Raw genomic sequence first — 72,089 nt, forward strand, 5'->3', positions numbered from 1 at the left:
AACAGACATGATATTAAACAGTGAAAACAAAACCAAATATGTTTCAAACTAGCACGGTATTCAACCAAGTCATTATTCCATCATAGTTCACAAAATGCATCAGATAACATTCCAGAAGTAAGCACTTATATAAACATTTAAAATGACAACATATATGTTTAGTGCAGGTTCAAGGACAACATAAAGAGTAGTAGTTTATTCTTGAAACTTAAATTAGCAACATTGTGAATTTAGTATTTGTCTTTGTTTTTTTGTTGAAGTAATGCAATTCATTCAAGTTTCAATTTACAGAATAAAAGAAGTTTATGAAACTTAAATTCGCAAAGCGAAAATGAAAATCGCAACGCGAAACTAAAATCGCGTTGCAATTTTTATTTTCGCGTTGCGATTTTGGTGTTGCGATTTAGGGTTTCTCCAACAAAAAGACAAAACAAAGACAAATACTAACTTCACAGGGTTAAAGACTAAACAATTTAGTAGTATTGGCAGCAACCGAATGAATTTACTAAGCAATCTCAGTGAAATGGTTAATCTATATATATCGAAATTACCAGTAAATTTATCATCAATATAAGAAAATCTAATAATAATACAAAAATTTCAAAATAAAAATAAGAGATTAAAAAAACTAACCCTCAGTGGTTGATTTTCCATTTCTGACCGTGAATGGTTGTGAGGGTTGCTCTGAGAGATGGAGATAGACGGATTTCGTCGGAGATGGGGACGGATGTCGCCGTAGAGAGTGAGAGATGGAGATGAGATTGAGTTGTGATTTAGGGTTTTAGGTTATAGATGATTTGCGATAATATTGTTTATATTTGTGTTGCGAAATTAATATTGTGTTTCGTGTAAAAACATTTGACTTTTGCGTTACGAATTTGACTTATGTGTTGCGATTTACAAATTCGCGTTGCGAATTTGACTTTTGTGTTGCGAATTTGACTATCGCGTAGCGAATTTGACTTTGTGTTGTGAATTTGACTATCGCGTTGCGAATTTGACTTATGTGTTGCGATTTACATATTCGCGTTGCGAAATTGGAAACTGGATTGTGAAATTGGAGTTCGCGTTGCGAATTTGAGATTACGTTGCGAATTTGTTGGTCATTTTGGCAAATCCAAAAAAAATTGGTTAAATTCGTATATTATAAGACATGCATCATTACATGGTCGTAAAAAGGTGATTAGAGTATTAGCCAATCAAATTTTTAGATGATTTTGAAGATAGCTTGTAAAAATTAATGTAAACATTTTATACAATGACATTGATGACAACCATCGATTGATCGACATCGACGGTCTAAAGATAGATTTAAAGATTGCTTGTAAGGGTTAGAATAATACACAAATTAAATTTCACGAAAACAATTTTATTATATTATTAACGATTTGATACCTAAAACGAAATCGAAAATAAAGCTGAAGGCATAAGATCAATATAAATCTGGATGACATTTTAAGTAGCCCATTTATTTATTTTACCATAGATATTTGAGCAGATATTGATTGTTTGTATATTTTAGGTTTTGGAGCTAACGAAGACGGGACCACGTGGTGGATAACAGGGTCCCTCTCGGTATTTGATCCAACGGTCAACAGCCTCTCACCAGCTTGTGGCTCTCGAATTTCCTACCTTTTTTTGGGTTATAATATTCAATTATTATTTGGTAACTTTATCTTCTTCTGGTTTCTGAAATTGGCCATTGGCGTTTGGATAGGGCGACTTAAGCCAATCCAATCCATTGTTTCATCCACGTGTCAATTATCTTCTGCACCACCAATCACCTCCCTATATTTACACGTGTCAATTATCAGATTGAACCATTGTTAAAATAAATAATGGTCTAAAAATATTACACTCTGACTTTGTAATTGATTAAATATATTTATTATATCACAAATTACATTTATTTTATTAAAATATATCAATCATATTATAATTTATAAACAATATTATAATTTATAAATAATATTGTAATTTTATTTAATTTAATAACTAATCATAGCACTAATTAATATATTTTAATTATAACACTAATTAGTATATTATACAGAAAAAGCTAATGTGTTTTATAAAAAAATATTTATAACATTAATTAATATACAAATAAATCTTAAAAGTTTACATGTTTTTTTTTAGTAAAATATGTAATTTTTAAATGAATTTTGATTTTATGCTTTTTAATTTGATTAAACTCTTATACTTAATTAAATAGTTTTGTCGGTATAGTTTCATTTAACGATTAGAAACTACGTACATGAATAATTATATTTATTAAATATGAAAATAAATAGATATATTACTTCTTTAGTTATATTTTTTTAATACAAGACGCTATTATTATTAAAAAAAGTAAAAATATTTGAAATTACAATAAGATCTTACAAATATCAACGTAAACTAAATACACAATTTGAACTTTTCCTATAACATTGAAACTAGACACTTTAGATTATATAATGATCATACATAGAAAATGATAAAAACTCAACCAAGAGATTTTAATAAAAAATATGAACAAATCTCGATTGAAAGATCATCGAGTACAAATCAGGGTCGAGCGTCGTGAGAAACTATCCACAAACGCAAAACTACGCTTCCAAATTCACTCCAAAGGTCCATAGCATAGAAGATAAACAAGATTTCGAATAAGTATTATCTTGATCAATTGAGGTATCGTCAAATCCAACCTAAAGAAAACATAAATAAAAGAATGGACAAACAACCGAGAAAAAAAATAAAAAAACGTGTCACAAAAACAGAGACAAATATATTATAAAAATAAAGATAAACGTGCAATACATGCATAATTAATTTTATTAAAAAAAAACAAAAAAAAAGATAATCATCGATAGGCTACCATCGTCTAAATTGATGTCGCACGGTATCTAAAGTAGATTTACTTCTTTAGTTATATATAATTGATTTAAAACCAAAATTTTAAATAGCATATATAAACGGCAATCCATTTTTATATATAATTATACCAAATAAAAGTTAATGTACCTAATTACACATTGAGTAAAAGATTTATGTATAATTTAATATTTATTTCATTAATGTATTAATATATTCTAATGAATGTTGTATTTTAATATTATTTTATAAAACTTATTTATAAAATTAGTCTATATATTAAATTTTAATTAATATTGTAAATATATTAATATGAAAATTATAAAAATGATTAAAATATAATAAAAACCACATGGGCGGTATTGGTTGTAGCTGGTACGCGTGGCTTTAGGGTAAAGAAGGGGCTGGCGTGGCAAAAAGAGCAGAGGACGTTTGGTGGACCCCACTCCAGCTTTCTTAGTGTCACAAGCACTTGGCCAGCTGTCTCTGTCTCTCTCCTTTGAAATTTCCCTCCTCAATTTGCCTCTGTATGTAGATGTATGACACGCGCTATAACTAGTGGGGCAGACCAGTCTGAGGAAGGAGAGTGAGGGAATATCGCGTGGGATAAAAAATCATAAAATATCTTCATTTATCCATTCATCATCACTCAATAGTCAATATCTTCCGCAAAATAAAACTCATTATTTTTCCTGAAAAATAAAAGTACATCAAAGGTTTCTATACTATGCAAAAATTATCCTCACTTATTAAAGTTTCAAAAGTTTAAAATTGTTGTTAAATTTACCAAATTGTTACAAAATAGTCACCATAACATTTTTTATGATCATAAAGTTTGATAAATTTAATACCCGTTTTGTTAGAGGTAGGTAGATAACCTTAATAACTATATCATAAAAATTTGGTAAAAAAATAATGTCAATTTTATAATAATTCGGTTAATTTAATGGCTGTTTATGATATTGTGATAAATTGTACAATCATTTTATAATTTTTAAAAATTAATGACTAAATAGATTATTTGAGCATTAGTTTAAGAACCTATTGTGTACTTTACCCAAATAAAAAAAAGAAAGCGCAAGCAAAAGATGCCGCGTGTCGAGGAGCCCGAGCATTCTCAGCCACAAGACTCCCAACCTTTCTCGAATTTTCCATGGATTCAACAGTTAAAAAATAAGTAAATAAATAAACCAGAAATTGCATCTGACGTGGCGCCCTTCCCTGCTTTTATACACAAACACCACCAGTAACTTGGAAGAAGAAAAAAAGAGAAACCCTTGTGCTTCCCCTTTACTTCCGCTTCTCTCCCTCAGTAATCTAATCTTCTTCTCTTTCCGATTCTTCTGTGCTCTTTCTACTCCCGCTGTTTACTTATCTGGACTCTCCGTTTCGGAAATTTGCCTTTCGTACCGGTAAGTCTCTGGCTGATCTGTGTTTTCTGCCTGTTCAGTAGCGAGGAAAGAAGTTATTATGTTTTTTTATAATTATTTATAGACATATTAGATGTTCTAAAGAGTGATTTTCGTTTTTTCGGGAGTTGCAGGCGTTATTCTAGTATTAACGCCGGAAGATCTTAAGCAAAATCCGTTTCTCGTGATGGCTACTCAGGTAAATAGAAACTTATTGTGTTGTTTATTCGGCTTATGTTTGCAAAGTTTGGTTTATGGAATCTAGTTTTTTAAAGTATCGATCAGATTTGATGTGTAGTGATTTCTGCAACTTTTCTTTTATCTTTTCCATCCTAGACAGATTTGGCGATTAATGTTTTTTTTAATAAAAAATAGTGGCGATGGAATTCAAATCCACTTCTTTGTGCCAAATGCTCTGCTTAGGGCGGTAAGCGGTAAATGAGACTAGACAGATATTAAAATTTGACTTGGTCAAAGGTCGATTTGAATGGACTCGAGTTAGAACTCGACTCAAGTTCTTAACGAGCAGAAGATATCTGACTCTAAAAATTTGCAAGCAATTCGAAAAAATAACATTTTACATCTTTAAAATTTTAAATTAAATTATTAATAATATTGACATTCATATGTCTTTTTAATAAAATAATTACAATATAACGTTTTCAAATATTTCAGGTTCGAACTCAATTTCGAGCTTAAATCGAGTTAAAGTTTCAATCGAGCTAAGTCTTATAATGTTTTGATTTCAAGTTTTTTCGAGTTTGATTTTTGATTTCAAGTTCGAGTCGAGGCAATTTTAAGCTCACAATCTTTCGAGTCGAGTCTGTGAGCTTTAGAAAATCTAAAATTTCTTGCTAAGACTTTTTATTATCTTCTCACACAATTTACAACTTAGAGAAATTCCCAAACGTACAGAATCTTAGAGAAAACAAACTCTGCAACAGACTAGAGATAAGTCTAACAAACTAATTTTAAATTTAAGTTTTGAATCTTGAACTAACTGCCTAATATTTAGGGATCTATAACCAACACTCCCCCTCAAGCTGGGGAGTAGACATTGTAGAGACCCAGCTTGGATGTAAGCTCATCAAAGGTAGTTCTTGGAAGAGCTTTGGTGAGTACATCAACTAACTGTTGATGAGGAGGAACATAGTTGAGTTTGACAGTCCCATTTGTAACCTTCTCAAAAATGAAATGACGATCTATCTCTACATGCTTTGTCCTATCATATGATGCATCGGATTCTTTGCCATACTAATTGTTGATTGATTGTCACAATTGAGTTAAAAAACATTGCTTTGACCCATCCCCAGTTCAGCTAACAACCGTTGTGCCCAAATTCCTTCACACAACCCTTGTGTCAATGCTCGGAACTCAGCCTCTGCACTGCTCCTGAAATCACATTTTGTTTTTTACTCCTCTTGTCATTAAATTACCCCAAACTCGAGCACAATACCCACTTGTTGATCTTCTGGACATGAGTTCACCAACCCAACTAACATCTATGAAAACTTCTACTTTCCTGCTTTATTTTTTCGCAAAAAAAATTCCATGACCAGCTGTCATTTTTAAGTATCTTAAGATTATGATTATTGGCCCTAGATGTTCCTTTGGGATTACTCATAAATTGGCTTACAATGCTCACCGAAAAACAATATCCAACCTTGTAAGAGATAGGTAAATAAGCTTACCTACTAATCGTTGATAGTGTTCCTTGTTAACTGGAGGACCACCACTTTCAATTCTAAATTTTAGGTTGTACTCCATTGGTGTTTCAGCAAGTTTGTAGCCCATCATACCAGTTTCGGATATCAAGTCCAAAACATATTTCCTCTGGTTTATCACAATGACTACTTGTTCTAGCCACCTCCATACCCATGAAATACCTTAACAAACCTAGGTCCTTTGTTTCAAACTCTTTTTCCAAGAAATTCTTCAACTTCGAAATTTCAAAAGAATCGTCACCAGTGATGATTATATCATCAACATAGATGATTAGAATAGTCTTCTTGTTCCTAGGAGTTATTTTAACAAATAGCGTGTGGTCAGCCTGGCACTGAAGATAGCCAAATTGTAGAATGCCTTTGGTAAACCTCTCTAACCAAGCACGCGACGACTGCTTAAGGCCTTATAAAGAGAAGCTTGCAAACCTGCCCTGTATTCGAAGTCAAAGATAAGCCAGGTGGTTTTTGTCAGCCTGGCACTGAAGATAGCCAAATTGTAGAATGCCTTTGGTAAACCTCTCTAACCAAGCACGCGACGACTGCTTAAGGCCGTATAAAGAGAAGCTTGCAAACCTGCCCTGTATTCGAAGTCAAAGATAAGGCAGGTGGTTTTTGCAAAAATAATTCCTCCTCAAAGGAACCATTGAGAGAAAGCGTTTTTAACATCAAGCTAATGGAGTGGCCAATCTAAATTTGCAGCAAGGGATAACATTATTCGAATGGTGGTGAGCTTTGCAACCGGTGCAAATGTTTCTTGATAATCAATCCCATACGACTGAGTGAACCCTCTTGCCAAAAGCCTAGCCTTGAATCGTTGAATGCTCTCATCTGTATTATATTTAATTGTAAATAGCCACTCGCAATTTACTGCCCATTTTCTCGGAGGTAAATCGGTCATAATCCAAGTCTTATTTTACTCCAATGCCTTAATCTCCTCTTCAACAGTCTTTCTCCACTTAGGATCCTTTAAGGCCTCATCAATAGTTTTAGGAATGTAGTAGGTATCAACCGTGGCAGTAAAAGCCTTGAATGCAGGTATAAGCCTGCCATATGCTACATACTTCTGAATTGGATGTTGGGTACAACTCTAGACACCTTTCTTTTGAGCAATAGGTAAGTAAGAGGAATTAATTAAAGGAGAAACAGTTCTATCATTCAAGGAAACCATGCCTTCATCAGCATTCAAAGAAATTGAAACTGGATCAAGCTATTAAGCAGTCCTAGACTGTGTAGTGTCCTGAAAAACAGGCCGTCTCTTCCTCTTCGTATAGACACTGAGTTCTCTTGCTTCAGGCTGAGAAGTTAATGGAGCAATTTTGGGTACAGAAGTAGGCTGAATTCCGGGTATAGAAGTAGGCTCAATTTTGGGTTGTGGTAAAGATGGCAGTGAGTTTGAAAGTGAAGAGATACCTGGAACATCAAGAGGTAAAAGAACACGTTGGGGCTGAAATTCTTTAAAACTCTCCCTTGAATTTCAGAACTAGAAAAATAAGGTTGGAACTCATGAAAAGTGACATCCATGGAAACATAAAACTTCCGAGTGGCAGGGGAATAACATTTGTATCCCTTTTTAAGTGAAGAATAGCCAAGGAAAACACACTTAACAGCCTGAGGATCCAACTTGCCCTGAAATTGCTTATGAAGATGGACAAAAACAGATGATCCAAACACTCGAACAGGTAGAGTACTGGCCATAGGTTTGAAATACGGATAGGCTTGAAGTAACATATCTCTTGGAGTTTTAAAACCCAAAATTCGGTTAGGGAGGTGGTTTATGAGGTAGGTTGCAGTAAATAAGGCCTCTCCCAAAAACGTTTAGGTACATTGGCTGAAAACAATAAAGAATGGTTACCTCTAGGAGATGCTTGTTTTTTTCTCTCTTTAGGATTTTTATGTGGCTGTCAAATTGGGTTCGAACCATATTGTAAAATGTTGTAAAAATACCTCAGTTTTAGATTTGGCTTTCATTAAATAAAAATACCCTCAGTTTCAGATTTGGCTTTCATTAAATAAGTCTAAGTTGTTCGAGTGTGATCACCAATGAAGGACACAAAGCATTTTGCCCCTGTTACATTAGGAATAGGCGAGGGACCCCAAATATCAGTGTGAACAAGAGAGAAAGGATTCGATGGTTGATACATAGATGGTGGAAAAGAGGTTCTTTTGTGTTTTGCAAATTAGCATACATCACAAGTAAATGAATTTGCTGTTTTATTGATAAACAATGTAGGAAATTTTTTTTGTAGGAAATGAAAATTTGGATAACCTAGGCGAAAATGCCACAACATTATTTCACCAGAATTTAAGGAGGATAAAGTGGAAGAGAGACGAACAGAAGAAAGGGAACAAGCTGATTGAGCTTATCGTGAAGGAGAAGAACAACCTTCGATAATGTAAAGACCATTACACAGTTTAGCACTGCCAATTGCCCTCTCCAATTCCATTTCTTGAAAAACACAACCATTAGAACTGAAATTAGCAATGCAGTGAAGATCTTTGCATAATTTGCTTATAGACAACAAATTGCAATGTAGCTGAGGGACATATAAAACAGATTTGAGCATAAGATCCTTATTAAGGGCAACTGTGCCATTTCCTTTAACTGCTGTGAGAGACCTATCAGCAGTCTTCACAAACCGCTGATCAATAGACAATTTGAAATCAATAAACAATTATCGGTTTCCTGTCATATGATCAGTGGCGTCTGAATCCACAATCCACGAAAAAGGAGAAGAACTGGTAAGAAGAAAAACACTACCAGACTGATTGATGGTTGTAGAGGCGGAAGTCAACAGAAGACAGGTTTTGTCGAATCCGCTGCTTCTGATTGAAATTTAGGGAGGACTTGGATTGTGTGACATTAGCAGAAGCAGTCTGCTGTGGCCGGAGGCATAGAGTTTTCCAATCAGCAGGTCGACCATGTAATTTCCAGCAATTTTCCTTGAGATGGCCACCCGACGACAGTGGTCACACCACGGTTGACCAGTTTTTTGTTTCCTGGAACCGGCAGTGTGTGAGCAGAGCAGACGCATCCAAGGGCGAAGACTCGACCATCATCAGTGTTTACCTACTCTCTTCACGGTGCACCTCGGAAAACACCTCACCAATGGAAGGAAGAGGTTTGGTGCTGAGAATTCTGCCACGAACAACGTCCAAGTTTTTATGTAATCCATTAAGAAACTGAAAAATCCATTTCTGGTTCACTATTTTCTTGTAGACTAGCATCTGCCACACAAGTCCATGCATTAGTCTCATAAATCAATTTGCTGCCAATACCTGTTTAGCGTGTTGTAATACTGGGTAACATTAAGGTCATCTTGCTCGAGATTGGAAGCTTTACACCCCAAACAACTCAGATATGTTAATCGGCACTGGAATATGTCTCCTTGACAGCACACCAAATTTCATGGGCTGTGTCAGAGTAAAAAGTTTTCACCAATTCCGGGGGTCATGGTGTTGATCAACCAGGACATTACGAGGCTGTTGTCTTGAAGCCATCTTTCATAACTAGGATCAGAGTCATCAGGTTTGGCATCCCCGCCTCTAATGTAGCCAAGTTTGCCTCTGCCCGTGATGTACATCTTAACTGATTGGGACCATTGAAGGTAATTGTGGCCCATCAGTTTGTGGACGGTTACAGAGGAAGATTCAGCAAGAACATCGCTGGGAAGATGATTGCTACTGCAGGAATTGATTTCCGAGGATGATGAAGGAGCCATCAGAAATGGAAAAAAAAGAAGAAAACCTAAAGTGATACCAAATGAGTTTTAGAAAATCTGGAAATTCTTGGCAATACATTTTATTAGCTTCTCACTCAATTTAAAACTTAGAGAAATTCCGAAACTTATAGAATCTTAGAGAAAACAAACTCTGCAACAGACTAGAGACAAGTCAAACTAATTTTAAACTTAAGTTTTGAATCTTGAACTAACTGCCTAATATTTAGGGATCTATAACCAACCGAGTCTAGTTCAATTTTAAACTTTTCGAGTCAAGCTCAACAATACTCAACTTGACTCGGCTCAATTACAGGCCAAGCTCTGCTCAGGTGCAAATTTGCCATCACTAGGATTGCTTAACTTCATAAATGCTCCAAGTTTTTTTTTTTTTTGTAATTTTGGAATTGCTTGCTGTTCTTGTTCTTTGGATTGGTGTTTTTGTTTCTTATGGTTAAATACACCTTTTTGGAGGTGAATTTGGTTCAATGTTGAATTATAGTAGATATTAGTACAGACAGTTGTTATTTGTAAGTGAGACATTGAGATTCATATGGTGAATGTTGTTTTCTTCTTGTTAAATAGCTATTGGAAATTCTGATGTAGGACCAAATTGAAGACACAACATCGGCTGCTGATACTCATAAATTTGGTATATGCCGTTCCAATGGCAGTTCCCAATCTGAGAAACTGAACACATTTAATCATGACCATACACCCAAGGTTCCTTTCTTCATGTTGCCTGTTAATTATACTTTCCTTTCAAAACCAGTCCAAACATGTTATTGTTAATCTTTCCATGGCAATGCTCAAATTTATTTCTTTCCCATTAAAATAGGCTAGAAAACCCTACACTATAAGTAAACAGAGGGAAAAATGGACTGAGGAAGAGCATCGGAAGTTTCTTGAAGCTTTAAGGTTGTATGGTCGTGGTTGGCGCCAAATAGAAGGTAAGTGCACAATGGGGTGAATTAATTTACTTCTTTCTGCTATAACTATGGTTTAAACTATTGTTTTCGTTCAGAACATGTAGGCACCAAATCCGCTGTTCAAATTCGAAGCCATGCTCAAAAAATTTTCTCCAAGGTTAATTGCTTTAAGTTAATTACAAGATTTCCTTGATTAAGAGAATGTATTATTACCAAGAATTCCTTGATTGAGAAAATGTATTGCATATTCTATTACCATGCAATTTGTAGTCTCTCTTAGGCAGGTCTTTCTACCGAGTTTGTTTTTGATATGCATGCATTTTGAGTGTGGTTTTAGGTTGTGCGAGAGTCGAATGGTGGCTTTGAGGGTTCCATTGAACCAATTGAGATACCACCTCCTCGTCCAAAAAGAAAGCCAGTACATCCATATCCCCGCAAATCTGTCGATTCGCTCAAAGGAAAATCACCATCAATTCGACCAGAGAGATCTCCATCCCCCAACCAGTTTTTTAAAGAAAATGATAACAAATCTCCCACATCCGTTTTATTTGATGCAATGGGGTCTTCTTCCTTGGAGCAACAAAAGGGATGTTCTTCTCCAACTTCCTGTACCACAAATCTGCAATCAATCAATACGTCCCTTATTGAAAAGGAAACCGACCATGCAACCTCTAACTTATCTCCCGAGGAAGAGAGAGCTTCTTTGTCATCTGTGCAAGTATCTGGTCATTCAGTTGGGCAAAACAATTTGTCCATGGTAAGATTATGGCGTTAAATCTCTTCCTTTGTTTATATTGTAAGCCACTATTGCTGATCTTTATGACTTCTTTCATGCATTATCCAGAACCTCAATGTCGATTTCAAGGACTTTGTAAGTGCTAAAGGTGATGCTGCACCAGTTGCTCCTTCCACTAGTATTAAGCTTTTTGGGAAAACAGTTCAGATGAAAGATGCCCCTAAACCTTCCGTAGGTGCAAAATGTTTTGAGTCACAAACAGTTCAGGCATTACCGTCAACATATTTAGACACGAGTTTGTCGCTAGGTAACGTTTTTGATAACCGTAGAGCTGTGCCTTCCGGAGCTAATATATCTCCTTACACAGAATTCTGCCCAGATAAAAATGACACTGTTGAATCTACCAATGATGCTCCCCTTCCATGGTGGGCTTTTTCCAAAGGTCCACCCTTCTGTCACATTACATCATTTAATCAAACATACACAGATTCTGGTGCTGAAGAGAGGATGAGAGAGAGGGAAATTCTAAATGATAGATCCTGTAGTGGTTCAAATACTGGTTCAGTTAGTGAACCGGTAAATAGGAAGAATTCAGATTCAGTTGATTCCAAAAGCCAGCATCCGATCTCCCCGAAAACGTAGGAGGGGTTTGTGCCATACAAAAGATGTTTAGCCGAAAGAGATATGTCATCATCCGTTGTCATGTCTGAAGTACAGGAGAGGCAAAGAGCCAGAGTATGCTCTTTAGCAGTCGGTGCCGTTGTTCCGATAATGAAATGTCGAAAAACATATTAAGCTAGTTTAGATAGTGGGAGGATGAACAATAATAATTTCGGTCTCTTTTCGAAAGTTATAGTTACAGGAAGTTGTAGATTATTTTAACTGTGGAGGTGCTGCCGGCAACTTATCACTGTGGTTCGATATGCCCATCCTTTTTCGAGTCGGAATGGCCCACCGTTTGTGTGCTTAGAGTTGTAACTTCACTCGAGCGTCACAAGTGTTGAAACTGTACATGTATATGGCATGTTCTGTATGCTAACTTGTTTTGCAGCAATTTTTGTATCTTATCTATTAAGGTTTGCAGAATAAATTTGTACCTTTACAATGTATGTACAATCTGCCTCATCTCCCTCCAACAATATAAGGTGATTCTGTTCTCTGTGAATGGTTTATTAGTTCATACTTCATACAAACGAATAGATGGATTCAAATTTCATTAGATTTTATGATAATGATTTTGGGAAAGATTCTGTGAAAAATTGAAACAAGGAACCCAAGGCCCCTCAAAGATAACTGAAAACAAGATTCAGACAAAACCATGGAGAACAAGTCCAAGATAATGACAGCTGATTGGTCCAAGCACCATTCGACAACTGCTTTCGAAGACCTTTCAATGGTGAGAAAGACTTCACTTAACAGTCTATACATTCTTGCCATTACTCGCACCATTTAGGGGCTAATGGTTCTGCCCCAAAAGAGAAAGAAGAAAAGCCCGGTAATGGCCCGATGTTTCAGAGTGAACAGCATCGTTCAAAGTCTTCTTATATTTCCTCAGATACTCGGCTTTTATATAGTGCATATCGATCTCGGTTCTCGTCACGATTACCCTTATAACTGCAGTGTCATCGGTTCCCAGACCTTCCATTGCATCATGCAGTACCTACACACAGTTGCAGAAAGGTGATGAGACTTTCAAAGACGCAATTATGATAAACACATCAAATATAAAATGCTAGCATTACAATTCCCATAAGCAAATTGATAATATTCCAACTATATAACCAAAATGCTGTTAAAAAATGCTATAAAAAAACACGAAGTTAAACCTCACACAACAAAGGCAAAAGAGAGAAGTAATGGTTTATATACTATCTTTTTCTTCCATCTTCATCGAACATTGGTGGACATGCCCTTCGTATGCACGCGTTTTCATTTCTATCGATCCAAATCACAATTCTCCTTTTACTATTCTCTCCAATTCAAGTTTTCGAGAAGGATAATATCGTCGGTTTCACTTCAGATTTTGGGTGTACAAAATTCTAAAGGTGTTAATCTCAAAAGGCATCGTCTATTTCAATGATTATATCCATTTTATTTTCAAGGTAGTGATTTTTCTACGACACGGTCAAATTCTACCTTGTTTCGATTATCTCGGTAAGTACTAACTACTTATTTTACAGTAGCACCTTTATATTTCCAGCAAATGCAACATGGGAAACCAAAGCATACCTTAGCAAAGTACTTTGCAGGATTTTGTGAGCATTTCAAAATTGTCAGGAGACCATGCTCAAACTTCCCAGATGTTTCACTCTTCACTGCCTGAAGAAAAAAAAAATTCAGTCAATCAATCATCAAAACAAGACTTCAAATGAAGAAGAAGAGAAGAAAAACCTTTTTCAAGGAGCCTCCATACATGTCATGATAAGCAGAGGTAATAGCAGCTAGTTGTGCCCTACTTTCACTGAAAATGCGGATAAAAGTTCTCATCGGTTCCAAGCTTCTTCTCCCCTGCTTTGAACAGAGCCTTTGCATCTTTCATGGCTTTCTCTCTGTCAACTTCAAGGCCTTCAGAACGGTAGGTGGTCAGGTAAGCAAGCAAGAGCTGGACAGTTGTAAATAACAATATCAGTTTTGCTTTAAAACTAATTTCATGATGTGCTATTAGAGGCAACATATGTAGGGTTGTAAATAAGATAAAAAAAAAACAATTTACTCGAGTCAGTTAAACACTTTATTTGAACGAATTCAATTCGAGTTTGAATTTAACTCGAGTTTTTAACAAACTACTTGATACTCAACTCGAAAATCATACTAAAGCTTGAAAAAGTAATATTTTAAACTTAAACTTTTAAATCAAATTATTAATAATTAACATATATATATATTTTTTAAATGCAATTTGAAATTTTTATGTATTAAGGTTTAAATTCGAGTTCAACCTTCAATCCAGTTAAGTGCGAGAATTTTTCCAGTTCAAGTTTTTTCGAGCTCAAGTGATGTGACAGTCGTCGGTGCAGATGTTGTTGGTGATAACAAATATTCAAATGAGAACTTTGAAGGTCAAAAAGTGAAAATGTTCTATATGAACGACACTTGCACATGGTTAGTTGATCCTAAGAGACGGGAGGAAGTCCGTCTGATAGCTTGTTTTGAGCGAAATACAAAAGAAAATCGAGTTAAAATTCTTGAACCATGACGCGACGACTGACCGCAATGTTAAGGAGTCCAAAAATATCGGTGAAGTCTTAGGAAGAATTATCTGTTCTGTTTAACTACATGTTTAAACTTCAATATTTTTGAAGATACTATTTTTTATCCATATTATTATTATTATTATTATTATTAATATTATTATTATCATTATTAATATTATTATTATTATTTTTATTATTATTATTATTATTATTATTATTTTATTATTAAATATATTAAATACATATAAATTACAAACCAATTACAATTCAACCGGCCCAGTTACAAACCAACTGAAACCGGTCCAAACCTAACCAGAAACCCTAAATATTTGGGTTTCCAGTTAGGGTTTCCTAACCCTAATCATCCTCAGCCGCCTCATCACAACCGTTGGATCTGGCACGATCCAACGGTCCACATGGTTCCAGAGAGGAACCCTAGGGTTTGATACCCTAGGGCCACGCGGCGCCGCCCCAGCTTCCACGCGGCTGCCGACAGTCTTCTCGCCGCCTCCGCCGCTGCCACGTCCCGAATGAAGGCTCCAGAAGATCATACCAGCCGTCCACGCCATGGCTACTCGGTGAGTCACCACTGGTAGTCCGGTGACTCACCGAGAGCCCCTCTTCGACCGGTCCGAGACGAACACCGGTGGTGGCTATAAAAGCCACCACCCACCTGAGAAAAAGAAAAAAAAGAGACGAGACAGAGACAGAGGACAGTAAAAAAAAAACCAGACAGAGGACAGTAAAAAAAAAACCAATAGCCAGAGAACACAACAATACCAACGACAAGGACAACCACCGGGAAAAAAACATACAGAGGAAAAACAGAAACAAGCAGACAACAACCAACAACACAACAACCAGAAGCCAAAAGAAAAAAGAAGAGAAAGCTTACTCGGTCATTGGAGACTTCGAAACATCACCGGAAACCTTCGAACTTCGAAGGTAAAATCCTAGATCTAGGAAATCCCGAGGGTTTTTTAGGATAAATAAAGGCCTTAGTCGGACTTAGAAAGAGAAGATCTAAGTTTTGGGGTATTTTGTAAATTTCCGGCCACCGTGAACGGTGGCCGGCGGTGGTGACCGGTGCCGGAACACGGTTGCCGGTCGGAATTTGTCTCCCTCCGGTGGAGGGTTTAGAGAGAAGACAGAGAGAAATTTTTTTCTCTCTGTTAGAGAGAAAAGAAGAAAGGAAGAAATGATAAGGGTGATCCTTGGGGCCGGCTTAAATGGGTATAAATACCCTCATCAAAACGACGTCGTTTTGATGAGGGTATCTGTGTAATTTCATATATGGGTAAACCCCATCCGTAGTCCATTAGTTTTATAACTTTACATTTTAGTCACTAAATCGAGTTTATAATCCTTTTAATTTGGTTCTTTAATTTTAGTTTTATTTATTTTAGTCCTTTATATTAAAATAATATATTTAGGATAAATATCATATTTAGTCCTTTAATTTTAATAATTAATATTTTAATCCTGAGTATATATTTTTAATTTATTTAATATGATATTCGAATTTTATATAGTTTTATTTTAGTCACCAAATTAATAAATAAGGAAAATAACATGTTTAATCCCTGAATTTTTAAATAATTACGAATTAGGTATTTAATTTTATTAGATTATAATTTAGTTACTAATTTTAAATATTTTCATAAAGTTTTACTGCTTTTAAATATATAGTTCTAATTTTATTTTTATTATTGATTATTTATGTTTTAATTGTACTTGTTTATATTTGAATATTATTTATATTATATAGTCATATAAATATATATATAATAAATAATAATTTATATTAAATCTTAATTTGATTTTACATAAATTATGTTTTTATCATATTTTAATATATATATATTTTTCAAAACCAAAGAAAATGGCAGTCCTAATACAACTGGATGTCCTATTCTGGTATTTTAAAATTAAATATTATGATAAAAAAAATTAATATTTATCAATATCAAAGAAAAGAGCTGTCTTAAAGCACCTAGAAGTCCTTTTCTGATATTTCTAAATAAATAAATATTTTATTTATAAATATATTTAAATTAATATATTTCTTCATAATCATAATTTTGAAATAATAGGATTATAAATTAAATATATTTTGAATTTTTAAATTTCTAATAATAGAGACAATTTATAATTAAAAAGTACCAATTTTGGGCGTTGTAGGGGTGCTAATCCTTCCCTAAACGTAACCGACCACGAATCCCTTTTTATTATTAAAAAGAATGAATTTTTGGTTATAAACGCAGATCAGTTCAATTTTTTAATTGATGTTTTCTTAAAACTCTTTTAAAAAATAATTTTTAGGTATTCGACCTACCTAACCCAAAAGGCCGATGGCGACTCCCAAATTATTTTCAAAATCATTTATTCACATCAATTTTCCCGCCGAATAAATATTTCGTGCCCGGACGAAAACCGGTTACGACAGCTTGGCGACTCCGCTGGGGACGGGTCAAACTTTTAAAATCAATTATAAATTGTCTCTATTAATTATAAATTAAAATTTATATATTTAATTTATGATTTTTTCTTTTCAAATTTTTTTATATATTTATTATTTTCATAATATGTATATATTTTTCTTATTAATATTTCATTTTTATTTGCAAGTATTTTATTTCATTATTTATTTGTTCTGTTAGAGGTTTGAACATTTCTCCTCACACACAACACTTGCATTGCATAACATAAAGCTCTATAATTGAGTTTGTCCCTTTTAAGTGGGAGTGAAAGCGACGTCTTCGTGAGAATTTATTCTCCGTGTCAGACCTAGCAAGTAACTTTCGGGGTTCACATGCTCTATGTCTTCGTGAGAATTTATTCTCCGTGTTAGTCATAGAGAAATGTATCCCCTCGAATTGAACTCGGTCCGTTTAAGTCTGTAATGGACTAGGATTGAGGGTTTGATAGCCCAAGGGGGCATCAACAAGGACAGTTCGAGTACCTTTACTCCTAGAACTGAAAACCTGCATATAATAAACCCTAGAAACTCTTTCAATCTGAAACCATGCCGAAATTTTGTCAGCAGGTATACACAAAGGAGAAATAAACTCTAGCTTTTAATTTATTTTATTTCCTTTTCCTGAATAAATGCACGCGAACTAGAAATCGTGCGGTTAAGTTAAATTTTCCAAACAAATCATGGAACTAGAAAACATGAGGTTAAGATTTATACATTGATAAATAGATTTTTTTAGTTGGTACTAACTATTCTATTTTTTTTTCATGCATATTACATTGCTCTAATATGTTCATATTGATTTCTTTTGTTTGCATTACATGATCATGGCATAACCAAAAGGTGTTGACTTGAAAGATTGTTCATCATATTGGAAAGAAATCGTAAATGGACAAAAAGTTTTATGATCAAACAAAATATGATGCGGCCAAAGAAAGACATCCTGAAGAAACTACGAGGATCGAGGGAAGTTCTGTACATAGAGAACCGGTTATATTAATACCAAAAGTATTAAACAAAGATCCTACCAGATTGATACCAAAAGCAATTTATGGTAAGAGCATCAGTCAGGGCATTCAGAGTAGTGGAGATTTTTATGAAGCTCAAGCATATTATTTGAAGGACTTGAACGACCAAAACAAGAAATTGAGCACAGAAATGAAAACCATGCATGAAGATTTTCAGAAGATCAGTCAAGCCTTTCAAAATGCTGGCCTAGGAGGTACCCCAGAAGAATGGATAACAGGGGTCACCAAGATGAAAAAGAGCTGCAACATATATGAAGATCTTGTTCAAGAACTTCTTGGACAGAAAAGATCTCTTACAAGGGAAAATGAGCAACTCCGAGAAGTGACAGAAAATAAAAGAGAATGTCATGGAAGATGTTGCAGTCCAGACAAGCAATATGTCCCTTAAGTTGATAGACTAATTTGGCTTTGGAGAAGTTAGGAATGAAATATATCCCTACATGTAAGTTTTGTTTGATGTACCGAAACTTTTGCGTTCAATGAAATCTGTTCTAAGATGATCACTCTTGAGTAACACCTTTTCATACATGCATTTGTATTTTGCATTTGTACATTTTTACGTTTGTATTTACATTTACATTTTTAAATTTACATCATGCATTAAAACATATTTAATTAAATAATAATGTTTATTTATTTTCAATATCAAAGAAAAGGGCAGTCTTAATATAACTGGATGTCCTATTCTGGTATTTTAAATAATTTACATTCACATATTTACATTTACATTTGGCATCTTTGCATTTTTATGTCATAATACATTAAAACATTCATTCATTAAAATAAGGATTTCAAACGAAGTGATCTTGGTTTTTCCTTGAAGCAAGAACGCTCAACACGACACAAGAAAAATGTCTAAAGAAACTGAGGATATTCTATCCAAATTAAAGATAGAGCAAAAAGAGATACAGGAAGAATTGAGGAGCAAGTAAGCACAAATCGAAGCTAATTCTCAGATCGATCTACTGAACAATATGAAAGAAATGATTGAGAAGCATTTGACTGCTAGAAAGAATCTTGTTGAAAACTCCACAAATCCTCTGGGTATTACGCCTGCTCATATTCCTGAGCACACCTCTGTACGTCAGGAAATCCAATCACCAGTTCACTTCACTGTTAAGAAACAACAATATCAGGCTGGAGTTTCATTCCCTACTGACTGTCTTACTGCTTCTGGGTTAAAGCCAAATGAATTATGTACTACTTCTAGAGAGACGGTTGAGTCATTTTATGAGTTTGACGCCAAAGAACTGAACTTGGTCCCCGACTTAATTCTCCCACCAAATTTTAAAATTCCAGATTTTGAGAAGTATAATGGGACCACATATCCTGAATATCATATCACTATGTACTGTCGTTGTATGACTGGCTATGTAGAGAATGAAAAATTATTGATTCACTGTTTTCAAGACAGTTTATCTGGGTCTACATCCAGATGGTATAATCAGCTAAAACGTACTCAAATACGTTCTTGGAGGGATTTAGCTCAAGCTTTTTTGGGTCAATACAAGCACATGACTGATAAGGCCCCTAATCGAACAATGTTGCAAAGCATGAATATGAAGTGCAATGAAAGCTTTCGACAATATTCACAACGATGGAAAGACGTTGCTTCTCAAGTACATCCACCATTGACTGAAAAAGAGTTCACTACTTTGTTCATCAGCACATTAAAATTTCCTTATGTTAATCACATGATAGGGGTTGTCCCTAATAATTTCTCTGACATCGTCATAATTGGAGAAATCATCAAAATGGCTATCAAGAATGGCAAAATAAGAGGCTCTGACAATACTAAAGTCAAGAAAGAAGCTGGGGTTAATACAGTGAAGTCTTATTCAGTTAAACATGGTGCCAAATCTTATAGAGTGATCAAGAAAAAAAAAAGAATGTGCAGGGATTTCAATTTCCTCCCTTCCACTGTTCGAGTGAAAAGTTGCATCCAAAAATGCTCTCAGCCAGATCAATTACTCCACAACTTGATCAATCACAGTGGCCTCCAAATGATAATTGGACCTATAAGGAAGTTCCTTGGATAAATCAGACTGGAATTCCAAATTGTTCAGTTAAGGTTCCTGGTAACCTTAAGAGAAATTTCCAAGACCCTTTAGAGCAAGCAATTCAAAAATATAAGGTAAAAGAAGGGGTGAAGTTTAATGTTCAGAAATTGTTTCTTCAACAGAAACTAATATAACCAAATCCTATGAAGAATATTGGGCACAAGAAAATGGGAAAAGAAATCAAAAGGCTCCCATGGATGTAATTCGAGATTGGCTTATAGGTCTAAGAAAGAATGAGGCAGATATAACCCAGAAGACATCTCAGATACCTATATCAGATTTTCCGAAAACCAGTAAGGCAAGGGGAAACTTAAGGAGTCTGGTTAATACTACCCAGTTATAGCTGAAATGAGCATTCAGAACCCCCTCAATAACATGAGAGCATTCATTCGTTCAGAACGATCAAAGAAAGTGATAGCCTCGCGAGCGAGAAAAACTCTAAAGGTGTTTCAAGAATCTATCTCAGACCTGTACCCTCATTTTGTTAAAGCTCAATACATTACACCAAGATTGGTGAAGGTGTCACCAAGGCCTTATGCTCATTGCTATGATCAAAATAGCTTCTGTAATTTTCACTTGGGAGTATCTGGACATTCAACAGGGAATTATTGGTCACTGTTAAAGGAAATAGAGACGTTCGTCGATAAGGGAGTCTTGACACAAGAAATGATCAAGAAATGGGGAGCAAATAAGGATAAAAATCCTGGGCCAAGTACATACCCAACAATAGAGGAGTGATGAGTCATGATAAATAAATAAGTAGAAGTGTTATCTACCACTATAGTACTTTTCTATTTTCAGCATCTTGTTTGAACTTGTTTTTTTTGTTTCTTTCTCCGCCATTTGTGCAAAAAAAAAATAAATTGTGTTGCTTTTATGGTTATGAGCAAAGAATCAAGTTTTAATCTTGAGATTATTGAGTATCAAGTAGATTAAATATTCTTTTAAATTTGCAAGAGTTATAGATCTATTGGCAAGTGATAAAATTATATCTTCCATATCCCATCCAACACCAATTACTCGACCTTTACCAAAACCAAATCCTGACACTACATTTATCTGAGACTCTGAAGAAATGTCTCTACCTGTTTTTGAGACACAAACTCTAGATGTTTACCTTCTCGGGTAGAGTCGATTGATTGATGATACTACCTTCCACCATATACATTACTTTATAAGTCACACATTTGTCCTTCCAAATACAAAACCATCATAACCAAAAGACCTCAAAAGAACCAAACTTTCAACTATTCGTGAATTTTACTGCAAGAAGAGACGAGATGAGGCATCATGGACCAACTCATTGATGATAATTTCGAGTGATTAGGGCATACTCAAAAAAGAAGGGGAAAGTGATTGATTGAAATAAATATATCATGCATTAATTACATTTTTTCATGTAAATAAAGTTAATCTTGAATATTCATCCCCCTGTGGATACCTCTTTTTACAAAGGTTTCTGTGTATGAGATGATGAACGGCATTGTTTCATTTATCCTTTAATATATATATATATATCCTTTGTTGTCCCCATTTGAGCCTGAATAATTTTTCTTCTAATTCAACCCTAACCAAGGATCACCCTCTACATTGGGGGGCAAGGTAAAGGATATTGGCTCACAAGAATAAAGATTGTCAATACAGTTTTATTATGAAGACAAGTTTCCATGAAGTCATGAAAGTTTTGAACTACAAAGTATGTCAAATACAGAGTGCTTGAAGATCAATCCAATCAAGAATAATGGAAAACCTTCAAAATACAAAGGAAAAGGAGGTGCTCAAAGCAATTGAAGTATTATACTCATCCAGCAAAGAAAGAAGAAGAAAAAAAGAAGAAAAAAAAAAGAAAAAGGAAAATTGAATCAAGATGGGTGATTTATTGAGCCTCAAGTTACAAAGTTGATCAAGTACAAACAAGAAGAGCAAGAAATGCTGAAGATATGAGAAATTGGAAATGAATTCAAAATTTGGCAGTCTTGAGGGATCCAATTGATGGAAAAATCCCCAACAAAGCAGATCCAAGTTAAGCAAGGCAAGATTGATGGCATCAGAATGAATTGATCCTTGGTTTGATTACCCTTAAACACTTATTTGGGCCTTTTTATCCCTTTCTTTCGTAACCATAAGCCATGGCCTACGTTACGTACCTGAAAAGTCCATTTTAATCATACATGGATTTCTAAGTAAAAGATGATATCTTTAGAATTCATTCCGTCTTCCAAGATTGATTTTTATTTGCAAAAATTAGTTTTTAAAATCTTTAATGCATGATATGAAAAATGATAAATGTGGGTTCAAGATATAAATTTTTAAATAACATCTTGAAACCAAAGGAGGATTCGAGTTGAAAACCTGAAAAGGCGGCTCGAATATTGAATGGTGCAACAACGACATAAGAGACGATCTTAAGCTCTTAATAAAGCACCACACATCTCAAAAACGTTCCTGAGATTCTGGAAACGAGAAGCATCTCTACAAGATGAGCATAACAACCATTTCTTCAAGTTAGTGGAAGCCCGAAGCGACATACTGAACCAACTTGAAAGAACCTACTTTACCAAAATCAACCTACACCTCAAATCAGTCAATAATTTTGACACTTGCCATAGAACTATGATTTTTGAATGATTTAAAAGTGTAGTTGATTTATTTGATATTCATTAAACTCATTGTTTATGATTCGATTATATTGTGAACCTGAAAGGGGTAATACTTTGCAAAATATTTTCATTCTTCAATAAAGAAAGGAGAAAAATCATTTTCAAACAGTACAGTCTCAAATGAGAAAGGTCCTTAAAGCAATTGTTGCTTATTCTACCTCTGTTGTAGAAAAAGAATGAACGAAGCCAGAAGAATGAAGCGCTTCACATTTTTGAAGGCAAGTGGTCCAAGAAGCCAGAAAGTCTGGAGAATTGAACTTGTGACACTCTCCTATGACATTAGCAATTCATCAAGAAACATTATCGTTTATCTCATGCTGAGGGCGATAAGTATCACCAGAAAGATTATTTTCCCCAACCATCAATTCATGTTCTCTAGAAGATTACATCATAAAACCATGAGCAAGTCACTACCTGCACTCTGGTTATACCGTGATGCTGGCTCAAGTCTTGATACATCATTGCTACTTCTTCTATGCCGATCACTTTCTTTGTCAAGATGATACCCATTATGTCCTTCAGAAGATTGCTGAATTTGAATTTGAGGACTTAGGGCACAGAATAAGATATTGGAACAGATTCTACACTTGTATGCTGTACAGGATTCCAAAAGTTGAGATAACCAGTTTTACCATCAACTAAACCTTTCCATAGTTAAGGAAGAGTGAGATATGGCAGTGTGTATTTTGGAGCAGCAGAAGAGACAGCTGTCGTAGCAGTCATTACAAGAAAATGCACCAACAAAAATCTTCTAGTTAATCATGATGATGTTTATGCTTCCGGTAAGATTGTTACACGGGATGCTACCGACAACAAGGTCGAATCCGCCAAATCTATTCATCAATTGCTCCAACCGATCACCATTCAGTTCTTGCACCTCTGTTTTCAAAGATATACTAAGACAATAGAAGGCGATCTTTGCAGCACTGATTCCAGCAAAAAGAAACAAGACATTGATATCACTGGGAAACATGTCTCTAAACAGATCCTTATGTATGGTTTTTAAGGAAACCTAGAAGTATTTCCACCTCATCAGGTTCAAGTGGAGCAACTTTATTCCTTCCAACCCATACTAGATTCCATTTTCAGCACTCATTAAGAACATACTTCTGGACACTCTAAGGTGGCTCATTGTCATAAGCTTCAAGAACCTTACAGATCCTTTCTGTTAATTTGGCACTTCCTGTACATGTTTATAAACAGTTCAACTTTGTTTTTGGATTCCAAGAAGGCCATCATTTCTTTGTCAATGGAAAAGCATCAGCACATGGAGGAAGCAGAATAAGAGAAACTCTGTTCTTAATTGGCAGATTATGAATATAGCCTATTTTCAGTGTGACAGCATGAAAATGCTTCGAATCTACAAATTCAGGCTTTACATCGAATAAGTACTGTGATATCCCAGTCCAAACATTAAATGGAACAAATGAATGTGCTCATAGCATCTTCTGGAAGTGTTCTTTGAGTTATCTGATCTGGTTTAGCAGAACCAATCATTGAATTGGGAAGATGAATGTGCTCATAGCATCTTCTGGAAGTGTTCTTTGAGTTATCTGATCTGGTTGGACAGAACCAATCATTAAATTTAGAAGATGAATTTGTTAATAGCATCTTCTGGAAGTGTTCTTTGAGTTATCTGATCTGGTTGGACAGAATCAAACATTGAATTTGGAAGATGAATTTGCTAATAGCATCTTCTGGAAGTGTTCTTTGAGTTATCTGATCTGGTTTGGCAAAACCAATCATTGAATTTAGAAGATGAATTTGCTCATAGCATCTTCTGGAAGTATTCTTTGAGTTATTTGATCTGGTTTGGTAGGAACTACAGAACCGATCATTGGAATTGAAATATGAACTGCATGATCATCTTCATTAAGAAGCTTCTTTTCAAGCTTCCTCTGCTTCTTCCTTTTTCCACAAATCATAACCCAAGTTTTGCCTTTGCTTGTAATTGGGATCATTGCATAATGGTTTCCTATCTTCTACCATAAGAAGTGCATCAGTAACCCTAGACATTTGATCAGCACATATAAAATCTGTCAATTCTGCAATTGATGAATCTGAACCACATCTCTCCATGGTTATTGAAGCTTCAGCCTTTGAGAATCTCATTTTTGTCAAGTATAACAGTTTACTCTCCTCATCAGAATCAGAACTCATGATTTCCTCGATATCAGAAGAACTATCAATATCTGTGAAATCATCCTGAAAGATCGCTTCATAATCAGATGAATTATTATCAGAATCAACATGTTGCATGGGTATGGATTTTTATGAGCCTGTACCACTGTATATGTAGTCTTGCTATTGCATCAGATTACTGTTCGCATAAATTGGTTTCTCTCCCACAGAAAAGTATATTTCAGAGATGGCTTTCACTGAAAGATGATAAGCCACTGTGTCAGCCTGGAACGGATTACCAAACTATTTTCACTGCTCTGTCTGACTAAATCCCTCCAGATACAGAAAAGGGTCACCTCATTCAGAAGATACATATCTCAGACGTTTCTGTCAGAATGATTGAATACTTCTTAAGTTTGTGACAACATGAAGAAATTTCAATTACTTGATAACACTACTGTTTAGTGACACCAGAATGAGAGTATTCAAGATAAATAGATTTGGGACACGAATAAAGCTACAAGTACCTACAACAAATCAATGTCAAAATTGGACCTCGTGGGGATCATGACATTCCAGTCAAACAGAGATTGAGAGTGAATCAGATAAATCTAGAGGGACATCTTGAGGGCCCATTTCAACCAGAAATAGAATATTGGGGCATTTTGAAGGCTCACAGCAATATGAATATTTGGGCATTCTTGTAGGCTCATCTTAACAAGAAGCAATATTGGGACATTTTAGAGCTCACTTCAGACAGATCCATGTGGTGTATTTTGAAGACTCATATTAACAAGAAGCAAATATTGGGGCATGCTGAAAACCCTTTTCAAACAGAATCAGAAATGTTGAAATATTCTGAATATTTATCAGCAAAATGCTGGGGCATGCTGAAAACCCATTTCAATCAGAATCAGAACTGTTGATGCATTTTGAACACTTGTATTAACCAATGTGGGGCATGCTGAAGGCCTATATCATCCTGTGTCAAGATCATTGACTTGAAAAAATATTTCCAATGAGACAGAAAGGTGTGAAGAATGAAAATGGTAAAACAGTGACAGTCGAACTGACTATACATAATTGCTTCGTTCATCAGGCAGTTACATTATGATCATGTTGTTGAACAAATGTTACTCAGCAAGTATGTTTTCAAAAACCTAATATTCTTAACCGTATGACAGTGTGTTCTTTGATAAACTACATTACGGTTGCATAAATAAAGATGATCCTCAGGCAGACTACTCGATCCAGGTTTCAGTTCCTTAAGATTTCAGCATTGAATTTGGCCTTCTGTGTGTCGGTGATAATTAAAAATATTTCTTTGAGATTCCTAGCAAATAGTTTCAACTATACTATTGAGATTATGAAGCTGTTTTTCACATCAGTTTTTGCTTCCTTGATGACATTGAAAAGGGAGACTCGACTCTCACTTATATTACTGTTATTCCCGTTGTTATTGGGATCATCATTGCTAGCCAGGGTGAACTGGGTTTTCATCTATTTTGGTTTTATCATGGGTGTTTCATCCCCAGCGGCAAGAATTCCATGAACCTCTTCCTGTACATGGCCCCTATAGCTGATATGTTTCTAATTCTTACAACGCTCATTACAGAAGAAAACGTGATCTGTATCACACTTTGCCTCTGCCCGAGATGATATCAAGATCAGTTGGTGTCTCTTCTTCAATTTAGCACTAGCATATCTTGTGGATTTGACTAATTTTTTGGTCATACCAACATCACACTTGAATCCCCATGGAGTTTTGTTTTCAAATGGTCTTGTGACATTATACAAAAGTTTTAAACACTATGCAAAGAAGTTTCTTGACCGGCAATCCAAGCAGAAGCCACATGAGATGATGAATGTGTTGTCAAATGTTTTATGAACCAGTGATTATGGTGTTGAACCAGTGTTGTAATCATATGGTTTCCATTTATCGACCCAAGATGAATTTTGTCTTCTTCAACTTCAAGATTAAAAGTGAAATATAATGAAGACTTCTTTCCACAGAATGAGAGATGAAAATTTTGACAACAAGAAACTAGTGGAGCCAACTAAGGTTGAACGACAAGTTGTTGCTAAGCATCTCGACATGATATGGTCCAAGTTGCCTTATTCGAAATCTGATTATATGTGGAGACATGAAAGGAATTGGAATAAATCTTCCTTGTGATATGTTTCAAGAGTCAAATTAGAACAGGCTCTACTCTCCTAATTAATCCCTGCTGAGTCAGGCATATCTACATCTACACTCTTCAAAGATGATAGATTCTCTTTTCAAAGATGATAGATTCTCTTTTCAAAGATGAAAACTTTATGGGATTTCTACACAAGTCCAAACAAATAAAGTTGGTTTTATCCAAGACAAGATGGGGCATCAAAGTCATAGCTCTGACTATAGCAAGAGTTCCACAAGTGAAACAATTCTTCTGATACTTTCATGAAGCAAAGAAGACATAAAGATACAAGTTGATCAGATGGTTCTTCAGAAATGCAAGCTTGATAGCATAAGTTGCTACACTGATATCCAGAGGTGACCCTGGCAATAAATGATGAAGTGGAGGAAAATAGAGTTCACCATTTTGAAGTAAAATGAAAAATTGCATCAACATTCATGCATCATATTTAGACATTTGCAAAATAGGAGCATTTTCATTCATTTTATCCATGTTAAAATTTGACAGGAATTTCAAAGATTTTAGCAAAGATATAAATTCATCATTTGATGGATCATCATTACCAGTTAGAGTTCATAATGAGAAGAACTCATTTGAAGAAGAAGAACTTGTTCAACTTTTTGCTTAAATTCATCACCCGGTGGATCAGCAGTGTCAGTTAGAGTTCATAATGAGAAGAACTCATCTGAAGAGGAAGAAGAAATTCATAATGAGAAGAATTTGTTCAACCTTTTCCCTGAATTCATTACTTGATGAATTATTTTTTCCAGAGGAAGTTCATAATGAGAAGAACTTATCTGAAGAGGAAGAAGAAGTTCATAATGAGAAGAACTTGTTTAACCTTTTGCTTGAATTCATCACTTGATGGATTATCATTGCCAGAGAAGGTTCATAATGAGAAGAACTCATCTGAAGAAGGAAGAAGAAATTCATAATGAGAAGAATTTGTTCAACCTTTTGCTCAAATCCATCATTCGATGGATCAGCATTTCCAGAGAAAGTTCATAATGAGAAGAACTCATCTGAAGAAGGAAGAAGAAGTTCATAATGAGAAGAACTTGTTCAACTTTTTGCTTAAATTCATCATTTGATGGATCAGCTTTTCCAGAAAAAGTTCATAATGAGAAGAACTTATCTGAAGAGGAAGAAGAAGTTCATAATGAGAAGAACTTGTTTAACCTTTTGCTCGAATTCATCACTTGATGGATTAACATTTCCAGAGAAAGTTCATAATGAGAAGAACTCATCTGAAGAAGGAAGAAGAAGTTCATAATGAGAAGAACTTGTTCAACCTTTTGCTTGAATTCATCAAATTGATGGATCATCATTTCCAGAGGAAGAGTTCATAATGAGAAGAACTCGTCATCTGAAGAAGGAAGAAGAAGTTCATAATGAGAAGAACTTGTTCAACCTTTTGCTTGAATTCATCAAATTGATGGATCATCATTTCCAGAGAAAGAGTTCATAATGAGAAGAACTCGTCATCTGAAGAAGGAAGAAGAAGTTCATAATGAGAAGAACTTGTTCAATCTTTTGCTTGAATTCATCATTTGATGGAACATCATCCCCAGCAGAAAGTTCATAATGAGAAGAACTCATCTGGAGAAAAAGAAGAATTTATTCAATATCTCCATAATGATCAAAGTAAAGTCAAATGGATAAAAAATTTTATTATCTTTTCATCTTTGCCCTATTCTTGTTAACACAAGAATGAGCAAAGAGGGGCAGCTGAAGATACTATTTTTTATCCATATTATATTATTATTATTATTATATTATTATTATCATTATTAATATTATTATTATTATTATTTTTATTTTATTATTATTATTATTATATTTATTATTAAATATATTAAATACATATAAATTACAAACCAATTACAATTCAACCGGCCCAGTTACAAACCAACTGAAACCGGTCCAAACCTAACCAGAAACCCTAAATATTTGGGTTTCCAGTTAGGGTTTCCTAACCCTAATCATCCTCAGCCGCCTCATCACAACCGTTGGATCTGGCACGATCCAACGGTCCACATGGTTCCAGAGAGGAACCCTAGGGTTTGATACCCTAGGGCCACGCGGCGCCGCCCCAGCTTCCACGCGGCTGCCGACAGTCTTCTCGCCGCCTCCGCCGCTGCCACGTCCCGAATGAAGGCTCCAGAAGATCATACCAGCCGTCCACGCCATGGCTACTCGGTGAGTCACCACTGGTAGTCCGGTGACTCACCGAGAGCCCCTCTTCGGACCGGTCCGAGACGAACACCGGTGGTGGCTATAAAAGCCACCACCCACCTGAGAAAAAGAAAAAAAAGAGACAGAGACAGAGACAGAGGACAGTAAAAAAAAAACCAGACAGAGGACAGTAAAAAAAAAACCAATAGCCAGAGAACACAACAATACCAACGACAAGGACAACCACCGGGAAAAAAACATACAGAGGAAAAACAGAAACAAGCAGACAACAACCAACAACACAACAACCAGAAGCCAAAAAAAGAAGAGAAAGCTTACTCGGTCATTGGAGACTTCGAAACATCACCGGAAACCTTCGAACTTCGAAGGTAAAATCCTAGATCTAGGAAATCCCGAGGGTTTTTTAGGATAAATAAAGGCCTTAGTCGGACTTAGAAAGAGAAGATCTAAGTTTTGGGGTATTTTGTAAATTTCCGGCCACCGTGAACGGTGGCCGGCGGTGGTGACCGGTGCCGGAACACGGCTGCCGGTCGGAATTTGTCTCCCTCCGGTGGAGGGTTTAGAGAGAAGACAGAGAGAAATTTTTTTCTCTCTGTTAGAGAGAAAAGAAGAAAGGAAGAAATGATAAGGGTGATCCTTGGGGCCGGCTTAAATGGGTATAAATACCCTCATCAAAACGACGTCGTTTTGATGAGGGTATCTGTGTAATTTCATATATGGGTAAACCCCATCCGTAGTCCATTAGTTTTATAACTTTACATTTTAGTCACTAAATCGAGTTTATAATCCTTTTAATTTGGTTCTTTAATTTTAGTTTTATTTATTTTAGTCCTTTATATTAAAATAATATATTTAGGATAAATATCATATTTAGTCCTTTAATTTTAATAATTAATATTTTAATCCTGAGTATATATTTTTAATTTATTTTAATATGATATTCGAATTTTATATAGTTTTATTTTAGTCACCAAATTAATAAATAAGGAAAATAACATGTTTAATCCCTGAATTTTTAAATAATTACGAATTAGGTATTTAATTTTATTAGATTATAATTTAGTTACTAATTTTAAATATTTTCATAAAGTTTTACTGCTTTTAAATATATAGTTCTAATTTTATTTTTATTATTGATTATTTGTTTTAATTGTACTTGTTTATATTTGAATATTATTTATATATATAGTCATATAATATATATAATAAATAATAATTTATATTAAATCTTAATTTGATTTTACATAAATTATGTTTTTATCATATTTTAATATATATATATTTTTCAAAACCAAAGAAAATGACAGTCCTAATACAACTGGATGTCCTATTCTGGTATTTTAAAATTAAATATTATGATAAAAAAAATTAATATTTATCAATATCAAAGAAAAGAGCTGTCTTAAAGCACCTAGAAGTCCTTTTCTGATATTTCTAAATAAATAAATATTTTATTTATAAATATATTTAAATTAATATATTTCTTCATAATCATAATTTTGAAATAATAGGATTATAAATTAAATATATTTTGAATTTTTAAATTTCTAATAATAGAGACAATTTATAATTAAAAAGTACCAATTTTGGGCGTTGTAGGGGTGCTAATCCTTCCCTAAACGTAACCGACCACGAATCCCTTTTTATTATTAAAAAGAATGAATTTTTGGTTATAAACGCAGATCAGTTCAATTTTTTAATTGATGTTTTCTTAAAACTCTTTTAAAAAATAATTTTTAGGTATTCGACCTACCTAACCCAAAAGGCCGATGGCGACTCCCAAATTATTTTCAAAATCATTTATTCACATCAATTTTCCCGCCGAATAAATATTTCGTGCCCGGACGAAAACCGGTTACGACAATTTTATTTTGAATTCAAGTCTAGTTTAAAAATTTAAGCTCAACATTGAACTTTTCAAGACTCAGTTTTGAACTTTTCAAGTCGAACTTAATGATACTCGAACTCGACTTCTCTCATTTAAACCCTAAACACGTGATCAAATTTGAAAATATCAGATTAAAACACAATTCTAGGAAACATACCGCTTGATGATCACCAGAGGTGCGTACTGCAACATCTTCCTCGAGCAAAATCCCGAACTTGGAATGGTAAATTTGTTTGATTAATTGAATCTGGGATGGGGTCCGAGAACATATAACTTCAGTTGCACCAGCAATATTCGTTACGTCCGACAAGAATGCCTGCCTGATCACTGTCGCATCACGTTCTGCTGGATCGTGCATCCATAGCAACACTGCCGTCTGAGAGGAGATAAAAAACTCAGCATGCACTCTAATATAAAAATGATACCAAAATTTACTTTTCTCATAAAATAATCATTTTAATCTTTGTTTTTGTTAGATAATGTTTCATTTTGAGAGACAAATAAATATCTGAATAGGTATAATATCAAAATTCACTCCTACCGCTTGAAAGATAATCGCTTTGATTCTTACTTTTCTTTTTAGTATTTTGACATCGAACTTTACATTTTGAGGTAAAATACTCTTGGTCGGGTAAAAACTCTTAGTTGATTAACGATTAACACACGTCATTGATGTGAGACAGTCACGTGTCCAAAGTAATGGCACGACACATGTCACCAGCCTAAGGCCCAAAATTTCATATATCTATAAAGGTGACATGACAATATCATATTAACGACAAACGTTAATTGATAGTCAATCAATAATTCTTATTCAAATATGAATAATTTCACTTAAAAATAAAGCATATGGGTCAAAGTGTTCTAAAAGAAGAATGAATCGAAGATAATTATTTCGTTAAACCTTAAAAAGTGAATTTGAACATTATACTAATGTGGAAAAGTACCTCTAGTTTTCCACTAAGCTCGGACACCAGACGTTTGAGAAGATCTTCGGAATACATTGATTTATACTCATGCAGAATGAGCGAGCGCTGCGCTGCATCACGGTGGGAGAGAATGTTGACCACCGTGGCAGTATCGCATCCCATCCCTACACAAAAGTAATGCCCACAACATCAATGTTTGATTTCCAACGACGTCGTCCAACAAGTTTTCTTAACCATCAATAACACACAATCTTAAGAGAGAACAACACTTGCTTTAATCACTTATGTTGCTCAATGAGTTCGTGAATAAATAGGTATTTAAAAGATGATGAAGAAGAAAGGTAAAGGAAAAAAGTACCTTTGAAAGCACGGTAAAGCTGAATAGCATCGTCTCTAGGTGAGGTAAGAACAGGTGGAACGCTCAAAGTCGACATTGATTTTTGCTTTGCTCTCTTGATTCTCAAAATCTGTGGTTTGGAACTCTTCCTGTTTTCCTAATTTATAGTCAGCCAAACCACACGATACGACCTTCATTACTGGGAAGTCAACTACTCCACTCCACCCCCACACGGTAACTCACACCCACTTAATTAATAGGAGATAGGGTTTATTCGGTTTGGTTCGATTTTTTTTTATTTATAAAAGATGGACCTAATTTCGCTATACACTTCTGAAAAACGAAATCGAATAATATAAAAATCAAAATTTTTGATCCGGTTTATATCGATTCTATTTGATTTTGTGATTTTTAATTGTTTATCATTTTTCAAGCTCAACGTCCGACAAAACAAATTTTAGGCTTAAATGGGGGTGTAAACACACAAACCTTAATTCATAAAAATAATATTATTAGTTTTAAGAATATCTATTTCTCTTAACAAAATTAAAAAAAAAAATTGATTTGGACTATTATTATTTTTATTTTGGTTTGATTTAGAACAAATAAATTTCAAAAGCAATGAAACTGAAACCGAATTGTGTATCTAAATTGGACCGAAATCGAATTGTAAAACAAAATATCCAAATCAAATTAAATAGTATAATTAGATTCAGATGGATTTATCATTTTACGATTTCATTGCTCAATTCTAAAAGGAAACTGAAAGGTTGCCCCACTTTCTTCCAAAAGCCATGATTTTTTTTTAATAAAAATAGAAATCCAATGGTCTGAAAGATCGACAAAAGGGGCGATGATGAATTGATATGGAGAGTAGGTGAGAGTGAATTAATATTGAGAGTAGGGGGGAGACGTAATTGAAAAAAAGAAGAAGTAAATTACGTTAAATACCACTCATTTTTAAGTTTGGGCTCGAAAATTTCATTGACGTTTTAATTTTATCAATTTTAGCACGAACGTTTATGTTTCACTGTAATTTTGTCACTCCACCGCTAATCCGTTAACGGGACGATGACATGACATCTTTGTTCCGTGATGGCGATGACATGACTATCTCATCAAAATGATGTCGTTTTGGCACGACCGTTTTGATGCTAAAAGAGAAGTCGTTTTGTTGATGAAAAAAATATTTTTCATGAGATCCGAACCGTAGACCCTTTAGAATCTAAAACTAAATACTCAACCACCAAACTAACTTAAAAACTTAATATAATCTTAACAAAACTATTATAAATGTTCATCGCTACCACCGTCATCCTCATTATCTTCCTCCGCCAATCATGTGTGAGATTGTTCATGAATATTTCTGACCGCTGTATCTAATACTGTTCCTACGAGCTTCTACTTGTCTTCTCACCTCAATGGCTCTAGAATCTGCTATGGAGTTGGTGCTAGTGGAGGCTTTCACACTCCTTTGTCTGTTATGCCACTCAAGTCAAATGTCTCTTTATGCATCATGAAAGTTCTCTGCAATAGATCACAGTAAGAAGGTTCCCTCATAAACATAATTTCCCCAAGTTTTCTTGATATTCTTATTTGTCCTAACACTTGTATTATTCAATGTTTGTTTTGTTTGAAGGGATTGTGCCTACTTCGTCTCCAAAACTGGAGGACTTTCTGGGTGGTGCAACTATGGACCCTCATCAATATGGAAGTCACCAACGAGAAACAATGCCGCTCAGCTTATACATCGTGTACTACCACCAAGATGCGAATCAGGAACACAACCAGCAGTATTCTCTAGACCTTCTCCAAGAACCCTTTAAAGAGCAAGAACATGAGTTTTCTGTTCAAACTCACCACTACTTTTCATGACTTGCTTGCCAAGCCATGTTTCATTCCCCATTGGAGGAGAAAACCAAGGATACCCAACTTGCAGACTGTGATTCCCAGATTCCTCAATTGGGAGAAAACAATGCCTTAACTTTAAAAATTGGGTAGCCTCTTACTTCTCTACCCGTGGTTCAATGGAACAACAGATGACTAGTAGCATGGTCGATGATGGAGCAGCTTCCGGCTCCGTTTGTCCAATGGGTTGTGGGGACTTGCAGTCCCTAAGTTTGTCGATGAGTCCTGGTTCCCAATCCAGTTACGTTACAGTTGCATTCAAGTGACCTTACTTATTTATAATAGTTTTGTTAAGATTATTACATGTTATTAAGTTAACTTGGTGGTTGAGTATTTAGCTTTGGTTTCTAAAGGTTTATGGTTTGAATCTCATGAAAAACATTTTTTTCATCAACAAAATGACGTCGTTTTGAGCTTTTTGAACATCAAAACGACATCGTTTTGATGAGGGAGCCACGTCATCGCCGTCACAGAACAAAGATGTCATGTCATCGACCCGTTAACGGATTAACGGCGGAGTGGCAAAATTGTAGTGAAACATAAACGTCTGTGTTAAAATTGATAAAATTAAAACGTCAGTGACATTTTCGAGCTCGAGCTTAAAGATGAGTGGTATTTGACGTAGTTTACCCTTGAAAATATGTTATAAATATTGAGGGTCTTTTTGTTTTTTTGTTGTGATCCCGATTGCAAGGTTTCGACTTGATTAATCCGGACTGACCCGCGTTGTACACCTGACTTTGGTGGATAGAGCTCTCAACAGGAATTTTCTGTATATTCAAAGACTCGAATTGAAAACTTTAATTAAACGATATCAAACTATTTACCACTTTAATGATATTTTTGTTAATATATAAAGAAAATCAATTTCGGTGTGCGATTGGCGCTGATGACTTTGACCTTTTTGTATATACTTGCTTACCACTTGAATGATTGAAGATCTTTTTCTTATTATATAAAGAAAATCAATTTCGGTGTGCCATTGGGGCCGATGACTTTGACCTTTTTGCATATGCTTATTTATTCAGCTCTTGGTTTACTTGGTCTTGGCGGTATTAACATCAAGTTGTCATCATCAATGTCAAGTTGCAGTTGTGCAGATTCCACCTTTTCACATTTAAATTATTTTGATTTTGTATCAAATATTTAATATTTAAAATTTGAATTTAGAATCTAATTTAGTTTCATATTTAATATTTAATATTAGTCAAATAAGTTTTTTATCCTTAATTTTTAGATTTAAATACTTAATAGATTATTATCCCTTCCAATGTTTGATCATAACTCCATCCATCCAGACCGAGAACCTCCGAGCTAAGCTACAAGCGGCTCTAATACCATTTTTATTGTTGTGCATATTCACATATAAGGTTGATATATAATGCCTCCCAACTGTATTGTGTTAAATATATTTCAAGACTCTTCCTCCGTTGTATAATGTTGGTTGTACAATGACTTGATCAGACCTTAAAATGGCGAAGAATATGGTATGCACTTGCATTAGTGTCATTGCATTACCATGAACTGTTCGACCGTGGGGGATGCAAGTGTGCTTAGGGTGAGTATGTAATGAACCGAAACTTGAATTTTTGCATGTTAATTATGTATTTTACTGAAAGTGTCTACCCTATACCGAAAAAAATTATTACTAATATACATGTGCTCACATCAAAATATTTTTGGATCCATCATTGTACTCGTCCGTTTCTAGCCATCCTCTGCATGAATGATGCTTGCAGAAACATTAAATGCATCTGGTAGAAGAGGTATATGGGAGGAACAAGTGGACTCATGTAATTTACTTGCCTATCATGTGTTTGATCTATATGGTTGGAAAGATGACTAGAAATGCAAACATGACATTCTCTCTTTGAACAGATACATAAAATATTTTACAAAGCAACATATTTACAATATCACTGCAGCTTCAGTTCCAAAGAAAGGTGCCACTACTAGACAAGTTTGAGATGGTCAACCTGAAAAGCTAACATCTCCTCCTTGAGTCATCTTTGCATTACAATCGGTATGTTCGAGTGATACGGATCTGATAAAAAAAAACAGATGCATGCTAGAACTTCAAATTCGACATTTCAGATATGACATGATCATCTTATAGATCTCAGAACAAAGGCAACATTTGTACTTGCAGACAATTATTATCTTATCAATATCAGATCACAAGTTCCAGAACGTTGACATAGGCAAAACTTTGTGATCTTCTTTAAGCAGTTATTTGTTTCCGAAGCTGCTAACAATAATTAGCTGATTCGCGTTTAAACTGCTAGGTTTTCACAGTTTTTATCGCTAAAAATCCAGCCCAATATCTGTAGAGAAAGTAAATTTGTCCTTTGCTTGTTCAACATTGTTTAAGCGACTAAGCCCTAGGCCAGTAGGTCATTAGTCCTACAACCAGTGTAAAACCAGATTCATCACTATATTTCCAGCAACTCAAATCTCTTGCACCATCTTAAATCCCATTAAATGTAAAATATAAACTTTCATTGCTTGTTTGACATCTAGGCATGCATATAATAAACTGACAACAATTACCTGTGCAAATCCATAGATAGCTCGCAATATTCTAGCATAATCGGTTCCTAGCATCTGAATGACCACATCAGCCAGAAATGTTCCCCAAAACCTACAATACATGAGATACAATCGATTGAAGAAAAGACGGCCACAGTTACACTGGTAATAGCAATGCAGGTGGAAAATTTTGAAAAAAATCAATGATTAAGATGAAGATAGCTTATCGAAATTCAATAAAAAATTGATTGTTCAAACGTACTGAGGAAAGGTGTAACCAAACTAGATAAGATTATTGCAGAACAGTCAAGAACCCTGTTTAAAACAAGTGATGTGATTGTTGACTAGTATTAAATGTCTGATTTTGATGAATATCCTATTTCACAAACTCAAATAAAGGAAATATCATACTACATATTGAATGCATCATCGCCCTGTGTACAGCAACCATGTGGGAAAAATTGGACATATATTATTGTTTACATTGCCACTGTTGAATACATTTGGTAGTAGAATATAAGATTGTGGATTTGGTAGTTGAAGAAAATAATTCACAACCAAGTGCTCAAACTATGCTTTTACTCATTAATTAGCACAAATTCCACGAACTCTATCATTCAATGTGGCCTGTTGAGAGACAAGAACTAGAACTATATTGAAAGACATGAACTAGAACTAGAACCAGAACCAAGCATTACTGATGCTGGAGCATCCTAGAACTCTATTGAATTAACTATTTTGATATGTTTTTTGAGGCTTCCTCTACTGTTACCAATGATGCTTTTAGTTCCATTACATGATCATCCGACTAGCTTGTGATCATTTATTGAATTTTAACAAACATGACTGCATAGGATTGTGTACCAAAAAATGGGAGTAAACTTTTGTAACCCTGATTATAAATGGTCTGCAAGATACTTTGATCTAAGAGGTTCTAGGGAAGAAATTTAAACAGACCTCTGTAAGGATGATGTCATTATTGAGAACTTCTAAAGATGAGGAAGTGGCTCCAATTTCTAAACAAGTTCACTGGTTCCCAACTTCTAAACAGACGTACTCAAAATTTAAGGTCTAGAAGAGGAAACCAGAGTATGCAATTTCCGGCAATGTGGTTGGATAAAGAAGCTGGTAAAGAGTACTTGGATTAAAGAAGCTGAATTGAGAAGAATTGACCAAACCTCTACGCTGAAGTTGACTGTTCTGAATAATGAAGCATGTCGAAAATCTAAGAACATATTTCACAACTATATTTGGGAAAATGGGGAGAGAGAGTGTCAGAGAGAAAGGGAGAGAGAGAGAGAGAGTGCCATAGGTGGCCAGTCCTCCGGTGAGGAATGGACGGCGTTTGTCAACTTTCTGAGTAAGAGGGTAACTTGGCGAACACTAAAGGAAAATTTTCTACAACATGGTCGCGTTATTAGTCTACATTCCGAGTAGCTCCACCAAGCAGAACTATAGAAACTACACGTTCGCTTTCGTTCAGTTTGAGAAGGAAGATGGGTTGATGAAGGCGATAGCAAATGTGAATGGTATTTGGATAGATGGTAAGAAAGTATCAGTTGGTGTAGCTAAGTACCAGAAGCAGAGGTCCAGGCAAGTGGATAATAGAGATGTCAGAAGAGAAGAAGGTAAGTTGAAAATGGGAATGACTTCGAGAAGAAGACTAAGGTCAGTGTCGATTAGTAAATTGAGGGATGAGAGAACATATAAGGATGCGCTGGTCTCTTATGATGAGCAAAGGGAAGTTCAGGGGAACAAAGAGATTAAGGAGGGTCGTCCAGGAGAGGAAGAAGGGCTGAGGAATGTATGGGAGATGCATATCCCATTAGATGAGTATGATTGGGTTAAAAGATCATTGACTGGAATTATTAAATCCCAGATTGATTTGGAATTAGCGGTGAAGGGGCTGGCTAGCGATGGAATCATAGTCAGGGGAGCTAAATGGGGCTATACATGGAACTCTTGTATCTTAACTTTTGACTCAGTGGAAGAATTAGAAAAGGCAAGGACGAGCAGAGGGGAGGAACTGTTGTTTTGGTTTGATTGGCTTGACCCGCTTATGAGCGAAGAAGGAGTTCCGTTGGCTTTTTGCTCAGTTGAATTGGTTGGAATTCCTTTATTATGTTGGAACGTATCTTTCTTGGAAAAGTTTCTTTCAAAGTGGGGAAGCTGGTCTGTATTCATGAGTCGACGATCAAAAGGGAGGATATGGCGGTGGCAAGAGCTCTACTGAAGGTGGCCAGTCCGTTCGACGTACAGGAATTTGTTAATATGGGTTCGTATGGGCGTTCTTTCAAGGTTAAAATTATTTTGGGGTCGGTTAGTATCAAACAGGAAAGCTTTGCAGTAAAGAAACCTATGGTAGCTGGAGATTGTGTGCACAGTAACGACGCTCAATCAGAGGAGGAAGATGATAGTCATTCAGTCGGGGTTGGTAATCAGGATTTGATAGCTAAGGATTCTAGGGATACAGATGTCAGATGGTTGGTAGGGGAAAACTGTACATCTATGGTAGGCGGCAAAGGGGAAGAGCATTTATTGTCGCAGGAACTACAAGGTCAAACTAGTGGTGTTATGATGTCAGAATTACCAGATGGGATTTTGAATTTAAAAGGGGATTTTCGAGGTCTTGGGTTAAGAGACGATTTTTTAGTTGAAAGTGTGGCAGCCCAATCTGTGGACTCGAGTGAGGACATCCCATTTTCTTTTATTGGGCCTGTGGTTAATCTAACCAATTTGGGGTTTGGTAAGGGGAATGAATCCCGGTTGGAAACTTTGGTGGAGCCGTAGAAAACTGGTTCGGATAAGTCTAATGTGCAAAAAACGGCTAATGATCCTTCTGTCGTTAGGATACAGCCAGTATCTAGAGAAGATCTTAACAAGTCCAATGAGGTTTTGATTGATGGAGGAGCATTCCTGAACAAAAAAGCTAGTAGTGAGGAAGGTATAGAGGAGGTTAGGGAAGAAGAGTCGATTCACATGGGCAGGAATCAAGGGAGTGGTTGTTATAAGGAGCCTCATACTATTGGCCTTAGTAGCTGGAGTCCTTTCAATCAACTGTTTAGGAGTCTGCATTTGGGAAGGTGGAAGAGGGGGTCTGTCTCCAGAGTGTATAGAAGATCTAGAGAAAGAAAGGTGTGGTTTAATCCATGCAGAGAAAATGAGTCAATGTTTCCACTGGAGGTGTCTGATCACAATAGGTCTAGAATTATTCCTATCTCGAGTATTTTACCTATTACTAATATCTCGGGGAGAAGCCCGATTGGGACCCAGGATGAAGATGGTTCTAGCCAGAATTCGGATGTAGTTCGGTCACAGCTTCCCCGGGGAGATGGTGAGGGTGTTAAAGGAAATAAGCCTGGATCAGAAGCAAGGATTGGTATTAGAAGAAAGAAAAGGATACTGATTAGGGAAGCACTGGACGTGGCTAGTATCCCTACTGTGTATTCTTCAAATTTCTCCTTATTTTTAGAAGAAGCGCTGGCTACTCAGTAAATTGCTAGGGATCTCATTCAAAGAGGGGAAGAAGGCCTTTTTGGATAAAATAATTAATCTGGAGAAAGGTTTGGCTGATCGTAGGGAAGGGGTGGTTCCGGGGGAGTAGGGATCTCTCGGCTGCTTTGCTTTGAGGTTTTGTTTCCATATATATATACATGGTAAAGATGAAGATTATTTCTTAGAACATTAGGGGTATTTGAAAAAAGGAAAAATCAAGAGCCGTAGCTACTATGGTCAGGAATTATAAACCAGGCATTCTTCTCATTCAAGAAACAAAGCTGGAAAATGTTCTCAGGCTATTAGGAGAAGGATAGGTGGAAGTATTCTTAATGGTTGGATTGTCGTTCCAGCTGTGGGGTCTGCAGGAGGATTAATGGTGTTGTGGAATGATAAGGAATTTGAAGTTACAAATAGACATTTAAGCAGCAGATTCATAGCTGTCTTTGGAAAATTTAAGAATTCATGTGATACATGTGTGATTATTAATGTCTATGGTCCAAGCATGATTCTGAAAAGGAGGATTTTTACAGGGAATTGCTGAATTTTGTAACTGCTCAAACAGTATCAGTTTGCATTGGGGGTGATTTTAATGTGTATTTTGATCCGACAGAGAAGATATGAATGTCCCAGAATTGGTTTTCTATAGCTATTCTAAGAAATTTCCTGAATCAAACTAATTTAATCGATCTACCTATGGTTGGGGAAGGTTCACTTGGTGTAATAATAGAGAAGCCTCTACTTGGGTCAGATTGGATAGGTTCCTAATTTCTGGGGATTTTCTGATCAGTTTTCCTAATGTTGTGCAAAGCTTGTTACCGAGGTCTTTATCTGATCATAATCCCGTTTGTTTGGAGGAAAAAACTGTTGATTGGGGCCCCAAACCATTCAGATTTTTTAATTATCTTTTAGAGAAAAGGTTTTGAGGATATAGTTAAATCATCCTTGGATGTTTCGAGGGAGAGTGAAGGGGTAGGGGCTTTTTTAGCATTCTTCAAGGAACTAAAAAATCGATCAGAGTTTGGTCCGGCAGAAAGTTTAATGGAATTTCTGAGTCCATAGCAGATATGGAATTGAAGATTAATGATCTTGAATTTAAGGCTCAAGCTGGGGACCTCTGCCAACAGGGCTGGGGGCATCTGCTACAGTTCAGATCGGATCTATGGAGGTTGTATAGATTGAAGAAAGCATCTGGTTCCAGAAATCAAGGGCGAAATGGATTAAAGATGGGGATAGAAACACTAGATTTTTTCATTTAACTGCTCTAAACAGGAGTAGGAGAAATGAAATTACTAGTTTGAAGATCAATGGTTCTGAAGTTGCTGATCCGCAATCTATTAAGTTGCATATTGCGGCCTATTTTAAGGAATCCTATAGTTCCAAGTCAACGCTGGGTGTAGAGGATTTATCCCTGGAGTTTGCTATGCTATCAGTGTTTCAATCTTTAAAACTTGAGGAGCAGTTCACGGAACAAGAAATATGGCAAGCGATAGCTTCTTCGGATAGTTCTAAAGCACCAGGACCGGATGGCTTTACCATGGGCTTCTTCAAGAAATGTTGGCCGGTTTTAAAGGAACATGTATTGAAGTTTTTTCAGGATTTTTACAAAGGTAGAAAATGGGAACACGGAGTTAATCACGCGTTTATTACACTTATTCCGAAGAAGACTAATCCGGAAAGTGTGGAGGATTTCAGACCAATCAGCCTTGTAGGTAGTTTATATAAGATTCTCTCAAAAGTATTATCTAAAAGGTTGAGTGGCTGTGTGGGGACATAATCAGTCAATCCCAATTTGCTTTTATTCCGGGGAGACGCTATTGGATTGCGCCTTCATTGCGAACGAAGGTATTGATTTCTGGAGAAAACAAGGATTACAAGGGGTAGTTTTTAAAGTTGACTTCCGAAGAGCATACGACATGTGGAATGGCCTATTTTGTTTAGAGCAATGAAAGAAATGGGATTTGGAAACAGATGGTCCTCGTGGATTTCTCAATGTCTGTCTACAGCTTCTATTTCGATTCTTGTTAACGGGTCACCTTCTGAGGAGTTTGCAATGGAAAAAGGTCTTAGACAAGGCTACAGTCTTTCTCCACTTTTGTTCAACATTATAGGCGAGATGCTACACTTGATGCTTTCTAAAGCAATCGAGAGGGGTTTATTCCAGGGTATTATTATGGGGAATTCTGGAAATTCTACCAGGCTGTCCCATCTACAATTCGCCGATGATTTAATAATTTTTTGTCAAGCCTCTATTAATCAGATCAAGAATGTAAAAAGGGTGCTGAGGATCTTTAGCATTATGACAGGTTTACACCTCAATTTAGCAAAGAGTAAGCTGTTTGGTATCAATTTGGAAGAGGGAGTGTTATCGGATTGGGCAGAACAAGTGGTTGTTCAGTTGGTTTTCTACCAACAGAATACTTGGGATTAAGAATTTTAGTTCCAAACTTGCGGGGTGGAAAGCGTCATGTCTGTCTTTGGCTGGGAGGACAGTTCTGTTAAAGTTGGTGCTAACCTCTTTGCCGATTTTCTTTCTATCTTTGCCGATTTTCTTTCTATCTCTTTTCAAAATGCCGTGCAATATCGGAAAGAAGCTTAATTCCTTAATGGCTAACTTTCTTTGGGGTGAGAAGGGGGATAAGCGGAGGATTCACTGGGTAAATTGGAACACGGTCTGCAGGCCTATGAACTGTGGTGGACTAGGTGTCCTTGATTTGAATCTTACTAACCGGGCTTTACTAGGCAAGTGGGTGTGGAAATTTGCCAATGACAAAAACTCTCTCTGGAAATCTGTGTTGTGTAGTAAGCAAAAGGTCAGCTGGAACACTATGTCTATTGGAAAGGTTACTTCTCCGAAATCTTCATGGATCTTGAGAGGCATTGCTAATAATTTTTCTAAGAATGATTCGGTAGGGAACTTTCTTAGATCGAATTCGAAGCTGCAAGTAGGTAATGGGAAATCAATTTCTTTTTGGAATGATGTTTGGGCTGATGAGGTCCCTCTTAAAATAATTTTTCCTAGAATCTATGTGCTTTCCATTAATAAAGGGGGGGAGATTGTTGAGTTTGGCAGCTATGGACCGAGTGGTTGGGAGTGGAATATCCAAACTAGAAGGAATCTGAGTGATTGGGAATTGGACCAGTGGTTGGCTTTGATGACAAAACTTAAGGATGTCAAACTGTCAGAGCTGGTGGAGGACTCCCTTTCTTGGTCTGCTAGCGGAGATGGATTGTTTTCGGTTAAATCATGCAGGAAAACCTTTGGCTCGGAGGTCAGGAGTAATGATTTGTGGCTACAAGGAGTTTGGAAGGGTTTTGCTCCACCGAGAGTGGAAGCTTTTCTATGGCAACTTGCACATCAGAAATTGGCAGTTAAGGCAGAGTTGGTTAAGAGAGGAGTTTCTTTAGGGGAAGATATACAGAGTCCTTTTTGCAAGATTCAGGAGGAAACAGTTCAACACTTATTTATTTCCTGTATTGTTGCTTGGAATTTGTGGAATAAAATAGCTAGCTTTTGGGATATTTCGCTTGTTCTTCCCCAAGACCCTCCTGCTTTGTTTAGTTCCTGGGGTGAGTTGAGGGGAAACTCGACGATATGGAAGTTTATTCCGGGTGTTATCTTCAGGTCAATCTGGAAAGCCAGGAATGCTATAGTGTTCGAAGGTTCTAACCTGGACAGCATGTCTCTGTTCTTTACAGTTAGATTCAGGCTATCAAAATGGTTTTTAGCCAAGTTTCCTACGGTTAATATTCAGGAGGATTTGCTGATTGGTAATCCATCTCTAGCAGATGGGTTTTCTCTAACTTTAGAAAAAGTTGGTCATAACCTGCGTTGGATTCCCCCCTGTTGATTTTCTTAAGATGAACGTTGATGGAGCAGTTAGGCTTGGAGGCTCGGGTGGAGGTATAGGAGGTATATTGAGAGATTGGGAGTGTCGCACACTTTTGACTTTTTCAGAGAAAGTTGACCAAGGTACTCCTCTAGCTGAATTAAAGGCTACTAAAAGGGGTATTGAAATTTTTCTGGCTTCAGTTTGGGTTTCTGTTGGGAGATTGATTGTTGAGAGTGATTGCAAGTCGGTAGTGGAATGGATTAAATCACCGGCTTTGGCTCCTGTTTTCTACTCGTCTTTGGTTAATCAGATTTTGACACTTTCAAATGGCAAGGTTCATTCAGTGAGGTGGATTCCAAGAGCGAGCAATGGGGAGGCTGATAGCTTAGCTAAGAAAGGGATAGGTTGACTGTAAAGCCCTGTCACTGGATTTTCTGGTCCAGCGAGACGGTCTATTAGAAAATTGTTGTTAAGTTTTATGGGATGTATTGTGGTGTAGTGTTTAAATATTATGTAAGATTGTATTATCAATAAAGTTTTTAAGGCACTCTTTTCTCCTTCCGCTGATTAAGGAGCTTTCCCCTAAGCTCCTTTAATCAAGAATGTGGTTTTTAACGAGGCCTTCCATTCCTATCAAAAAAAAATAATAAGCATGTCTTTACAAGACAAGGAGATTTATTCAAGAGCATACTAGACCTATGCTTACTAAATTGGTAAATGGATTTTTTTTATTTTTCTTCAGTTTATTCTATTTTGTTGTTGATAATTATTTCCAATTACATGAGCTATCTTGCGAAAAACATGTTTAATTCTAGTATAGATAAATAATCTTTGAGACTCGTTAAGCAACCGCGATATAGCTGAATATTGATCATTGTTGGCTCTACAACCCTAAGCCATAGTATTATTGTTCCAGTTTCAATTCTACATTGAATTTATCCTATCTTCTGATTGTTTTATTGGTTCTACTTCCATATGACACTCAAAATTTGATAGGGAAAAAGGAGGCGAGAATCACATATCTCTATAATTAACCTTATGAACAACGAGAAGATGGGTTTCCATCAAGTAAGTCTTTACCAAGTTGAGAACACCAAAGTTTAATATGCATGGAAAAAGTAAAGACAACAGATAAAATTTAGAGTCAGAAAGTCAATACAGTGGGCCGAGCAAATTCATCATACTCCTCACGCCCACATATCTGGATGCAGCACCAGCAAAGCCCTGTCCATGGTATAGAGGGAAGAGAATGGAGAAAATAAAGATGTCAAACATTAATACCAGGTGCACAACATGTATCACATAGTTTTAACATGCATAAAACAAATAATTCAGACATATTAGTTCTCCAGCTATTCATGATTAAATCTTAACAATGTAATAATGTTGTAATGCTCTCTCAACAAAAAATTGTTAACAGAAATTAACTGGATTTGTTTTATAATCAATTAACCCGAAAGGAGATAAAAAAGTACAATGCAAACCTAACTTTTGGACTAACGGTAGATTAGAGGTTAGCAAGTGATATATTATCTATGCTAGATCAGAGATTTAAGTTGATGTACTAATATCCAGACACATGCACGGCCAAACTTATGCATTACTAATTGGGAGAGAAGCATGTACCATTTGCAACCATTGAATCAAACTTATTCATTACTAATTGCAGTGTGTTTACCAATATGATAGTATATATTTAACAACAAGAAAATTCATATTCTAACATTACGATGATAAAATTACCTGCTTAGCTGCAAGCAAGGCTGCTCTAGACTCTATGCTAATAGCAGCTACCTGTCCCCCCTAGAAATTAAAAAAATAAAAAAATAAAGCACATTAAGAGTTACATTGCTACAGTATGTTATATATTCTAGTATCTCAGCCAAGATAATATCCACCTATATAAAAAGAGCATTACAGGTATATAAGATGGCCAAAAAAGAAAAACAGAATAATAGGGAATAAAACAAAGTTAAAATCTGTAAGTCACATTACCCCCAGACAGCATGATTCATAATGTCTTTCATGTTTATAGACAGAAAACAAAAGAGAAACCAAAGAAAATCAGAAAGAAAAATAAAAAAAAAGTTCTTATTTTCTAATATGCCGTAATAGTATACATATGTCCCCTATTTAATAGTTAGTAACTAACTACTAATAAAATACTCTACTGGAAGATAAAGTTTATCCAGAGACAAAAATAATAAGGACTCCTAAAACAGTAGGTACTCCTAATAAAACAGTACATATTTGGGAGTAATACAGTTCGACATTGATTTTTTTTTTTTTATAGAAGTAGGAGGCCTCATTAAAAACCTCCCTCTTAGTTGGCTCTTGAAAAGAGGCAACTAGCGGAAGGAGGAAAAGAGTACCTCAGTTTATTGATAAGTCAATAATTACATAAGATTACACCATTACACTTGTAGCAACCATAAACAACCAAACCCAATTACTACATGTAATAAAAAACCAAAACAGTCATCCAATCCCCTCCTTAGCTAATTTATCTGCCTCCCAATTACAGCTCCTAGGAATCAGTCTAACAATAATCTCCCTAGCAGAAAGTAAGGACCCAATTTCCCCTACCAAAGAACTGAAAAAAGGAGCACAACACGGCAACAAAATCCAGTCAACTGCAGATTTGCAATCACTCTCTATGATCAGTCTTCCTTTCAATGCCCATGAAGATGAAAGAAAAAAATCAATGCCTTTTTTAATGGCTTTCAACTCGGTCAAAGGAGGAGGGCCTAGGCCAACACTATTAGAGAAAGTGGCTAAAGTAATGCTATTAGAGTCTCTCATAATTCCTCCAACTCCACCCTGCAGCCCATCACTTCTTATTGCTCCATCCACATTAAATTGGAAGAAATCAACTGATGGAGGAAGCCAATGTTGGACCTTAATTCTGTTAACAGTATGAGTAGGAATCCTGTCTGCAAGAGATGGGTCCCCAATTAGTAAATCAGCCTGAATAGGAAAGAGAGGGAACTTAGCTAGAAACCACTTAGCCAACCTAAATTTAGAAATGAAGAAGAGAGAATAACTATCGAGATTCCAGTTATCAAACACCACCAAATTCCTAGCCTTCCATACTGACCACAGAACAACTCCCGGGATAAACTTCCAAATTAAGGAATAAGCCCTTAGATCAGACCAAGAACTAAGCAGGGAAGGGGGGTCTTGAGGTAGAATTGAAGAGATGTCCTATAACCTTAGAAATCTATTCCACATCTCCCCTGCAACAGAGCATGTAATGAAAAGGTGTTGGATAGTTTCTTCATGCTTGTGACATAATGGCAAAGAACATCTTCCAAGGGAACCCCTTTTTCTTCAACTCCACTCTAACTGCCAGTTTATTATGGGATATCTGCCAAAGAAAGGTTTCGACTCTGGGAGTAGCCAAACCTGTCCACACCCACTTGTTCCCATTGAAAGTATTTCCAGATTTACATGATAGAGTCAACTTGCAAGACTTAGCTGAGAACAAACCATCACCCTTCCCCGACCATGCAAGGAAGTCATCCACTGAATCGGACAGAACTATATTATTGAGCAAAGACATTAAAGCAATCCACTGATCCAATTCTCAATCGCATAAATTCCTCCTAGATTGAATTATCAAACCCATCCATTATTTTCGAAGCATCCAAAATCAACCACTTTACCCCATTTATTGTTAGATAAAGCAAAAACCTAGGGAACTGATTTTTTAAGGTTGAATCATTAACCCAAACATCGTTCCAGAATGAAATCGACTTACCGTTCCCCACTTGAATCTTCGAATGAGACCTCAAACACTCTCCGATCTCGTCATTTTTCAAATAATTATTAACAATACCTTTCCAAATCCATGAGTCTAGAGGAGAAATTGCCTTGTTAATTGATAGAGACAAATTACTAACATTATGCTTGTTGGAAAGCATCTTTTTCCATTGAGTGTCTTTTTCATTTGCAAATTTCCACACCCATTTACCAAGCAACACTCGATTAGCCAAATTCAGATCCAAGACTCCCAATCCCCCGTCTTCATAGGATTGACACACCACTCTCCAATTTACCTAGTGAATACGTTTCTTTGCTGGTCCTTCCCCCCAAAGAAATTTAGCCATCAAAGAATTCAACTTCTGATTTACCTTAAACGGAATTCTGAAAATAGAAAGGAAAAAATCGGCAAGGACAACACCGATTTCAACAACACCAATCTTCCCGGCATTGACAATGAAGATGCTTTCCAACCAGCTAATCTCTTGTTAAACTTCTGGATGACCGGCTCCCAAAGAACCTTTGAATTTTTCTTTTGCCCCTAACAGTAGACCAAGATAAATCGTAGGAAAAGATCCCACCACACAGCCAGCCTGAGTTGCCCATTCGTTTAAGATGCCATCTTCAATATTAATGCCATACAAATTACTCTTAGATAGATTCAGATGAAGTCCTAACATTATACTGAAAACCCTCAACACTCTCCTGATATTTAGAATGTGAGTAGGAGAATCTCGACAGAATAATATAAGATCATCTGCAAATTGTAGATGTGTAAGCTAGAAAGGATTATCAGGCCTACCAACAACAAACCCTTCAAATAGTCCAAGATCAACAGCTTTAAGCAACATTAAATTAAGTTCCCCAACTATATTAAAGAGAAGAGGGGAAAGACTACAGCCTTGTCTTAACCCTTTACCCATCGAAAATTCATCTATTGAACTTCCATTCATTAGAACCGAGATTGAAGCAGAAGATAGACAATACTCAATCCATGAAATCCATCTCTCCCCAAAACCCATGACTTTCAATAATCTCAAAAGAATCGGCCATTCCAATGAATCATATGCCCTGCGAAAATCAACTTTGAATACGACCCCATTCTTCCCTTGTTTCCTCCAATTATCTATGCCTTCATTTGCAAGGAATGCACAGTTTAGCAGCTGTCTACTAGGAATAAAGGCAAATTGTGAAGGGCCTACTATGTCTTTAATAACTGAAACAAGTCTTTTCTATAAAACTTTGGAAATAATTTTATATAAACTCCCAACAAGGCTAATTGGTATGAAATCTTCAATACATTCCGGATTTAGTTTTTTTTTGGATCAGAGTTATGAAAGCATGATTGACCCCATGCTCCCAATTCCTTCCACAATAAAAATCATCCACAAACTTCATTATTTGTACCTTAAGCGAAGGCCAAAATTTCTTGAAAAATTCCATAGTATAACTATCCGGGCCTAGAGCTTTAGCACTGTTCGAATAAAAAATTGCTTCCCACACTTCATGTACTGAAAATTTAACCTCAAGAGAAGCCTTTTGCTTAGCTGGCAATTTCACAAAGTTAAGATTCATGTCATCAACCTCCAGCGTTGCTTTTGAATTATAATTTTTCCTGAAAAAATCCAAGACAGAGGCCCTAATCTGTTCTTGATTTGAAATTTCCTCACCAGCCACCTTCAACGCCGAAATTGCATTAATTCTATTCCTGTTAAAGCTCGTATTTCTGTCACCATCTTTTATCCATTTCTCTCTTGACTTCTGGAACCAAATACTTTCATCCAACCTGTGCAATCTCCATAACTCAGTCCTCGATTGCAGCAACTAGTCCCATTCTTGTGAAGAAATCCCACTACCTTGTAACTTCACTTCCAAATCATTTATTCTGCCTTCCAATTCTGAAATAGATTCTGATATCCCCACTGGATTTCTACTGGGCCACCTTTTGATCACCTTTTTAATTCCTTGTACTATGCTAAACAATTCCCTTCGATCATTTTCCTTCTTCAATTCATATATTGACTTTTCAACCAAAACATCAAAACCATCTTCTTCTAACATGTAGTTAAATAATCGAAACGTTTAGGGCCCCAGTTTTTGCATTATTCATCTAACACAACCGGATTGTGGTCTGAGAGGGATTTAGGTAGAATTCTTTGAATAACTTTTGGAAAGCAATTTAAGAATCTATCACTGATGAAGAACCGATCAAGTCTTATCCAAGTGGGAGACTCTCTATTGTTGCACCAAGTAAATCTACCTCTTGCTAAAGGAAGATCAATAAGATTTGATTGTTGAACCAAAGACCTAAACAGATCCATGGAATGCCAATTCTAAGTAACTCCATTTTTCTCCTGTGGATCAAGATAAGCAATGAAATCACCCCCGATGCAAACTGGCAGGTTTAAACTTTGTACAAAACACAACAACTCTTTGAAAAACTCCTCTTTTTCAGCCTCTACTGGCGAACCATAAACATTTATTATAACACAGTCAAAGTTTGCCGCCATGAACTTCCCTGATAATGCAATGAATCTACTCTGAATATGTTCACTCCTAACTTCAAATAAATTCTCATTCCACAAGAACAACAAACCACCTACAGACCCATCAGCTGGATGAAAACTGCCACCTTTTAACAAATTACTCCCTAATTTCCTCCATAGCCCATTTTGACACTTAATAAGTTATGTCTCCTGTAAGAGTAGTAAGACTGGTTTATTTCTATTAACAAGTCTCGCTACAGCTCGAACTTTTTCTCTCCTCCTCAGACCCCTTATATTCCTTGAAATAATTTTTAGCTTTGACATTGAATAATGAAAATCATAAAAAACCAGAATCTGGAATAGGAATACTATTCAAATTTCCTTTGCAGACCCCCTCAGCTCCATCTTCAAGATTTCTTCTTCTAATAATTGTTGACCCCCATTAAAAGTGATCCCTAACATATTACAAACCTCCCGAGTAGCTGCAACTTCATCTCTTGCTTTAACAGAGGAATGGGAAGACATTGAAGAAGCCATGTCTTGTTCCAAAGAATCCCTGACCATTCTTCTATAATCCCTTCTATAAACTCTATCAAAGAAGCTTATAGACTTATCACCCTCTGAGCACACACTTCCTGAACGACATGGAGAAATTAATAACTTCCTCCGATTGCTGAAACTTTTTGACCGAGAAAGAAGCTGTACAGGTTTTATGAATGGGGATTTCTGGTTTTCCTTTTCTTTAATCTGTCCTTCCATAATGGTCACTGGAATTATTTCGTCTTGTTTCACAAAATTTCTTGCTCTTGAAGTCGAAGTTGAGTTGTTTCCCGCATTTAGGCTCAACTGAATATTTGGAAAATCATCCTTAATCCCTTCTTGAATCCTCGAGTAGATTGAAAGCTTCCTCCAATAACAACTATATCTTCATTTGCTGACGCTGTTTTTCCTCCCCTGTATTTTCCTTCTGCAGCTCCTCTTCAACCTCCTCAGCACCTTCCGCGGTATTAAATGAATTATTATTAGGCTAGGGCATAAATCTACCAATTGAATCATTTTCCCTTCCCCAACCCATTTTAAATTATAAGTCGGCCCTACAGGAATGATTTTCTTCAATGGCTGTGAAGAAACCCAATTATCATCCGATTGGGCTTGAGCATCCGTGTCAAATAATTCCCTCAACCCCAGACCCAAGTGTTTCCCACTTTGGTTTGACTTATCTTCCACAAAACCTGACAGCCCACAATTAGTAATTTCTTTGTTTGACTTACTCGATGAGACATGTCCCCCACTAACTTCATTCCAACCACTCTTTTGTCCTTTGTTTAGCCAAGAGATGACTTTAAGCCTAGACTCCTCTGATAACTCCCGATTTTTAAATGCTGGCAAAAAAGGACGCCGACCATCATCTTCCCCAGACAAGACATCATCACTCTCCCACTCTTCTTAAATTTTTTCTACCTTCTTTCCCACTAATTCTTCTAGTTTTTTAAAAACAGACCCCAAAGTTATCTCGACTTTGAATGATCTGCCATAAGAACCTATGGTAACCGTTTCCGGGACGTCATAAGGACTCTCCACCCTGATAATAACTTTCGCCAATGATAGATCTGATCTTGCTATTTTATTCATCATTAAAACATATAAAATTTCCCCACCTAGCAGTAAGTTTTTCCAGGAATGCCTCATTCCAACATAATAAAGGAAGGCCATGAAGCTCCACCTGGCAAAAAGCCAATGGAATTCCGTCATCACTCAATAATGGAGCCAACCAATCAAAGCAGAAGAACAACTCCTCTTACTTATTCATCCACACATTTGAGAACTCTTCAATCGTCTTAAATGTAATGATACAAGCATTCCAAGCATAACCCCATCTAGTTATCTTGACTTCGATTCCCTTGAACTCCAACGCTTTCTTTATCAAATCCTGATCAAAAGATTTGATCATCCCTGTTAATGATCTCTTCACCCAATCTGAATTTTCCATCGGAATATGCATCTGCCATACATTCCTAACTCCTTTTGCAGTCTGCTTTAGACCCTCCATGTTCCCCCTGAAACTGGTTCACTTCTCATATTATTAACTGTATTCAAGACATCCTTATACAATCTGCCATCCCTCATATTTCTCTAAGACACAGCATTCCCTTCGATCTTTGTTTTTTCCTGTTTTTCTGGCCTGATCTCCAACATCATCTTACCTTCAACAGCTATCCTTATCTTTGTATTTTGATACTTTGCAATCCCCACTGTTATTCTTCTCCCATCAATCCATGTTCCATTAGCATACTGGATTGCCTTCTTTCTGCCTTCTTCACCAGCATATTGGACAAAAACAAAAGTTGAAGATTTGTATTTTGGTTTCTCTAAAAAACGTGGGATGAAAATTCTCACAACCTGACCATAATGACTAAAATATTCCCTTAACACACTTCTTGGAACCCTCTTGCTAAGATTATCAACGAAAACAGTTCATTCCTCATCGGAGACGTTGGACTCTTTCAAATTCTCTCTCTACCTTTCACACTCATTCTCTCTATACCTCATATCTCAAATCTATTTCTATTTCATTTTCATCTCAAGTCTTTTCGACATTGACATATTGAAGACCTTCAAGGGTAAAAGTCCCCTTGTTTCAAGAACATTAGTTCTTTATTTCCGTTTATGCGTGGCCTAAAATTATATGTTTCGTACTAATGTAATAAGAATAGCAAATGGAATAATAAAACCTAAGTCGAGTTTCTATCAAACAAAGAGATTTGGGTCTCTCTCAAACAAATTCTAAGGATTGGAGCTCTCTTAGAGTCTAAACTATCAATCAAAATAGGTCTACGGTCTACCCAAAAATCAAATTAAAGCTAAAAGAAAATTTATCTCTACTTCTTTCTTAATTTCCTAGTGAAATGATCCTGTTCCCATATTCTTAAACAACATTTGCAGCAAAAGCTTATCCAACCTACCCAAAACAAAACAAAGTCACTTGAAAATTCTACGACCTAAAGCATGTGCAAATTTAACCTTCTTGGCTCTAAACTTAAAAAAATAAATAAATAAAAAATGGAACCTAAACCCCTCAAGACTCAACTTAAATCTAATTAATATTTGCTAATCAAGTAGACGTGAAAACTAAAACAAATATTAAAAGATCCACTGTAGATCTATTACAGATTCTTAGGCTAATTGTTAGGTTGATTATTAGGCAGATTATTAGGCTAATCATCTTTAATGTAATATATTAGGTTACCTAGTTTAGCATGATTTGAGTTGTATATATACCCCTCTCTACTAATCAATAAAATACAAGAAAAAATATTCAACTTCAGAATCTACATGGTATCAGATGTTTTAAAAATTCAAGTGAATAATTTTTTTTCTGGGAGCTGTTTGGGTATCAAAAGAAAGGAGTGTTTAGTTGTTTTTCATCGGTGACTTTTGGAGGTCACTTTATCGACATTGCCAACACCATGAGGTTCATTGTGCGCCGATCGGCCAATCTGGAAAGACCAATCACCAGATTCCCTACGCGTGAAGCTCACATGCCGCCAGAAGTTTTCGTCTGTCTGTCACGCGCCAAAGCGTGATAGTGCGTTGTCGACCTATTCGGACGCCGATTTCTTCCGCTGCCTTCTCTTCTTGATTCAGACCACACCCTGCCGCCATTACTTGTTTTTGGTTCGTTTTGGGGTTGGGTGTCTCTTTTTTTTGATGTTACTTGATTATCGATTTAGTTTCTTTTGTGGGTTGTGTGTTCCCTTTCTCTTATGGCTGATAAAAAGGATATAGAAACTTTTTCAGCGGCTATTACAATATCTGCAGTTGAATATGTCAAGTTCCTTCACCTTCGAGAAACTATGAAACAACCATCGGTCTCATTTCTACCCTTGTTGAGTCAGGAAAACTCAATATATGTCTTGTTTCCACCTCATCAAAATGGTCATTGATTCTGGTGCAACAAATCACATGACAAGTAACCTCAGTCTTCTTTCTCATTTAAATCCCATCCATCTATCACTCTTGTTACATTAACTGATGGTTCCACATCCAATATTATTAGCTCTGGCACTGCGAATCTTACTCCATCTCTTCCTTTGTCATCTGTTTTGAGCTTACCACAATTATCTTTTAATTTGATATTAGTTAGTAAACTTACTCGCCTCTTTAATTGTTCTGTCTCATTTTTTCCGGTTATTGTTTGTTTCAGAATCTCTTGACAAAGAAGATCATTGGTAAAGGACATGAATCTGATGGTCTCCTTATCCTTGATACCCAAGAACCAGAAACAATTGCTTGCACCAGAACTCTCACTCCTTTTGAAGAATATTGTCGTTTAGGTCATCCCTCACTCCCTTCTTTAAAGAAACTATGTCCTCAATTTTTCAGCTTACAGCTTAACGTCTTTGGATTGCGAGTCTTGTCAGTTTGCTAAGCATCATCGCCTTATTTCAAACCCTAGAGTCAATAAACGTGCCTCTACCCTGTCTGAGTAAGTCTATTATGATGTTTGGGGTCCTAGTTCAATTATATCTAAACTTGGTTTTCAGTATTTTCTTAACTTTGTTGATGATTATTTTAGAATGACATGGCATTATTTGATGAAATCCCGTTCTAAATTATTCACTCTTTTTTCTTCCTTTTGTGCTGAAATTCGAACTCAGTTTGGTACACCTATACAAATATTACGAAGTGATAATGCAACAGAGTATCTTTCAAGTCCTTTTCAAAAATACATGCTTGAGCAAGGCATGCTCCATCAAACCTCAAGTGTTGACACCCCTTTTCATTGCTGAAAGAAAAAATAGACATCTTCTTGAAACTTCTCCAAAATGTTATTTTAAATGTCGTGTCACCGCTTGCTTTCTAATCAATCGTATGTCTTCTTCTATTTTGTTGGGTAAAACACATTTCCATACTTTGTTTTCAAATAAAAATTTGTTTCGCGTCTCACCAAAAATTTTTAAGTGTACTTGTTTTGTTTGGAATGTTCATCTTAAAGTTATAAAGTCTGATCCTAAGTCTTTGAAATGCATGTTTTTTGGGGTATTCTCGTGCACAAAAAGGGCATCGTTATTATTGTCCGAGTCTAGGTAGGTATCTTGTGTCCCCCGATGTTATTTTTCCGAACAAACATCTTTCTCTTTTTCTTCAGGTTCTGCTCATCAAGAGGAAGATGATTTCTTAATTTATCATGTCCCGTCAAACTTGGATTCGTCATCCTCTACATTGGTTCAACCTTCAGTTGTTAAGCCTCCTATTAAGAACACACACTCACGTTGCCCACAATTACACAGTTCCAACCCGGTTACAGGAGTTTCAGAATCATGTCCTAATGAGCCAATATTTTCGTCATCAGATCTAATTACCACAGACGATCTTGATCTTCCTATTGCTCTTCGAAAAGGTAAATGTATATGTACATACCCAATTTCTTTCGTTGTTTCCTATAATTATTTGTCTTTCTCTTCTCGTGCTTTTCTTACATCCCTAAATACTATTTCCACCCCTAAAACTGTTCGAGAGACATTAGCTCATCATGTATGGCGTACAACTATGATTGAGGAAATGACTGTTCTAGATGACAATGGTACATGGATTTTGGTACCTTTACCACTGGTAAACAAGCTATTGGGTGTAATTGAGTGTTTACTGTTAAATTCAATTTTGATGACTCTATTAATTGATTAAAAGCTCGACTTGTAGCCAAAGGATATGCTCAGACCTATGGAGTGGATTACTATGATACCTTTTCTCCTGTTGTTAATCTTACTTCTGGGATAATGCCCTCATCATACTTTCTAAGGAAAACATAATGGTCTGATTTACTTTTCTGCATCTTGAACTTCTCAATAGCCTGACTAAACTTCTCAAACCATGCCCGGGGGATTTGTTTCAAGTCGTATAAAGATTTCTTCAAATGACATACTTTCCCATACTCCTCTTGAGCAACAAAATCAGGTGGTTTCTCCATATACTCCTTCTGTAGATCACCATAGAAAAAGGCATTCTTTATATCCAACTGATGCAAATGTCAATCAAAAGTGGTTGCAAGAAAGATAAATAATCTGACAAAAGTTTAAAAATAGGAGAAAAGGTATCTTCCCAAAGGCTCTCAACGGAATCCGAATTAATTTTCTATGTAACAAGTTGGGCATGATTAATATCTACGATCCAACTTGAGGGGGAGTGCTACAGATTCTTAGGCTAAAGGTTAACTAGTAGGCATATTCTTAGGTTAATCATCTTTAATGTAATATATTATGTTACCTAGTTTAGCATGATTAGAGTTGGATATATACCCCTCTCTACAAATCAATAAAATACAAGAAAAAGTATTCTACTTCAGAATTCTGCAGGATCCAACCTGACCCAACCAAACTAACAATTAAGACCAAAACCCAATAAAACTTGAAACCTCTAGTTGTTAAGAACTCAATTTTTACCTTTTTAAGAGCTTCCTTTTTCATCAAATAGTTGGCAGCTTCCAGAAACACCTTTCCAGACAATTTCTCCGTCAACTACCACAAACAATAAATAAAGGCCAATGAAATAACCAATAACGCAAGATAAAACGTAAACTACTAAAAAGCCAATTCCTTACCAATTGATAAAGTTTTGCCAAAGTAACCATACCCCCACCCTAAACAAAGAAAAGGAAAGAACAACGTATCATGTTATATGAAGAATCAAAATAATCACTCACAAATTAAACTAGAAAAAAGTATGGATACCTTCAAAATCATTGATTGGAATTCAGCTGCGCCAACCTTACCAGCTGCAAGGACCTGCACCTTCCACTGGCTGAGTCCCAATTCTAGACTATTTTGAATGTTGGAAATATCATTATTTTCCCATAAGCCTGGAAAAGTTCCTGATTCTTCACTAAACAAGGCAGCAAAACTAAAAGTCATCATTCATTGTACATATATAGAACTGATTTTGTTTTTGTATGTGCGTTCTCTACCATCTTAAGAAAATTGATTCCAATAATACATTATAAATTAAAAAAAAGAGAAACAAACTAAAACAGTTGTATGATTATTAAGGATTTCTAAGTTTAGTTCTTAACCAGTTTTATTGTATCATCTTTATAAACATTTGCATTCATCATGTTGCAGTAATAGTGGAGTTGTAAATTGAAAAACATTTTCCAAAACTAAAAAGATCCATCACGTTTGTTCTGAACTTCAGCCGGCAATTAATTCGCTTGTACGGATACTTCATACTTGATCTCATTATTTTGTATCATGAATTTTTTTCCCTAAACATTGAGATTGAATGAGTTTACCTAGAGTACTCCCTCAATAGATGAAGGAAAATTTCTGCTTCGAGGTCTTCAGTGGACAATTTTCTTGAGCAAGGAATGTTCAACTTTTTCCTCACAGAAAGAAGGACATTTCTGTATGACGGCCTCCAACCCCTAATCAGAAGATCAAATGGGATCGGTGAGATGCCTATCAAAACAGAAACTCAGCTGACACCAAAAGAAATGAAAACTGTTACTTTCGACCATCAGCAACAATCTTATCTTATGTTTAGTTTCGTTTCAGAAAAGAGCCTTGGCTTCACAAACAATTCAAGCTAGCATCCAACAGAACCAGAATCATTGAAGCAACCCAAGGCACTGACCTCAATGTTGATCGGGCATCAGCGGCAAGGAATAAGAAACGTGATTCAAGACCTGCTATAAAAGCTTCTCTCTCCTCAACATTCTCTTCGATCATCATATCCTCCACATCATCTCTATTCAGCATAGACTTTAACAAGGGACTAAAGTAGCTGAAATTTGTAATAAAATACAGAAAATTCTAACGAGAATTTGTTGGATGAGTCTAAAATACAACCAGTTAATATAAAGGTAAAAACCGACATAAATCAATTGTAACCGAAAAACTTACATTCTCCATAACAAATCACGTAAATTGTATAAACTATTATGGTTGCTACCTGAAAAGTTATCAAGACATTTTTTGGTGTAACCGAAATTATTACCAATTGTGTAACTCTTTATAATACACGTAATATTCTAGGTTAAAAGCACAACAATGTGACATTCTCGGTTGTATCAAAAATAATTACCATTATAAATTTTTAGATTGGACAGATAACAATTTAGATTAAAACCAGTCACAAAAGATTAGGCCGCCACACTGCAGAATTACCTAAATTTGTTTTGAACGAAACATCAAAATAAAATCTGAAACTATGGGCACTGAAAACCAAGCAAAATGGGAAACCTGGGACCAAATAGGATTCTTTGAAGCTCATATAACTCGGCGTCCGTCGCTAGTTCAAGCACCATTCGAAGCTCCGGATCGGATTCATAGACAACTGAAACCCAGAATTATATGCAAATCTCAAAGCAGTTTCGACCCAGACTTCTAAATTGTAACTTCATTTTAAAGGGAAAAAAATACCTTGGCTGTGTCTTGACACCGCGGCATTACTACAGCCCACTAGCCGTATCGCATTCGCGCGCCGACGCCAACTCATATTCTTAAAGTTTAAACAAAGTAAAATTATGAGAAAAAGAAATCGAGAACAGATGATAAATTGGTAATCGATGTTGGAAGTGCCTTACTGGGAAAGATGAAGAGAAAGGAAGGCTAGTGGCAGCGGTGAGGTGAGGAAAGCATGATAAGTAAAGAGCCATTTTCACGAAAAACAGGTAACGGTATTACGATTAGGCGATGAATCCCATGTCCACTGGTGAAGAAGCAAGTTTTGGTATTGATCTGCAATTTATTTCTCTCTTCAAGCCACGAAGCAAGTGTTCGACTGAAAACTAGACCCGATTCCGGGTGTCGTTTTAAAAGCTGTAAAATATTCACCTCAAGATTCTAGGTGAATCGATTATCCATTTTTTTATATATTTTTTAAATCTTTTAATAATAGTAAAGTGATTATATACTAGTATTTTTCGTTCAAAATTTTGTTAAATGATAATATACATATCCAATAAATACTATTACTCAAAATAAAAAATTTCAAAGAATAAAACATAACTTCTTGATCCATGATGAATTCACTTTAATTACCATGGTAGATGTCAAATCTTAAACAACTCATTATAGTTCATATGAAAGTTTAAAAGTGTGATATAGTGATTGTTTAATTCGAATCATTTATCATAGAAGTCTCGTCTTGATTAGTAAATAGTGTAAGCGATCTACTTTTCAATAACAATTGTTAATGGTAGATTTAGAAATATTTTTTTAGGATAACACTCATATGTTAACGACATAAATTTTTAAATGAGATAGGTATAAATAAAATTTTAGAGTTGACATCGTCCGTAAAATAAGTAACTAATTGAAGAAAGTTTAGATTTCAGGGTAGGCATGAAAATTTCAAGATGAACACCATTAGTCTAATAAGCAACTAATCGAAGAAAAATTAGATTTCAGGGTGGGCACAAACTATAGCTTCACCTGTAACGCCTTAATCCAGTTAGACCCTAAGATCCATGAATTACAATATTACACGGGACTACCGAAATAGTGACTCAAAATTTTCTTTTAAAATTACTTGTAAATCTCTGAAATTTAGACATTCATAAAGTAATATAAAAACATAATAATAAAATGCATTTACAAATAATGGGGAGCTCCCAAAATACATCCGCAAAATAATTCAAAATACTGAGTTTCAAAAGAGTTACGACTGAATACATAAAAAGGTCCATAACAGTACATGTCATCTAAAGATGCTCAAGACGTACTCTGAAAGGTATCTGAAAGTCTAAATCTATTGCACTGGAATATCTGATGACGATATCTCACAATCTGATTCCTAAAAAGTTGTGCACCGAAACATATTCCGAACACTAAGCTTATGAGCTCAGTGCCTCACTAAAAATTGTACTATACTATATGCATTCACTAATGAAATGACAAGTGGTACAAGTCTAAGTATACAACTACTGGACTGCTAATTTGTGGCTGGCATTATGGTGCAGCTGAAGGATTCTACATCTCGGAGCTCACGCACCCCTCTAGCACTATCGAAGCACCATCGGGTACTATTGGGTGAGATTCGGAATTCTACTTCGGAACATACACCCACTAAATTACTCCGTCGAGTCTAGGGGCATATGGCAACTAGTCGGCTGCTATAGTGTCGTGGCACTAACTTAGATCCACTAACTGTCGTATTTCTACTAAAAGGAACCCAGGTATCCAGATTGTTTCCCGAGCATCAAACAAGGCTAGTTTTATGTAAACCTAGCTATTTTTGTTTCTACTATTAAGATATTAATTATTATTCTTGCTTGAAGTCTTATTTGAGGATATATTGAAGTGTTGGGGTAACTCGAGTCAAATTCCCTTAAAAACTGGCATTTTTTTCCAAAACAGACTGAAAGTGTTGATACTAACCCAAGAGTATCAACACTCCTGCAAAAGTTTCGATACTTTATGTAAGTATCTATACTTTGTAGCAATATGTTATGCTCGATTTCGATACTTTCTGGGAGTTTCAAAACTATAACCCAAAGTATCAATACTCTTGCCCAAAAACTCACGAGTTTGCCCGAGAAGAAGAACAAGTTTCGATATTATCCCTCTAGTATCGAAACTCAACTTGTAAAAAGCATAAAATAGGTATAAAAACTTCTATTCTACTATCCCAAAGACCTTAGTGAGGTCCCCAAACATTATTAATGTTTTATGAAGATAAAAATGAGCATAAATAGGGCTTTAAACATGTTTATAACTCTAAAACATAAAATCTACCATAAGATGCTTCAAGCTTATACAACCTACTACATTTCATACAAATGACTTACATATGGTATAGTTGAGTCAAGAGTGAGTTACCTTTGACTCTAATATGCTAGAAACGTCAAAGACTCAGCCCAAAGTAAGTTTTTCCTTCCCCTAGCTTTAGAGCCTTCACTAACCTCTTGCACTAAACAAAACTAATTGCAAGGATTACTAACTGTTGTTAGGGGTTAATGAGGGTTTTAAAACACTTCCTAAGGCTAGAAATATCTAAAAAATAGATTGGAACCATTTAATTTCTTAAACCCTTCTAAAACCCGATTTTGAGAACTATGGTGAAATGAGTGATTTGAGAGCTTAACAGAAATATTGGGTAGTGTTGAATTCGTTTCTTACCTTGACATTGTAGGAAAATGCCTGAAGGGGACTAAAGCTCTCACATTTACTTAGAGATTTAAGGAAGAAGATGAAGAAGAAATAGGGAGTTTGGGAGAGAAGACTATGATGAAAAAAATGAGGCAAAAAAATTAGACGTGAGATCATTGTTCATAAATGGTTTTTATCATTTGAAATCCTCAATGGTGCAATTTCTCTTTTGGTCCTCCTGATTTTGGTTGCAAACTAAAAACACTATTTTTAATCTCTATTTGAGCTTACCTCAAGCCCAAATCCTCTTTAATTTGGGTCAAGGCTTCCTACAAGCTAAGGAATTAAACCAAGGCCCATCTCGGGTTAGCCTAATACTTCTAACCCGAGATTCAAGGAGTTACAAATCTCTTATCCTAGAAAGAAATTTTATCCTCAAAATTTATCTGAGTAAAAGAGGTAAGGGTACTGACGTTGCATGTCCTCCTCGATTTCCCATGTTGTTTCCTCAACGCCATGGTTCCTTCATAGTACTTTCACCAAATGAATCCTCTTGTTCCTTAACTCTTTAACTTCGCTCGTCAAAATTCTGACTGGTTTTTCTGAGTAGGTCATATCCGAGCTGACCTCAATATACTCTAAGGGTATGACATACGAAGGGTTAGAGCGATATCTCCTAAGCACAAAACATGAAACACGTTGTGAATGAGCTCCAACTCTGATGGTAAGGCTAGTCTGTAGGGCACTGGTCTGACTCTATCGAGTACCTTATAAGGTCATATAAAGCGAGGGGTCAACTTGCCCTTGCGCCTGAAGCGGAGCATTTTCTTCCATGGGGAAACCTTGAGGAATACATTGTCCCCAATTGCAAACTTAATGTCTTACGCTTCAAATACGTAAGACCTCTGTTTGTCTAAAGCCTCCTTAAGCCGACTTTGAATTAACCGAAACTTCTTTTCTGTCTCTCGGATCAAGTCTAGGCCTACTATTTTACCCTCACTAAGCTCTGTATAATAAAGCAAAGTCCTTCACTTTCGCTCATACTGTAACTCCCCAACTCGTATCCGACCCGGATACGAATCTTAGGTGTCACATTGGCTTTTCAAATAATTTACTTTTAAAATATAGTTGAAAATTTAAAACTTTGAATATATTAAAATGGTGAAACCTTTTAATGAAAGTAATTACGAAATTCAAATTTAAATTGAAAATAAAAACTTAATAATTTACATAGATATAATAAAGTAAGTTTACAAAAACTGATCAAAGCATATACGATTTAAATATTTAGTTACATGCCAACACATTTAATACATCCAAATGACCTACTGTGTAAATCGTTTCTAATATGATATTCTCATAGAAATATGTTGTACTGACTGATCCTAGCTCTGCTCTTCCGACTTCTTTGTACCTACGTGTGAAACACTCACAAGCTAAGTCGTTGACTTAGTGAGGCATATAAAGTGCGTAATAAAATATTAAATCATTTAATCATATTCTAAGCATTTCATAGAATCATATAAGGAAACTATGGAACACATCATAGAACAAAAACATACATACAGATATATCATATCATAATCATCATTATCATTATCATTATCATGCATTGTTCATTTATATCTTTTCTTTTAATAGCCCATGGTATATTATTGAGAACTTAAGATGTGAGTGCATTGAGGTTGTGCACTAATACTGTCACCACAGTTCGTATAAATTGTACTGAAGTGCCACGTAAAAATTGCACCGAAGTGCCACATAGAAAAGTCCCGAAGGACCACATAGTATTGTCTAGATGGACCGTGTAGAAATGTCCCGAAGGATCGCGTAGAACCCTCGACTCTTGGCATGCCAATTATAACTTTAGCTCTCATTTCACATATTTATGGGCTTTACCGTTTACACATTTCACATAGCTTGTATCACATAGACATATAATCACATAAATCATTGTCATATAGCTTATATCACATTTTCATGTAATCACATAAATCATGTAACACGTACAATGACATGTAACACATAGATCATGTAGAACAGTGCATATACCAATTAGACATATGCTTGTATTCATGTACACATAGAAACCATATCAACAATACACTAGTATTCATGAAATAATGAAATCAAAACATTGAAAATAAACTCATCGCAAGTCTTATTTCCATATAATCATATATCATAATAATATGCATTCACCTTAGCATCACTTAGTCAAAGTCAAACTCTTATCTCTCTCTTGGTCAAACTTAAATCGTCAATTCGTTCGGAACTTGCTTTCATTCGATATCTACACAAATATAAGATCTAAATGAATATTGGAGTTCAAATTACTATTACTCAATCTTCATTTACTTAAGCTAAACGAAGCACTTAATTCAAATTTTCAGTTTGAATAGTATCAGTACCCTAGGCCCAGTACTAATACTTCCTCAATATGGTATCGATATTATACTTCAGTATCGATACCATTTCTATATTTGGAATTCGACTTCTAAAAATGGTACCGATATTTGTCCATTAGTATCGATACCATTGGTATTGATGCTACTTCTTCGGTATCGATACTGATTAAAGGATTCATCGAATTTTACCTTATGGTATCGATACTTTTCTTCCAGTATCGATACCTGATACATGCACCACACACCCTAAAGCTAAGGATGATGAATTTACTATAACACTTGGCCCTATCACACGAGGCCAACCAAACTTCTTAAAGACAAGCTTCAAATCGTAGTTCAAGCATTCATCCGTAAGGGTCTAATAGCAGCAGATTTTCAACAACATTTTGAAGGGGATCCAGTTGTTATCCAGCCAACATATATTCTGGAGATACAACCTTCTGTCTATTATCTTTCCAATGGTTCTTGAATCGCATCAATCCGATATCGGGAACTCAAGATATGTCCATTTTACTGAAGGCGGTGCATGCAGGAAATCCTATACGGATTAATACGTGATTTTGTAAATATTACGAATTTTCAATATTTATATTGATTATTTGTAATATAATTTAATATAGGATGATCAATTATCTTTTAGGATCAAATTTATTATTTTATTAGGAATTAAGGTTGGGTTAAAATAATATTTTAATTATTATTATTTTATTAGGAATTAGAGTTAAAACATGTTTAGTTTATTATTATTTTATTCTCTAGTTATTTAGAACCTTTAGGATTCAACCCCTATATAAAGGAGGCTTCATTGAACTTTGTAAATCAGATTTCTTTGATCAATAATACAACGAGAGTTTGTTTTTGCAAGTGCTGATTGCCTTGTGGCTTTGAAGCTTCTTCTCCTGAAGTTCTTTCAAGTTCTTGTGAGGGAGATTAATCTTCACATTCCAATTTGCCTTTTCATTGCGACTAGGAGGGTTGGTTAGAGCCATATTATCGTGTTTCCTTTTCATTGCGACTAGGAGGGCTCGATAGGACATTATCCATCGATTTTCCACATATCCATCCACGCCATCAATCATCTTTACCGTTCACTTTCATAAGGGAGATCTTTTGATATCTTGGTTATTTTTTTTATTTTCAATTCTTTTATCTTTTATTTATCTTGTTTTAATCTTATTTTTTTATCTTGTTTCCAGTACTAAAAAGAAACCCTAAAGAACCTTAGTTATTACTGCCACCTTCACCATTCATCCCTTATTATTCTTCATCGAGTCTAGATCTTTTTCTAGGTTTGATTCTTCAAAAAGAGCAATGTTCATCAATCCGCTACCGCTTCCCTATCAATTGGTATCAGATTTGGGCCGATTCTTGGAAAGAAGCAAGCAATCTTGCTTGTTCTTGCACACAAAACCGTCAAGGTACCCCAACGGAGCTAGTCCAGAGAAGATTCATCGTTTCAGGTTCTTTATATTTAATTTTAATTTAGATTCAAATCATTCTTGTTAGTTTGCTATTTTTTTCAAAAAAAAACAAAAAAAGGCAACAAAAAAAAGCTAAAATTTCAAAAAATTGCAAACGAATGTATTTAGGGATTATTTTCTCCAGATATAATATTCATCATAATATAAATATCCAGTCCGAAATTCACCCAAATCAGAATTCATTAGAGCCTTCAAATACGTTCTTCAAGTTTCATCGGCAGATTCGGTCTAGGATCTTGTCGAATTTCTTGAAAATTCTACAGGAGGAATTTTCTGGTGAAAATTTCCAGATTGAAACTTCATATATTGAAGATCATTTACACAAAAAAGCAGAATATTTGGAGATCAAGAACACCTTCGAACAAAATGATCAAGAAAAATAGATTGTTTGAGGACTCACCATTCAACAGAGTCCACTGGATACTACTGAAGGTATTTGGTTCTGAAATTTTACAGGTGGTTTCTTGACGCATTGAAAGACATTCAAGAATTTTCCCAAAAGTTTTGGAAACCGGTAACCCCCTCAAAAACGTTGCTCAAGTTGATCCAGCGTTTTCCAGGTTTCTGGGTTGGTTCTTTTTTTTTTCTTTGACTCTTAGTGCTTTAAGTTCTTTTGTTTTTTCTTTTTATTGTTCTTGTGCATTATCTAACACATTATATTTCTTGTGCTAGTAGGACTAAAGAGTTTGCATACTTCTTCCTTCTTTGCATTCTCGTTCTCTTGGAGTCTAACCCTTGTTTGGCCTCTTAGAACTTTTAAGTTTTTTCTTATTGCCTTTGCTAGTAATCAAACTCTGATACGAACTGTGGAAGACTACTTGGTAAAGTGAGTTTTAAAGAGTACAAGATCAGCTTACTTGCCTCTCGTTGTGTTACTTTCTTGGAGTGACTTGTGAGGTTTCTTGCTTTGTTGAATTTACTTCCTTTTATTTTTATTTTACTTTAAAATCTTCTTTTCAGTGTTATAATTGCAGGATGAGTGACAATAACAATGAGACACTTACGGCTATCTTAGCCGTACTTGAACGACTCACAACTCAATTTGATCAACTTAATAATGCCTTGAGAGAACGACAAGAACTACAACTGGATCTACCAAACCAGAATCCAAGGCCAAACAATGCTAAACTTTTGACCCCCAGGTGAGCACAACCACGTTTTCAAACACCCGAACTCTTTGCAAAACCAAAGTTCACGATCCTGTCTTCTAAAAGAGACTATGATCCGGACAAGTACATCAATTGGAAGGAAAAGTTGATCTCATGTTCGCATACCATGATTGCCCCCAAACTGAACATGTTCCCCTCATTACTTTGGAATTCGAAGGATATGCTCACACTTGGTGGATGCAAACAAGGTAAAAGATTGAAAACTTCCAAATTCAACCAATCACTTCTTGGACCGAACTCAAACATGTCATGAGGAACCGATTCCTACCGACACATTATACACGAGAAGTTAAACAATGACTATACCGACTTCGACAAGGTAGAAGTTCAGTTGAAGATTACTACAAGGAGATGCAGTCCTTACTCAATAGGGCTAACATAACTGAAGAAGAAGAGGACACCATGTCAAGATTCGTTGTCGGCTTAAACCCAAACATCACTGATCTTCTTGATCTCCATGGTTATGAAAACCTTGAAGATACACTAAAGAAATCAATGACAATCGAAGCACAACTCCAAAAAAGATTCCGATTCAGAGAACAATACTAAGGTACTTCATTATCTCACCAAGGTAATCCTTCAATTCCTTTTACGTCTTCTACTACATCTTCTCAAAAAAAGTCTAGAGATGACAAACCCAACAAGGAGAAACAACGACCAATAAAAAATGACACACTTTCAGCCTCTAAAGACGATACCCGAGCAAGAGACATCAAGTGTTTTAAATGCTTAGGAAGAGGCCATATTAGCCGCAATTGCCCAAACATGAGGACCCTAACCATACTAGGTGATAGATCTTACAATTCTGACATCCAATCTTGGTGATTCTCCATACCTTGAACATCCAAGCATCCGACGAATCTGATATACAACGTTCCAACATCTTCCACACACGCTGCCTAATCAAGGAACAACCATTCTCTATCATCATTGACAATGGTAGTTGTGTCAACGTCATTAGCTCCAACGTTGTTGAATCACTCAAACTTCCTTTCCAACGATATCCGAAACCTTATTGCTTACAATGGCTTAATGAGAGTGCTGAGATGAAGGTGGTTAAACAATGTCTCGTTAATATCAAGATGGGAGAGTATTGTGACGACGTATGGTGTGATGTAATTCCGATGCAAGCATCCCACATCCTCCTAGGACGTCCTTGGCAATACGACAACAACGTCACATATTATGGCCAGGAGAACACTTACACAATTCCAATAAAAGGTAAACCGTTTCGACTTAACCCTCTATCCCCAAAGAGATTCTCATAGATCAACAACGAATTCTCAAGGAGATAGGAACTTAAAACAAAAGGCAAAAGAGGTCACAACTGATAAAAGCCAAACAAATGACCTATGGGTGGTGTATGACCCTCGATGTGAAAATAAAAGAGTGTCTCAAAACATTTATGCGAGTGCAAAAGACTTGAGAGAGACCCTTTTTCAAAATAGGCCGTGCATTCTAGTCCGTTTCAAGGACTCCATTTTATCAACTATCACTAACATCACAGATTTGCCTAGTATTTTCTTCTATATTGCAGGAGTTTCAAGATGTCTTAAGCAACCCACAGGATGGTTTACCACCTACAAGAGGAATCGAACATCAAATCGACTTCATCCCTGGATCAACAATACCAAATCGGCCCGCTTACCAATGAAATCCCGAGGAAACGAAGGAATTGGAACGACAAATAGATTCATTGTTACAACAAGGAAACATTCGTGAGAGTCTTAGTCCTTGTGCGGTTCCCGTCATCCTAGTTCCAAAGAAAGATGGCACATTCCGAATGTGTGTAGATTGCCGACCTATCAATCGAATAACAATCAAGTATAGGCATCCTATTCCACGCCTAGATGATATGTTGGATGAACTACATGGTGCAAGTATCTTCACCAAAATTGACTTGAGAGTGGTTACCATCAAATTCGAATGAAAGAATGTGACGAATGGAAAACAGTATTCAAGACAAAGTTTGGCTTGTATGAATGGCTTGTTATGCCCTTTGGACTCACAAGCGCTCCAAGCACCTTCATGAGATTAATGAATCACGTTCTTAATGAGTTTATAGGTAAATTTGTTGTCGTTTACTTTGATGACATTCTTATATACTCATCTTCTCTTGATTCTCATGTTATTCACGTTCGAATGGTTCTCGAAGTTCTTCGACGATAACATTTATATGCTAACATGGATAAGTGTGTGTTTTGCAGTGATAAGCTTATGTTTTTAGGCTTTATAGTTAGTGTACAGGGTATTCATGTAGATAAAGAGAAGGTCAAGGCAATTCAAGAATGGCCCACGCCTACTTCTATCACTGAGGTAAGATCTTTTCATGGTTTGGCAAGTTTTTACCGTCGCTTTGTCAAAGATTTCTCAACCATTGCTGCACCATTAACTGAGATCATCAAAAAGTCAATTGAATTCAAATGGGGACCACTACAACAAAAAGCTTTTGAACTTCTCAAAGATAAGTTATGTTCTGCCCTTATTCTTCATCTTCCCAATTTTTCTAACACCTTTGAGCTAGAATGTCATGCTTCAGGCATAGCATTAGTGCCGTCCTCATTCAAGAAAGACAACCTATCACTTACTTTAGTGAAAAGTTAAAAGGTGCACAATTGAACTACTCTACCTACGACAAGGACTTCTTGCACTCGTCCGAGCACTCGAAGTATGGCAACACTATCTTCTCCCTAAAGAGTTTGTTATTCACATGGACCATGAATCACTCAAATGGTTAAATGGACAAGGTAAGTTAAACAAAAGACATGCTCGATGGGTTGAGTTCATTGAATCTTTTCCTTACATAATCAAATACAAACAAGGGAAAGATAACATCGTAGCTGATTCATTATCTCGACGATACACACTTATCACTCAAATGCATGCTACTGTTCTTGGTTTTGCACATATCAAAGAACTTTATCCTAACGATCCAGACTTTTCTGAGATTTATAAACATGTGTAAAAGGTGCTTTTAACAAGTTTTATCTTGTAGATGGCTTTCTTTTTTGCATGAACAGGTTGTGTATACCACAAGGCTCTTTGTGAGAGTTCTTAGTTCATGAGTCACATGCCAGAGGACTCATAGGACACTTCGGTGTTCACAAAACACTCGATATGGTCATGGAACACTTCTTTTGGCCGCACATGCGTAAAACAGTGGAAAAGATTTGTGCATCATGCATCACGTGCAAACAAGCAAAGTCAAAGGTAAATCCTAATGGTTTGTACACGCCTTTACCGATTTCTTCTTCACCTTGGATCGATTTATCAATGGATTTTATACTTGGCTTACCCCGCACTAAGAAAGGATGAGATAGTATTTTTGTGGTTGTGGACAGATTCTCAAAGATGGCACACTTTATTCCTTGCCATAAAACGGACGATGCCACACACATTGCTGATTTATTCTTTTGAGAAATAGTCCGTCTTCATGGTATTCCTCGCACCATTGTGTCCGATCGTGACACTAAGTTCATAAGCCACTTTTGGAAGGTATTATGGGGTAAGATTGACACAAAACTTCTCTATTCCACTTCTTGTCATCCTCAAACCGATGGACAAACCGAAGTAATAAATCGGATTCTAGGATCTTTGCTAAGAACGGTGGTAGGTAAGAATACTCGTAATTGGGAAGAATGTTTACCTTTTGTTGAGTTTGCTTATAATCGATCCATTCACTCCACAACAGGTTATTCTCCATTCGAAATAGTTTATGGTTTTAACCCATTAACTACTTTGGATATTATTCCCTTACCTTTAGATCAGATTGCCAGTTTAGATGGTGAAAAGAAGGCTGCCCTTGTCAAAGACATTCAAGCCAAATCTAAACTCAAGATGGAGAAAACCTACGAGGCAATTACAAACCGAGTTAGCAAGGGTCGACGACATGTCACCTTTGAACCAAGAGATTGGGTATGGGTTCACATGAGAAAAGAAAGGTTCCCGACACAAAGGAAATCCAAGCTAGACCCTCGAAGCGATGACCCATTCCAATTCCTTGAAAGAATCAATGACAATGCCTACCGTATTGATCTTCCCGGTGAGTATAACGTGAGTGCATCCTTTAATGTTTCTGACTTATCTCCTTTTGAAATTTTAGATTCGTGGACGAATCCTTTTAAGGGAGGGGGAGATGATACATGCACCACACACCCTAAAGCTAAGATGATGAATTTACTATACCACTTGGCCCTATCACACGAGGCCGGACCAAACTTCTTAAAGACAAGCTTCAAATCGTAGTATTCATCCGTAAGGGTCTAATAGCAGCAGATTTCCAACAACATTTTGAAGGGGATCCAGTTGTTATCCGGTCAACATGTATTCTGGAGATACAACCATCTGTCTCTTATCTTTCCAACAGTTCTTGAATCGCATCAATCCGATATCGGGAACTCAAGATATGATCATTTTACTGAAGGCGGTGCATGCAGGAAATCCTATACGGGATTAATACGTGATTTTGTAAATATTCCGAATTTTCAATATTTATATTTATTATTTGTAATATAATTTAATATAGGACGGTCAATTATCTTTTAGGATCATATTTATTATTTTATTAGGAATTAAGGTTGGGTTAAAACAATATTTTAGTTATTATTATTTTATTAGGAATTAGAGTTAAAACATGTTTAGTTTATTATTATTTTATTCTCTAGTTATTTAGTACCTTTAGGATTCAGCCCCTATATAAAGGAGGCTTCATTGAACTTTGTAAATCAGATTTCTTTGATCAATAATACAACGAGAGTTTGTTTTTGCAAGTGCTGATTGCCTTGTGCCTTCGAAGCTTCTTCTCCAGGAGTTCTTTCAAGTTCTTGTGAGGGAAATTAATCTTCACACTCCAATTTGCCTTTTCATTGCGACTAGGAGGGTTGGTTAGAGCCATATTATCGTGTTTGTCTTTTATTGCGACTAGGAGGGCTCGATAGGACATTATCCATCGATTTTCCACATATCCATCCACGCCATCAATCATCTTTACCGTTCACTTTCATAAGGGAGATCTTTTGATATCTTGGTTATTTTTTTTATTTTCAATTCTTTTATCTTTTATTTATCTTGTTTTAATCTTATTTTTTTATCTTGTTTCCAGCACTAAAAAGAAACCCTAAAGAACCTTAGTTATTATCGCCACCTTCACCATTCATCCCTTATTGTTCTTCATCGAGTCTAGATCTTTTTCTAGGTTTGATTCTTCAACAAGAGCAACGTTCATCAATCCGCCACTTCTTCCCTATCAATACCCATACCCATATTTCACCTATTTTTGCTTTGAAGTATCGGTACTATTCATCCAGTATTGATACCCCTTACCCAGAACTTACTCGTTTAACCCGAAAATTTTCCAAAACATACATAAATCATTCACTTTAATCTCATTTCAAGCCTTTATACTTAAGTACACTTATTAAAACCAACATATACCACTTAATCACACTGAAACATCCATAACCCCACTAGATCAATTGAAACTAAAAATCATAACA

General features: G+C 35.9%; 2 protein-coding genes, 1 long non-coding RNA gene and 1 pseudogene across 5 annotated transcripts; 2 read left to right on the forward strand and 2 right to left on the reverse strand.

Annotated features, from left to right (window-relative positions):
- Nucleotides 1–4,115: 4,115 nt before the first annotated feature.
- Nucleotides 4,116–12,223, forward strand: LOC120167117 (protein REVEILLE 7-like). The gene is made up of 7 exons (XM_039176223.1): nucleotides 4,116–4,268; nucleotides 4,400–4,464; nucleotides 10,312–10,428; nucleotides 10,544–10,655; nucleotides 10,730–10,791; nucleotides 10,972–11,391; nucleotides 11,479–12,223. Exons 2-7 carry the CDS (start codon nucleotides 4,453–4,455, stop codon nucleotides 12,010–12,012), a joined length of 1,257 nt encoding a protein of 418 aa, XP_039032154.1. The 5' UTR covers nucleotides 4,116–4,268; nucleotides 4,400–4,452; the 3' UTR covers nucleotides 12,013–12,223.
- A 392-nt stretch (nucleotides 12,224–12,615) lies between these two features.
- LOC120167119 lies at nucleotides 12,616–43,734 on the reverse strand (annotated as a pseudogene).
- On the reverse strand, nucleotides 36,259–59,243 carry LOC120167118. Of its 3 annotated transcripts, none has more exons than XM_039176225.1 (12): nucleotides 59,031–59,243; nucleotides 58,867–58,945; nucleotides 58,687–58,780; nucleotides 58,079–58,228; nucleotides 57,738–57,869; nucleotides 57,181–57,331; nucleotides 57,051–57,089; nucleotides 56,893–56,967; nucleotides 45,948–46,007; nucleotides 45,364–45,428; nucleotides 36,898–36,988; nucleotides 36,259–36,391 (listed from the first exon to the last, which is right to left on the reverse strand). In XM_039176225.1, the coding sequence occupies exons 1-12, from the start codon at nucleotides 59,100–59,102 to the stop codon at nucleotides 36,362–36,364; spliced, it is 1,038 nt and encodes a 345-aa protein (XP_039032156.1). In that variant the 5' UTR covers nucleotides 59,103–59,243; the 3' UTR covers nucleotides 36,259–36,361. The 3 variants fall into 3 exon arrangements, 2 of the variants coding, with proteins under 2 accessions (XP_039032156.1, XP_039032155.1); XM_039176224.1 differs by having other exon boundaries at nucleotides 58,687–58,795; XR_005520003.1 differs by lacking the exon at nucleotides 45,364–45,428 and having other exon boundaries at nucleotides 36,295–36,391; nucleotides 58,687–58,795; nucleotides 59,031–59,241.
- On the forward strand, nucleotides 37,988–44,926 carry LOC120167121. Its single transcript, XR_005520004.1, has 3 exons — nucleotides 37,988–38,066; nucleotides 38,494–38,508; nucleotides 44,870–44,926. It is a non-coding gene; the product is annotated as an uncharacterized LOC120167121 (long non-coding RNA).
- Nucleotides 59,244–72,089: the final 12,846 nt, after the last annotated feature.

This window comes from Hibiscus syriacus, unplaced genomic scaffold (genome assembly GCF_006381635.1).
Source record: "Hibiscus syriacus cultivar Baekdansim isolate YM2019G1 unplaced genomic scaffold, ASM638163v2 tig00111662_pilon, whole genome shotgun sequence".
Classification (NCBI taxonomy): Eukaryota; Viridiplantae; Streptophyta; class Magnoliopsida; order Malvales; family Malvaceae; genus Hibiscus; species Hibiscus syriacus.

Coding starts and splice junctions, on each gene's coding strand:
- LOC120167118 (XM_039176224.1), bottom strand. CDS start 59,102: ATGGCTCTTTACTTATCATGCTTTCCTCACCTCACCGCTGCCACTAGC. Junction 58,796..58,866: donor GGTGTCAAGACACAGCCAAG/GTATTTTTTTCC, acceptor AGATTTGCATAT/AATTCTGGGTTTCAGTTGTC. Junction 36,392..36,897: donor CTATCTATGGATTTGCACAG/GTAATTGTTGTC, acceptor TTTTTTTATCAG/ATCCGTATCACTCGAACATA.
- LOC120167117 (XM_039176223.1), top strand. Junction 10,656..10,729: donor TGGTTGGCGCCAAATAGAAG/GTAAGTGCACAA, acceptor GTTTTCGTTCAG/AACATGTAGGCACCAAATCC. Junction 11,392..11,478: donor GGCAAAACAATTTGTCCATG/GTAAGATTATGG, acceptor TGCATTATCCAG/AACCTCAATGTCGATTTCAA.